The following is a 72,089-nucleotide window of genomic DNA, read 5'->3' on the forward strand; positions in this document are numbered from 1 at the left end:
GACTTCCAAAACATTGTTCTGTCCCAGTCAAGAGCATTTGTTATGGCAGGGGGAAAGGTTGCAATGTGGATTTAGTATAAAAGGCTGCTCTATCTTACTGTGTTCCTTTTTTTTTTTTTAGTTTTTTTAAAAATATATTTTATTGATTTTTTACAGAAAGGAAGGGAGAGGGATAGAGCGTTAGAAACATCCATGAGAGAGAAACATCAATCAGCTGCCTCCAGCACACTCCCACTGGAGATGTGCCCACAACCAAGGTACATGCCCTTGACTGGAATCGAACCTGGGACCCTTGAGTTCGCAGGTTGATGCTCTATCCGTTGAGCCAAACCGGGAGCGAGTGTTCCATTTTTTAATTTGATGACATCTGCAAGAGGTTAAGGGCAACAATTTATTAAACCAGATCTTTGACTCATTGAGGCACTTTGTTTCCTTATCCTATATACTAAAAGGCTAATATGCAAATTGTCCCCTCGACCAGGAGTTTGACCAGGGGGCAGGGCTGGCCAGCCAACCTCCCACATCTCCCCCCCCCCAGCCCCAGCTTGCTCTGCCCAATCACCCTGATCCAGTCCAGCCGCCGGACCCCACCCATGCACTAATTCGTGCACCGGGCCTCTAGTATTTTAAATAAAAGAGCATTTACTCTTATAGATTCCTAGAATTATAAAGTTGGAGCCACTTAGAGATAATCTCTGACACATTAATATTGCCTTAGGGAGTTTTGAGAAAAATACAATGTCCAGGCCCCACTCTATACCAACTGAATTTGAATCTCAAGGGAGGGGACCAAGGGGGCACCTCTGGTTTTAAAGCCCCACAAGTGATTCCAACAGGATTGAGAAATAGCTCTTGGTAATAATAATAATATAAACAAAACACACACACACACACACACACACACAAATTGGACCTACTATTTCAGAATCTCTGAGGGAATAAAGCGCAGGAATCTGTATGTTATTAAAAATACCCTGATGATTCTTTTGGAAACTTACATTTGAGAAGCAGGACTTTATTTCAACTGGAAATTTTTATAGCTTTTGAATGCTTTCATTTGTTGAATATTTTAGGTTTCATCTGTTCAGCTGTTAAATATACCAAATAGTATGTTTAGTATGAATTCATTAAAGGATATTTACATGTATATATGCATAGGAAAAGCAACTGGAAGGATGATGGATGGATATAGATAAACACTGTATCTGGGTAGTAGGTATATGGATGATCTTCGGTCGTCCCTCCCCCCTTTCTATTTTATTTCTATCTCATTTTCTTTCTTTCTCCATTTAAAGAAGAGTCTTCCTCTTTCTGAGTTGAATTTCCCCTTCTGAAAAACGGGGTGTTGTAACTTAGTGAACTTCAAGACCACGTCCTGTTCTGGCGGTCAGTGACTTCATACTACCCACTAGCTCACTTGCCCATTTAATAGCATGAACTGCATAGGTAACAACAGTGTTTGAAGAATCATCGTATATAATTCTTATATGTATTACGTTGTGATGCCTAGCAATCGTTTTTACTCCAGCAAAATTATTCTCTTGTTCAAGGAATCGGAACTGAAATAATCTCTACCATCTACACTACCTAAAAGTTCATCCTCTCTCTTTTGCCTCAGATAAGGCCGTCCGCGCATATCTCTTAAGAACGTAAGAATGATCGTGAACCAAAAAGCCAGGGCGTGGTCGTCCCGCCCACCCGCCCTACATCACTACCCTTTTCGCTGCTTTGAAGCGCAGAGATTGGCTGAATGCAAGAAAGAGCCCCGCCCCTAGTCTTATGACCGGCGCTGAAGCTCGCAGTCCCGGCTTTTAGCGCTGTGGTCGGTGGGCAGCAACTGTCTTCCTCCGATTCCCCGAGCCTTTTCCGTGGTGGTGCTGCTCTCGTCGCTGCCTGCTCTTCCGGATCATGGTGTGCTTCCGCCTCTCTCCGGTGCCGGGCTCGGGGCTCGTTGTGCTCTGCCTCATTCTGGGTGAGTTGCCGGGCCCTCCTGCTTAGTACACCCCCCTCCCCCCCACCGCCCCGCCTGGGCCGGGGTGCCCAGTTCAAAGGCCACAACTTGCCGAACTGGTCCCAGGGGTGGGGGTTGAGAGGCTGAACAGCTGACACTGGGCGGTGGCGCTAGCTTCAGGTGACAGGCAATGACCTAGAGAAGACCCGACGGGAGGGATGGCGGAGGAAGAAGGGCCAGTGAGAGTAAGAAAGGGCAAGTAAGCAGGGTGGGCTGGATGCCAAGAGAGTAGGTAGGAAAAAGCAAGGAGTGAAGCGGATGGGGTAGGAAGACTCATTTGGGGAAACTATGAAGGAATGAGCTTAGGAAGTCGATACGTGCTGATTCTAGGGTGGCAGAGACAATTAGGAAAGCCTTGGCTTCCTAGGATCAGGGAAGAGTTTTGAAGATGGTGGAAAAGTATGGGGCGAGAGAGAAAATTGGGGAACGAAAAGACTGCCTGCGTGAAGAACTTGAGGGAAGTGGGGCAGATATGAGAGTTGACTCTGAGGGACAGTGAGAGGGTTGGGGACTTTGGTGGAGGGGTGATTAAAGAGATGAGGAATGATTCTGGATTTGACTTTGGTAGTTGTAGTTCTGAGGGGGAAGGGACCTAAGGTGGCTGGGCAATTTCCAGGCAAGAAAACACAGGCTCAACCTCTGGAGAGTAAAGGAATGAGTGGATACTTCGATAGGGAGTGAATATCTGACTTGGAGGTGTTGAAGATGTCAGTTTTCTACTAGTTTTGCTACTTTTCCCAGCCCCTAAATCCATCCTCAAATGTTTCAGTTGGAAGGGCCTTCCAGATCCAAGGATTTGAGACTGTATCTGAGTCTTGTATGCTTCTTTGCCTTCAGAAGCTCTTTTTCTTCTTCTGTATCATGCAACTGGCCTGTTACTTGGTTTTCAGAGGAGGGAAAGGTGGAGGAGGGTAGGTAACTTGCTAAGGACTGCGTTGTTACCATGTCCTCAGAATGGCTGGGTGAATGTTGGCTGATTGTGTCCCCCCCCCCCCTCCAAGCAATCAGTTTAATGCCTGAAAGGTGAACTTTGACCAGAATGTCTTTTCCTGACCTGATTCATCCTGTTTGTTGCTACCCACGGACTCTTGCTGTTTGTGACCTAATTAAAAAAGAAACAAAAACTGAAGGAACAGATCAGATGGTAGCAGAGAGGAAATAGAGATACTAGGGTCCTGAGAAGATAGTGAGGAGTACACATCTTATAATTTACACTTCAGTAGAATAAAATGAGCCCCCTAGAACAGTGGATTCTCAATCAGGGGATATTTGGCAATATCTGGAGACATTTTTGGTTGTCACAACTGGGAATTGCTTTTAGCATCTAGTGGTTAGAGGTCAGGTATGCTTCTAAATATTCTACAATGCACAAGACAGCTCCCCCAAAACAAAGAATTATCTACCTCAAAATGTCAGTAGTACCAAAGCTGAAAAATCTTGCTCCACATCCATAGCTTTGGAAGGATTCTTGATTATCTGATGTACTGATTCTCAAGGATCTTTGCTGGGAGTCTGTCAGATCAAAACTATTTCCAGAAAAATACTAAGATATTAGTCCTTTTCACTCTCATCCTCTCACCGGTGTTCAGTTGAGTTTTCCAGAAGCCACATAATGAGTGATGGCATCACCCTGATGGCTCTGATATGTTTTATTTACTTCTCAGTTTTAAATTCTATGGCAAATACCTATAGACATAACTCACATAAACAAAAGCTACTTGAGGTGTTCGGTGGATAAGAGAGTAAAGGGGGTCTTGACACTGAAACATTTGTGAATCTCTGATCTAGTCCAGCTGTCCACACAGAGCAGGAAACTCTTCTGTAGGCTTTCTGAAAGCGGGTGGGTGAGGCTTTGCTCAAGCACAGTTTGAAGCTTTCATGCTACTGAGGACTGACAGACCCTAAGAAAGTATTGTTTACCAGAAAAGCACCTTATTAGTGACTAGAACGCATCGAACCACAGCATCTGTTAACCAGTAAGTCACTGCCAGTTGAATCTGCACAAATACAACACTGTTATTGTTTAGAGAAAGTGAAAAAAAATAGTTGTCTTGTTGGTTTTAATTTGTCATTATTTATTTATTTTTTTTAATGAACGCTCTTTTGTTTTGATTTTACAAAAGCAATGTTTGCTCATTGCAGAAAATAAACAGGCAAAAGAAACATAAAAGAACCTCTCAGCTCATCTGCTAGTTTGCCATTTATTGATTGGGACTAACTAGATTCACCCTCTGGGAAGATTTCCTAGATTGATTCACTCCACTTGCAAGTTCAAAACAGGATTTCGAGGAGTAAATGTTAATAATGTACCCAGATCAGATTTTTAAAAGGTACCAGGATGAAATAGAAACCATATCTTCTATACAGCTGCTTTTTCTGACAGCTGTTGGTTCAGTGTGGCACTAACTCCTTCCATGTGGTTTTGTCTCTTGAAATTTTAGATATCAAAATGGCTACCAAGAATAAGTTTTTGAAAACTCAATAAATATTTGTAAAGTATCTGTTATGGATCCCATGCTGTTCCTGGGTTCTAGGAGGGTGGTGAAGGATGATCTGTTCTGAATTTATAGCCTCATTAGCATTAGTGTTTTAGCTGTGCCACTTTGTGACTTTATAACTCTATTCCAGCTTCACCAGTAACTTTACTTTTTAAAAACAGCTGCTTTAGAGGAAGTACAGAAAAGAATTTTTCGAGTCTATGTATTGGCCTTTTCCACAGAGTTAAATAGGCTGATATTTATTTGAATTGTAACTGACTAGAGTACTTTCTGGAGAAGAGCAACATAGCAGCATTATAAAGAGAGTACTAAATGAAAAAAATCCTTTCCTAGCATCATTGCCTAACTGTGTTCCCGTCGTGTGACATCAGAGATTTCAGAATTTTGTGGTTTTGATTCTTATAACTAGTGACTTCTGGTTTTTATAGGGTTGAAGCTTTTCTGGGAGGGAAAAACCTCATAGAAATACCCTGTGTGTGTTTCACTGGTTGGAGCCCCTCCTTCCCACAAATGTTTCTTGAATTCCTATTGTGTACCAACCCCTATACTAGGTGAAAGGGATAGATAGTGCAAAGGGAAAGACAGATGGGGTCCCGGTTCTTGGGAAGCTTACATTTTAGTAGCGGAAGATAGTCCAACCTGTAAATAATAGAATTTCAGATAGTCCTAGGTAGTGTGAAGAAAATGCAGCAGGTAATGTGGAAAAGGAATGAGCAGATGATAGGGGTGGGTAATGGAGTCAGAAGGCCTTTCATTGTGGTTTGACATTTGAGCAGAGACCTGAGTGTTGGAAGGAGGACAGCCAGGTGAGCATCTGGAGGAACAGGAATAAATCTTGACTTTCCCAAATTCTTAGTTTATTACACTAGCCTATTTTCCACTCTTTTTTTTTCCCTAACAGTACCAGTGGTGTTCATTTCTGAGAGTGGAGACTATCTTACGTACAGTTATTTCCCTGTGCCTACCTAGCACAGGGCTTGGTACATATTTAACTCTCCGTAAATATTTGTTGAGGGTACTCATTGATGGGCACTGAGGTTATGATGGTGGACTAGACCAACTTGGTCTTCCAATTCTTCTTGAATCTTAAATTATGTTTTGAAAGAAGTTGTTTTTGTGTGTCTTTGAATTGAGAACATCGAGATTAGTGCTAAGCAGTACAGATAATTATAAACCTATTTACTAAAGTATAATCCCATATAATAATGATAGTATCTTACCTGTACCCCTTCAGATATACCTACATAGTAGTGAAGGTAACATGAAGAACAAGGAAGTCTGGTGAGAAGGAGAGTATGGTTTTAACAAAGAACCAACTTCTCTCCTTTTGTGGGTGATCTAAAAGAGAACGTAAGCATTGAGATTTTTCTGTAGCCTAACCACATTTGGTTAAACTGGTAACTTTGATTTCAAGGTTCTGCTAAAAATTATTCTAGCTGTATTAGTGTGACTTGAAAGGACAGGCTATCATTGGTTATCACATCTGATAGGATTGTAGATATTCAAATATTTACTATGAGTGCAGCTTTTTTCCTCTGTATCCTTGGGTGGAATTTGTGGTCAAGGTTTGTTTTACAGTACTGTGTCTGACTTAAGTGATCCATTGGTGCAGGAAGGCTAATTTTCCTCATGTAGTAACAAAAGCATTCTGGTCATAACTTTGTATTATAGTGATCAGAGATCTCCTATCCAAAAGTATACGTTATGAGTACTTGTTGGTATCCTGCTATGTGTTGCAAGAGAGTTCTGGAGGTCTGCCAAATACCATTCAGCAATAAGCACTTTACATTAGTTGGATAATGTTGAATCTTATTTCCTTATCCACTCTGGGACCTTAAAAACATTAAATTATTCTGTAGCTTGCAATCATATTAGTACTTTTATTTTTAAGAGATTTACCAGAGCCCTAACTGGTTTGGCTCAGCGGATAGACTGTTGGCCTGTGGACTCAAGGGTTCCAGGTTTGATTCCGGTCAAGGGCATGTACCTTGGTTGCAGGCACATCCCCAGTTAGGGGGTGTGTAGGAGGCAGTTGATCGATGTTTCTCTCTCATCAATGTTTCTGACTCTCTATTCCTCTCCCTTCCTCTCTGTAAAAAATCAATAAAATATATTTAAAAAAAGAGATTTACCAGAAATCAGCTACTGAATGTTATGATTGTACCTATATTAGGAATTATAAGTGAGGAACTGTAAATGAGGAACAGTTAATCTGACTTTAACCTATGAATAGAAAAGAAAGAGTAAATAGGTAGTACTGTATATGCCTATGTACTGTTCTTTTGTTAAGACTCTGTGCTTGCCCTAACTGGTTTGGCTCAGTGGATAGAGCGTCGGCCTGTGGACTGAAGGGTCCCAGGTTTGATTCCGGTCAAGGGCATGTACCTTGGTTGCAGGCACATCCCCAGTAGGAGGTGTGCAGGACGCCGCTGATTGATGTTTCTCTCTCATTGATGTTTCTAACTCTCTATCCCTCTCCCTTCCTCTCTGTAAAAAATCAATAAAATATATATTTTTTAAAAAGACTCTGTGCTCAACATCATTCTGAATTGGTGAGTGTGAGGACAAGAATCCATAACTTTAATATGATGAAAGTAAACATAAACCTAAAAGTTGGGAAGGGTTCCTTTAAGTCAGCGGTTCTCAACCTGTGGGTCGCGACCCCTTTGGGGGTCGAACGACCCTTTCATAGGGGTCGCCTAAGACCATCAGAAAACACATATATAATTACATATTGTTTTTGTGATTAATCACTATGCTTTAATTATGTTCAATTTGTAACAATGAAAATACATCCTGCATATCAGATATTTACATTGCGATTCAGAACAGCAAAATTACAGTTATGAAGTAGCAATGAAAATAATTTTATGGTTGGGGGTCACCACAACATACGGAACTGTATTAAAGGGTCGCGGCATTAGGAAGGTTGAGAACCACTGCTTTAGGTGCTGTGTTTACTGGAAGGGAAGCTTGTAAGCTGGAACCTCTAACTTGCTTGGCAAAGTTCTCTTAGCTCTGAGGGTTTATATGCTTTTGAAGAACCTATTAGAGAAATATGCACACTACAGTTCTTTGCAAGATTAACTTACCCAGAGTCTCACAGGTAGTAGATTGGATGGCCTGATTTGAATTCTAGTTCTTCAATTCCAGGGATGGGGCTCTTAATCACCTCATAATATTGCCCCTTAGATCATTGTTTGTTTTACCACCAATATTATGATTCCACCCACCCCATCTTCTTTACAAATGCATATTTTCAGCTACATTGGGTCAAATAGACTTGTAAAAACCTAGCCATTTTTTGCAGTATCTTATGCTTTGAGAAATAAGTTCTGATTTCTAAAAGAACCTATACATGATCTCTTTAGAAACAAATTAGAGAGGATATTTGAATTTGAGAAAGTTGATTTTGAGGAGTGCCTTTTTCTTTTCTTTGGAGAATGAACTCTCAGCTCTATAATTACATACTCTAGGATATATTCAGCTGTGGTTTTTTAATGGCATAAAGCCTTTAAACAAAAATGGCTTGGTTGTTCTAAAATCAAACACCGAAATCAGGATGGAAAATGCTGGAGATTTTTTACCAAAGTGTAAATGTTTCAACTATAAACATACCTTATGAGAAAAGCATTATTCCTAGCCTGGAATTTATGTCAAAATTTGTTGAGGAAACTCACATGGGGGTTGAAGGAGCATCCAGAAGACTGACAGGTTGGCTTCATGATTTGGAAGAGCTAAAAGATTGGCCTTCCTATAATCAGATTAAGCTATATTTCAGGTCCTTATTGCAGGGTATTTGTATCTTGATATAATCAATCAGTTTTTATTGAGAATCTAATATATATTCAGCACTACTAGGAATGATAGGAGATAGAGTACAGGTAATAGATATAATACCCACCATCATGGCACCCATGATGGATGACATTCATATAAAAGACACACTCCTAGGGGCTGTGGCATAGATAAGATCATTTGTTTAAGGGAGTATATTGGAATTCAAAGGAGTTGCAGAGACATTATCAAAAGAAATCTTGAATTTATATATATCATTCCTTCATAGACTTTGGTACTTTTTTTATTAGTTAACAAATTACTTGTTGCATGCTATAATTTACCATAGCACATCAGTTTGTTGGGAAGTGACAGTTGAAGACTGTTTTTGGAGTTTATGACAATACGGAAGACAGGGTTTGCAGGCATAAAATAACTGAATAATTCAGGATAGTATAAGATATATTAAAATTTTGGGATGTGCCATGTGACTGCTCCTCCAGGGCATTTATAGTCAAGGAAATCTTTGTGGAAAAATATGGCTGCTGATAAAATGGATAGCATATCAGTCCAGGTTCTTAATTGAAAGCAATAGAAATAAAATCCAATTGATTGTAAGCAGAAAAGGAATATGGAGATTGATGCACATACACATGGGTTCACTGATGTGTTCATTTGTAATAGAACCAAACTGGGAATTATGCAGATGCCCATCAACAGCAGCATAGATGAATAGTAGAGTAGTCACCCAATGATAGAAAACTATACATAGAGTGAGAATGGACAAACTGTAGTTACACACAACTGGAGTGAATCTCACTAACATACTGAGTGAAAGAAGCCAGACATGAAAGAGCATAGAATGATTCCATTTATATCAAGTTGAAAAACAGGCAAAACTAATTTCTCCTGTTAGAAGTCAGGATAGTGGATAATGGTTACCCTTGGGAGGGAAATGGTAACTGGAAAGAGGAACCGGGAGGACTTTGAGAGTACTGGAATATTCTGTTTGTTAACACAGGTGGGTTCAGTTTGTGAAAAATCTTTGAGCTGTATACTTAATGTTATGCATACTTTTATTTATATACTAGACTAGAGGCCCAGTGCACAAAATTTGTGCACTCGGGGGGGGGGGGCGGTCCCCCAGCCTGGCCTGCTCCCTCTCACAGGCCGGGACCCTCGGGGGTGGGGATGTCCAACTGATGGCTTAGGCCCGCTCCCCCATAAGCATCCTTAGCACTGCATTCGTCAGCCATGAGCCCAGTTCCTGGCTGAGCGGCGCTCCCCCTGTGGGAGCGCACTGACCACCAGCGCACTCCTGCATTGAGTGTCTGCCCCCTGGTGGTCAGTGCGCCTCATAGCAACTGGAGCTTCTGCTGTCAGGCCAAATGTGAGGGGGCGTAGGCCAGGCCGAGGGACCCCACCAGTGCATGATCAGACCCAGGGAGGGACGCGGGAGGTTGGCCAGCCGGGGAGGGACCGTGGAAGGGCTCCAGGGTGTGTCCGGCCCATCTTGCTCAGTCCCGATTGGCTAGACCCCAGCAGCCAGATAACCTACCAGTCAGAGCGTCTACCTCCTGGTGGTCAGTGAACATCACAGCAAGCAGTTGAGCAACCTTAGCATATCATTAGCATATTATGCTTTGATTGGTTGAACAGCTGACCAGACACTTAGCATATTAGGCTTTTATTATATAGGATATATATATATTTCATAGAGGAAGGGAGAGGGAGAGAGAGTTAGAAATTCTGGGGGTCAATGATGAGAGAGTATCATTGATAGGCTGCCTCCTGCACTGGAGATTGAGCACATAACCCAGGCATATGCCCTAACCAGGAATCGAACCGTGACTTCCTGTTTCAAGGGTCAGTGCTCAACCACTGAGCCACACCAGCTGGGCTCTGCGTACTTTTCCCATCTATATGTCATGCTGCATACTTTTCCATATGCGTGTTGCACATCAATACAATTTTCCTTTATAAAATATGCATATTAGGTAATGCAGAATTACTGGAGGTCCTGGCTACATATCCCAAAGTCTGATTCAGTATCCCAAATCATGTTCTTGAACTGCATTTCCATTGCCAAGCATTGAACTGCAGCTTGCACCACTGGCCAGTGCCACTACCAGCTCTGCCTGCTTTGTTTCCTGGGAGCTTAATCCTGCTGTAACTACTTCCACCTGAGGGAGATAGTTCCATTCCTGGCTCCTATACAAATTCTGGTGTGGATGCCTTTGTTAGGTGGAGCCTAGCACAAGATCCTATCCTGGCTGCAAGGGAGGCTTGGGAAAGCAAGTATCTAACATTTTCAGCTTTTTAAAAAATATATATTTTATTGATTTTTTTACAGAAAGGAAGGGAGAGGGATAGAGAGTTAGAAACATCGATGAGAGAGAAACATCGATCAGCTGACTCCTGCACACCTCCTACTGGGGATGTGCCCACAACCAAGGTACATGCCCTTGACCGGAATCGAACCTGGGACCTTTCAGTCCGCAGGCCGACGCTCTACCCACTGAGACAAACCGGTTAGGGCTGACATTTTCAGCTTTTAAAGTAGGCAGTGATGTCTGCCAGAAATTTTTTTTTAAAAAAAAAGAAAGAAAAGAAAAAGAAAGAAAGAAAAGAAGAAGAAGAAGGCAGTGGAGGGGGTGTTTCAAAGTGAAATCTTTCCTGAGGTGAATATTTAGGTCAGTAGAAGAAAGTAAATTTCAAATGTTAGGTACAGTGTCTAGGAGTAGAGATTGAATACAACATAGCATTTGGGTCCAGTGGAACAAGTTTAACTAGATCAAAGGGTGTGTTCTGGGAAAATGGCTAGAGAAAAGTTGAAGGAGTGGGGTGGGAAAGATTAAGGATTAATTTGAAAGCCAGGCGGAGGAATTCAAATTTAATATGGGAATTTCAGAGCCAATAAAAGTTTGTGAACAAGAATGTGTCCTGAGCCCTAACCGGTTTGGCTCAGTGGGTAGAGCGTCGGCCTGCGGACTGAAAGGTCCCAGGTTCGATTCCAGGCAAGGGCATGTACCTTGGTTGCGGGCGCATCCCCAGTAGGGGGTGTGCAGGAAGCAGCTGATCGATGTCTCTCTCTCATTGATGTTTCTAACTCTTTATCCCTCTGTCTTCCTCTCTGTAAAAAAAATAAATAAAATATATTTTAAAAAAAAGAATGTGTCCTGAGAGGAAGAGGTATTCAAGGACCATTAATCTGGCAACACTTCTAGGAGCAGCAGCTAGGAGGTATCTAGTAATTTAGGGAATGGGTGGTGAATTGCGAGTAGAAATAAAAGTCAAAGACTGGATTTAAGAGAGCATTTGAAGGGAAAAATATCAATAGGACTTAACAAAGAAAATGAAGGAGAAGGTAATTCTCCTACTTTTGAGCCTGATGTGGTACCGCCTTTCATTCAGAGCTAGCGAGAGTGAGAAGGGGACCAGTTTGGAGGAAGTAGAAGAATGAATTTTCATTTTGGAATTGTTGAGTTTGAGGTAATAGGTCTTTGAGTACCAGTAAAAGCAGTCCCTGTGCAGTTGGAGATAGAGGCCAGACAGTGAAGTAAGCTCTGTGGAAGGAATACTAGTAGCTCTCACAGGGAGAGAGGGTGTGAAGGGACTAGGACAAATGTGCCAGAGCTCAGTGTTTCTCAGATCTCACATTTAGTGGTAAATATAATGTAGTGGAAAATTTGGACTACAAATTGTACCTTCTGCTTCGTAAAGCTTCGCCTCGGCCCATATTGATACTATTATTATTTGATGCTGTTTTCTTTCTATTACTCTAATATCTTTGAAGTGTATATAATTAATCCATATGAGGCTTCTCTTGGTTATTTCTAATAGTTTTGAATGCTTTGAATACAAGGAGAATATGTTCAAGCTAGGGACTTTAAACAAGACTGAGAGAGGCTGCATATAAAAAGCAGGCCTCCAGTTGATTAGAAAAATTACGAGCTGGAATTCTCAGCACCACTACTGGGTAGCCTTGGATCAGTGATGACAGCTCCATTCCATATTGTACTTAGAAAAGAATGGCCGTAAAACCTACTTAGGCCTAACAAGTTATTTTCGAGCCTTAGCCAGTACAGTTAGGCACTGTCAGTAACCACAAGCTTTAGCACAGTATTCAGGCTTGGCAAGGCAGCCTGGGCTCTGGAGCCTGACGACAGGCTTTTGTGTACAGCTTGTAAGCTGTTGTTGAGGCACACCTTCTTAGTATTCCTCTTAGGACTTTATTCTCTATAGTCTGTAACATGTTCCTACTTGTAGATTATTCTAGATTGCTCAGATATCATTAAAGGATCTGTAGCTATCTTAACAGGAAACAGCTCATCCCTTGGGTAGTGTGTGAAATAGTGAAGAAAAATCCTTAGATAGTTATCCATCATTTAAGCTGCTGGTGTGTTTGCTGGCATATAGAACTTGAGTCCTCGGTCTCTCCAGGGTAATAGGTAATATCTTCCCTATATTTAGCTTAGTGTAGATCTTACTCAAATTAGCGGAAAAGACTCAAGGGCTTGTCTGTCTCCTGCATGGTTTCTCTACCTAAAGAGGTAGCAGATTGACAACACAGGAAGTGATTTTGAGTCCGTGTCAAAGGATCCATCAGCCTTTCTAATTAATAGGATTTTTAAGTGAAACAAAAAGTGATGAACCAGTAGTACATTTATAAAAAAAATAACCTTTTGCTTATGGATCAGACAACCTTTGCAACTCTGCTCCTTTGCTCACATGGTAGACATGCATCAAAAGAGTTATCCCACCTCTTTACATCAGAAGAAAGTAGTTTGCCAAGACATCCGTGTGTCATAGTTCATGTAGTTTCTGACAGGCCTTAAGGCAACAAAACGATTGAATATCAGATCTATCATTATTTTTGCAGAGAGAGTTCCCTGAGCTGGTTTGAGAGAAGCAGGAGTTTAATACCCCTTCGAAGCTCCCCCTTACCTCGTTTATCTTAAAGGGCAAAAATCTGAACAGGCAAACTATAATTGCCTAAAACAAAGCCAGCAAGGCACAGATTAATGTCACCAACCTGTGCCATTACCTATACATCCTAGGTCAAGCAATTATTCTTTTGGGAAGAGGAAACGCTAACTTTATCAATAACATTCCACTAAAGATAAAAAGAAAAACAATGACCAAGATACCATATCTATTAAAAATACTTTGTTTCATTTTAGAGCTGGTTGAACTTCAGTGGTGGATAGAGCTTGTTCTTATATATGTTTTTGTAGTACAAGTTAAAAATCTTACTCTTTTTTAATCTTTTTAGGAGCTATCTCGTCTTATGCATTAGAACTTAATTTGACGAATTCAAAAAATGCCACTTGCCTTTATGCAAAATGGCGGATGAATTTCACTATAGGCTATGAGACTACAAGCAAAAGTAATGTAAGTATTTTTCTTTTTCTTTGAGTTTTATAGCAGGAATTTAATTCTATTCTTTTTATCCTTTACATGCATTTATACAAATAAGATTTCATATATTAACTGACTTAAGTTCTGTGGGTTTTTAAAAAAACTTGTGTCCTTGAATGTATTCTGATCAGTGTTGGAAGGAATATTTTAATTGGTTCTTTCAAGTTTTTTTAGAGTTGCTTAAGGGCAAATGATCTGAAGACTCTATGGTGTTCTAACTGCTTCTGTAATGTTTTTAACATGTATTAACATCAAAGCTTGTCCCTTTTTAAATAGCTTGCTATTAAAAATCTCCCCTTTTGGCAGTACTACTCAACCCCTTTGCCTTTTTATTTTCTTTTAGTTAAGGTCCTGCCTGCTTACAAGCTGATTTTTAAAAAATCAACTTAAGAAGAGAAGTTCAGGCTAGTTTTCCTTTTCCTTTCAGACATAGTACATGAATTTGTCCAGAAACCTAGCCATGGGGGATGTGTGATGTAGACTAAAGTGGCACATCCCACGAAAATGCTTGATGCTCACTACTGTCTGTGTGTTCCTTACTCCCAAACTTCTTTATTTCAACTTCATCTTGTTTGTTTGTTTATATGTCTATTAAATTTATTGTGGTTTATTGGTTAACATCATGTAATTTTCAGGTGTACAGAATTATAATACATCATCTGTATATTGCATTGTGTGCTCAACACTCAATCTAGTTTCCATTACCTTATATTTGACCCCCTTCACCTATTTTGCCGTCCCCACCTCTCTTTCCCCTGTTGTCTGTATCTATGAGCTTGTTTTTGTTTGTTTGGTTAGTTTATTGCCTTTTATTTTATATTTCACATATGAGTGAAAGCTTATGGTTTTTGTCCTTTTCCATTTTAGCATGATACTCTCCAAACCTATCCATATTGTTGCAAATGGCAATATTTCATCTTTTTATGGCTGAGTAGTATTCCATTGTATGTATGTAACACATCTTTATCTAATCATCCACAAATCAAACTTCTTTTTCTTTTAGAAAACTGTAACCATTTCAGACCTTGGCAATGCAACATACAATGGAAGTATCTGTGGTGATGACCAGAATGGTCCCAAAATTGAGGTGCAATTTGGATCTGTTTTTTCCTGGACTGTGAATTTTACAAAGGAGAAGTCTACTTATTTAATTGAAAGTATCTCATTTTCCTATGACACTAATGATAGCACAACATTTCCTGATGCTAAAAAGAAAGGTAACCTTAATAATTGGATTTGTGTTATGTTCTCTTGCTGTTTATTAATAATAAAAATGTGAATAATTTAAAAATTATGCTTATGCATGTATGTCTTTCTAACTACACTGGAAACTATGCTTTTGTATCCTTCCCACACCCATGTACAGCACAGTGTTCAACACAGCATTGATATTTGCTATGCTTTGTATCAGATAGTACCTTAATCCTTACCAATAAGCCTGAGAAGTAGATATTTTCCCAACTTTACAGGTAAAAGGAATGAGGCTTGATGATATTAAATTACTTTCCCAAATGTCACACAGGCTAGTAAGTGGGTGAGCTGTTTTTTTGAACCAAAGTCTATTGAGCTACACACTTAACTATTACTATTTATTTCATTCAATGGGCACTCAATAAATGTTGAATCAATGAACAAATCCTTTATTAATAACTATTTTAAATGTGTACAAATTCAGTAATCTAAAAGGAGCAGAAATGCTTCATCTGCAAATCTTTCTAACATTTTGATAGGATTTTGCCAACAAGTAAATGATGATTAATTAAAGATAAAATGACTGGAGTCAACATTTACTGCTATTTTGAGAAATATCAGGTCAAAAAGAACTTGGGGAAAGCATTGGCAATTAGGTCACCACTGTAACTACTAGAACTGAAATGTGTATTAAAATATTTTGAACGCATGGATAATGGAGATTTCCATTGTGTTAGGGATATAATTCTCTCCTTTCTTCCCCCTCTGTTGAGGTTGAGTTAACATGATGTTTGTAGTAGCTTAGCATTTCTCACCAGTAATATTTCATTCTGACCCCAGAAATAGATACAGAGACTTCAGTTGCCTAGACCTGGAGATAAATAACTCATTTGGATATATGGATATTAAAAGATCGTATTTTAAGGACTCAGAAGTGAATGTGGTCATATAAAATGGGAGTTATCGCAGACTTAGATTTGGAAATCAAATCCTAGTTTTCTTTTTTACCAATCTCTCAGTTCGAGGGGGATAACTAAAGCAAATTTGTTATGAGATATCGTATATATTTAGTTTTGTGCCCTACATTGTATTTCAGAGCTAGTATAAGATTTGCCCCTCACTTTCAAGGAGCTTAAAAACTAGTTGGAGAGACAAAGTGAAATTATTTTTTCAATTTATATGGGAAAATTAGAAGGCATTGAGGTCTGTGTGAAGTTGTTGTTGTTTGTGCTTGGGAGGTTGGAAGACTCATACATCTTTTCTGACAATGTGAGAGAAGCTCTCCAGTGGTTCTCAACCTTCCTAATGCTGCGACCCTTTAATACAGTTCCTCATGTTGTGGTGACCCCCAACCATAAAATTATTTTCGTGCTACTTCATAACTGTAATTTTGCTACTGTTATGAATCGTAATGTAAATATCTGATATGCAGGATGTATTTTCAGGGGTCGCGACCCACAGGTTGAGAACCGCTGCTCTAAACCCTCTCTCTCAAAATACAGAGTGACTTTTGCATATTGTACATAGTCCCTGAGCCCATCTGTGCATGCCTGCAGTTAGGAGGTCAGATTTAAAGTGTTCTTATAAGTAGTCCTGATTAAGAAAGAGCACAGAGAAAGGAGAGGTCAGTGTGTGTTGAAGTGAAAAAGTAGGACCTGAGCTGAAACTCTGCTAATGTAGAATTAGAGTAAGCAGAGAATTTTGAGCAGAGTATTTCCAGCAGGGGGAAGCATCGTGTGTGTGGCAGTAATTGAAAAGCTGCCAGATTAAAATAGAGGCTGTGTGTGTAGCAGCCAAGAAAATCAAGTTGGCTAGGTGGCAATGGGTCTAAGTTATAGGGAGCCTTGGAAGCCAAGGAAAGGCATTTAGCTTGATATGGTAGGCACTGGGGAACCATTTTAGTTTTTTACCAGGAGAGCAATATAACCAAAGCAGAGACTACTAGTTTATAAAGAATATTCTGCAGAATTAATTTGGAAGTGAGGAGACTGCATCCAGAGAAGCCAGCTTCAAAGGCTATTATAGTAATTAAGGTATGATGTGATGAGTGCCTGGACCAAATGGGTGGCAAGAAAAGGAGGTGGGGTTTAATCTGACAGATTGATGGGAAAACTTTGGACTCTAAAAGCTAACACCTATTTCATCCACCTTTTATTTTAAATAAGGAGAATGCAGATTTTTTTTTATTACTAGCATCTGTGTAATATTTGAAACTATTTGGAATTTAAAAGGGCTTCCTTAAATGGACTGTTGATGGTTTTTTAAATAATTTTGTGTTTTCTTTTTAGGCTTCTGATAATTGAAGTGACTTGGAAATTTCTGTTTTCTTTGAAGAGTTTTTTTCTTGATTAAAATACAGAAAAGTACCAAGAATAATATAACAGGCCCACGTGTACCCATTACCCAGAATTAGTAAATGCCATTGTTTTTCACATTTTGCCTCATCTTTTAATTTTATTTTTTAAATATATTTTTGTTGATTTCAGAGAGGAAGGGAGAGGGAAAGAGAGATAGAAACATCAATGATGAGAGAGAATAATTGATCGGCTGCTTCCTACACGTCAATGATGAAAGAGAATAATTGATCGGCTGCTTCTTGCACATCCCACACTGGGGATTGAGCCCACAACACAGGCATGTGCCCTCACCGGGAATTGAACTGTGACCGCCTGGTTCATAGGTTGATGCTCATCCACTGAGCCATGCTGGCTGGGCTAAATAAATAAAATCTTACAAATACATTTGAGGTTTCCTTTGTACCCACTCTCTAGTCTAGAGCCATTTTCCTCCCTGCCTCCTGAAACGTAACCACTCTCATGAATTTGCAGTATAGCCTTTCTGTCTATTTGTTCCTTCTTGACTAATACACATGTCAGTAGATATGTTCATAAACAATACATAGTTTAAAAATGATAGTTTTATAGTGTAAGTCAATATTTCTACAACTTGTTTTTTATTTGTTTTTTGAGGTCTAAATACAGCGAGTTCATGTAGCTGTTCACTTACGTTAAGGGTAAAAACAAGTGTTCTAGTTTATTGGTTAAAATTTTTTTCTTTGGCCATTAGGGGGCGCCAAGGCAGCATTAACTGGCTGCCGGGCTATATGATGGAGAGGCACAAAAAGCAGCCTGCATTATGGACCTTGAATAGTACCTTCCTTACTGCTTCTCCAAAAGAAACTAAGCCATTTGGGTGGATAAGTGTGGTCACAGTCTTTTGAAGTTTTACTATAGGAATTATAATATACTATGTACAGAATGGCTATAACTTACTGCTTTCACATTCTGAAGATTTCATGAAATGGAATAGTCTTTAAATTCTATCCAAGAAGAGGTTCCAAAAATTCATGTACTTACTATAACTTACTTTGGGATAGTAGCACAGAAATAAGGATCTACTATAAAATCCATGATTAATGCATCTGTCTTCCTTTTTAGTCATTGTCCTGTTGATTCTACCTCAGATATATGTTTTCAGCCTTGCCTCTTTGCTCTCTTCCTCTCACCATCTTAGTTTAGGCATCCCCTCCTTGCTTTTTACCTTAACCATGTCATCAGACTTCTAAGTGGTTTCCCTCTTAAATGACTTTCCCTAACATTTTTCTCCCCTGCCTATCTCATAATTTTGCTATCTCCTTTAAAATAAATTGTACATGTGTTATTTATTTCCAGCTTTAAAAACTGGAGTTGACCTCCCACTGCTAAAAAATAAAGCCCCATTAACCTGTCCTTAAATCATATAAGATGCTTCAGAGTGTGACCACCTGCAGCTTGTCTTCCCTTCCTAACCTCCATTTCTCTTGTACCCTGTGTTTCATCCATAGGGAATGTGTCATTCCCTGAAGATGCCATGTCCTCTGTCACTTTGGAGATGGGGCAGAAGAGAAGAAAGTGTAATGCATATTTATATTATCACTTTTTTTCCTACCTTCCTAAAAACAGCTATTGTTAATCTTTTTTTACAGGAATTTTTACTGTTCATGAACCTGTGGCATTCAGAATTCCATTGAATGACATCTTTAGATGCAATAGTATGTTGACTGCAGAAAAGAAAGATGTTATCCAGCACTATTGGGATGTTCATGTACAAGCTTTTGTCCAAAATGGCACAGTGAGCACAAAAGGTGACTCCTTAAAGTATATGTTCCTGTACTTGGGTCCTAAATTAAGATGAGTATACCAGGTAGCTTTGTTGAAGTTGTTACCTGCAAGCAAGCATATACTAAGATTTATTCATAGTTTACACTGGACTGTAATATTTTTATAAATAATAATTCTTATTCTTATGGAACTTATAATTTTAAGTTTATAATGTACCTCTTGTGGAATGGTATTTTAAAAATATTTTTATTGATTTCAGAGAGGGAGAGAGAGGGAGAGAGAGATAGAAACATCAATGATGAGAGAGAATCACTGATCGGCTGCCTCCTGCATACCCCCCACTGGGGATTGAGCCTGCAACCCGAGCATGTCCCCTGACTAGGAATCGAACCATGACTTCCTGTTTCATAGGTTGATGTTCAACCACTGAGCCATGCCAGCTAGGCTGGAATGGTATATTAAAATGCTTTATTTATAGTGTTTTCAGCCGATACAACCTAGTCTTTGTTTGATCAAATCCTCAAATAGTATTTGATCATCAGCTCTTTCACTTTTGATGATGCAAGTCCAAAGCATAGAAATTTTATTTCTGAGTTCTAATCTTGAATTTTATAAATTGGTTTTATAATTTTCATATAACTTTATATAACTGTAACAATTTCTCATTCATCAGTTCTGGGAAACTACCAATACTTCCTAAAAAGAGGTTGAAATGCCTATGATTTGCTCTAGGGGTAACACAAATAAAAAGTTCATTTGTATTTAAATCCTTCAATAATCTCCAAACTTTGTTCTGGTAAACACTATCTTTATAGTGGTTGTATGTGGGAGAGAAGGGGGCAGGCCTACATTGGAGCAAAATGTTTTCAAACTTAAGTCTCTGATTTTCACATAAGAGGCAGTGAAGTTCTTTGGGAATAAAGGGACTTAAGTGTCTGAAATGATGGATTTGCAGCTGGCCATGTTTGAGTAGATAAAGCATTTGTGTGTGTCAAGCCTGTTTGCTGTGTCATAACTCTTAGAGATTGTCTGCATATGAAGCAGCAGTTTGAGAACTCTGACTCATTTATTTTAAAATATCTATCGAGGTATTCCCTCCCCTTCTTTTGGACTGCTTTTGTGATAAATAGTTTGCTCTTCCTAGGCCTTTATGAGTTAAGAAAAAGTCTACTTTAATTTATTTTGTCCTTTGTTTTAGAGTTTCTGTGTGATAAAGATAAAACTTCAACCACTGTTGTGCCCGTTACTCCCACCACTTTACCATCTCCTACTACAACACCTGCTCAAAAGGAAAAACCAGAGATTGGATCCTATTCAGTTAATAATACCAATGGTACTTGTCTTCTGGCTACCATGGGGCTGCAGTTGAACATGACTCAAGATAAGGTATAGTTGTCTATAGATATCACTCAAAATAAAGTATGGTTGTTTATTTTTATGCTACATTCTATTTGCATCTCCTTTCAAATAGTGTAGCCTACATTCAGCTCAAGCGTAGTGTTATTAGAATGATGGCATTTTAAATGGAGATTTGATGTTGACTCATTGAGTTTTGGTGAGTTTGGAGTTACTATAACCATGAAGAGTTAATGTTGTTCTCAAGGTGTTATCTCGGGCAGTGGGAAACCTAGCAGTTTAACAGACTGTTTGGGTTTAGATTCCATTTGCCATCAATAGATCAGGCAATATCAGAGTTGATCGTTATTTCAGTCAGTTTAAATATAATTCCTTCACACTTTTATAAAAAACATATGCTATAGGTTGATGTATGAGAACAGTGTAGCTGTCTATTTCTCCAGCTGTTTGATGACTGGAATCATATAGATATGTCCACATACAGCATGGAACTTCTAGTTGCAGTGTTCCACTGAGGCTATGCCGGGAGCCAGTCCATCCTTGCTGTTTCAAGGGACCTGGCATATATGGCATACTTTTCTTAATATGTTTGCTCACCTTCTTGGCGCTGTGTTTTAACCAAGGTCACCTCTCCGAGAAAGGTTGAATCCCCAGGTAGGGATTTTCCCCTGAAGTTAGGGAGGGAATAAAACCCCTCAACTAAGTGCCAGGCGGGTAATTAATCCCTTTAACTACGAACAATCATGCTTAAACTACATAATCTTTTCTCCCTGGAATGGAGATAAGAAACGCCCTAACCTTTGTAATAGAGATTGATAGGATTGAATCAACTGGTATAAATACAGTTGTAACAAGACAGAAAGACTCAGAACTCAGGAGACAGAATTCAGAAGACAGAATCTACACGGAGCCTAGAGACAGAAGAACTTCGCTGGCGAGAGCATGCCAGAGGATCCTGGACCGGGACTGGCCTCGGAGCCTAGAGACAGAGCCTAGCGGGAGAACATGGCAAGGGATCCTGGACTGAACCTGACTACAGAGATTGGCAGGAGAACCTGACTGGAACCTGGACACTGAACCTGACTGGAGAGCCTGGACAGAACCTGGCTGGAGAACCTAGCGAGGGAACATGGCTACAGAACCTCGCTGGAGATCCGAAGCAGAGCCTCTCTGGAGATCAAGACCAGAACTTGGCTGGAGATCCTGGCTAGGCTGCTGATCAACTGAACGCTGTCTCCGTGACATTCCTTCTTCGCCGACTCCGTCCACACCTTTGGGGAACCCCTGGACCCGCTGGGGTTGGACCCCGGCAAGGCTACAGAGGGTGTACCAACAAACAAATCCCATTTCCAGAGACCCGTGACTTAAACAAGCCAGACAGCTCTTGCTCCATAAATTATGTGTATTTTCATTTGGCTCCTTACTAAGGAAGCTTTCCCTCTTGTTTTTCTTTTTTTTTTTTTAAAGTCATCTGAGTCACAGCTTGAAGGCCTGTGCCAACTTTGTTTGAAAGTAAGACATCATAAACTTAAGTATCCAGACAAAAGGATTTTTTGTTCTCCACTAAAGTTGGTCTTATTAGATTATAAGGTTTTGTTGTAGACATTTGTGGCTAATCTGTACCTTCCTCCCCCCTTCTTCCCTTAAAGGTTGTTACAGTTATTAACATCAAACCCAATACAACTGACTTCACTGGCAGCTGCCATTCTCAAACTGCTCTACTTAGGCTGAACGGCAGCAACATTAAGTATCTTGACTTTGTCTTTGCTGTGGTGAGTAATAGATTTTTCTAAAATTAGGCTTATTCTCTCAGAAAGACATCTGAAAGTATAAATAGGTGTGTGTGTGTGTGTGTGTGTGTGTGTGTGTGTGTGTGTGTGTGTTTTGGGGAGATAATTAGCTCTATTTTCCATTTCAACACTACTTAATTATAGAGTGTAGTCCATTGATTCCTGTTAATCCCTCAGGGTCACCTCAATGGTCTGTGGCTGGACTCTTACATTAATGTTCACCAATTGTGGCTATTGTGCATTTATATAGATCTTAGGGTAGGAGCAAGAATCAACCCACATCAAAAAAACTGTCTAGCCGAGCCAGTGTGACTCAGTGGTTGAGTATCAGCCTATGAACCAGGAGGTCACTGGTCAGGGCATATACCCGGGTTGTGGGCTTGATCTGCAATAGGGGGCATGCAGGAGGCAGGTGATCAATGATTCTCTCTCATCATTGATGTTTCTATCTCCTCTTCCTCTCCCTTCCTCTCTGAAATCAATAAAAATATACTTAAAAAAACAACTGTCTAATCGCTCCATATATAAAAAGTATGTATACATATGTGTGTATATATATATATATATGTATGTATGTATATATATATACACACACGTATATGTGTGTGTGTGTGTGTGTGTATATATATATATATATATATATATATATATATATACACACATATATATATAAAAGCCCAGTGACTGAAAAGCAGAACGACCAGAATGACCAGTTGACCAGTCTCTATAACGTGCACTGACCACCAGGGGGCAGACGCTCAACACAGGAGCTGCCCCCTGGTGGCCAGTGTGCTCTCACAGTAGGAGCACCGCTCCGCTGACCAGGATGAACAGCTGCTCCCACAGCGGGCTGATCCTCTCAGGCCATGCCCCCACCAGTGCACGATCTGTGCACTGGGCCTCTAGTATAGCCTATCTAATAATAGAGAAACATGGTAATTAACCGTAACTTCGCTACCCTTCCCATTGGCTAATCAGCGAGATATGCAAATTAATCGCCAGCCAAGATGGCGGTTAATTTGCATATGTCAGCCCCAAGCCACGGACTGAGGCTTTAGGCCTGGGTCAGGGAGGAGCCAGCCAGCGATCGTTGAGCCAGCAATCCTTGATGGCGGCAGCAGCAGGGAGCTGGGGGTGCCCCGGCCCAGGTCTAAAGCCTCGGCCTGAAGCTTTAGGCCAGGGCCGGGGCGGAGCCAGCTAGCAATCGTTGATGGCGGAGGCGGTGGCGGGGAGCTGGGGGTGCCCAGGTCCAGGCCTAATGCCTCGGCCAGAGGCTTTAGGCTTGGGCCGGGGAGGAGCCAGCCAGCAATTGTTGATGGTGGCAGCGATGGGGAACTGGGGTGGAGCCAGCCAGCTATGCTTGATGGGGGCAGAGGCAGGGAGCTGGGGGTGCCCCGGCCCAGGCCTAAAACCTTGGCCTGAGGCTTTAGCCTTGGGCCGGGGAGGAGCCAGCCAGCGATCATTGAGCCAGCGATCATTGATGGCGGTGGCGGTGGGTAGCTGGGGGTGCCCTAGCCCAGGCCTAAAGCCTGGCCGAGGCTTTAGGCCAGGGCTTGGGCGGAGCCAGCCAGTGATCATTGAGCCAGCGATCATTGATGGCGGCAGCGTGGAGCTGGGGGTGCCCTGACCCAGGCTTAACACCTCAGCCTGAGGCGTTAGGCCTGGGTCAGGGAGGAGCCAGCCAGCAATCGTTGATGGCAGTGATGGGGGGGAGCGTGGGGGTGGGCCCCCGGCCCAGGCCTAACACCTCGGCCAGAGGCTTTAGGCTTGGGCCGGGGAGGAGCCAGCCAGGGATCATTGATGGCTGCAGCGGCGGGGAACCGGGGCAGAGCCAGCCAGCGATCCTTGATGGCAGCGGTAGCGGCTGCGGGGAGCTGGGGGTGCCCCGGCCCAGGCCTAAAACCTCGGCCTGAGGCTTTAGCCTTGGGCGGGGGAGGAGCCAGCCAGTGATCATTGAGCCAGCGATCGTTGATGGTGGCAGCGGTGGGGAGCTGGGGGTGCCCCGGCCCAGGGCTAATGACTCGCCAGAGGCTTTAGGCCCGGCAGGGGCCAAACTGGCAATTGGTGTGAACTACAGAGGAAACACCTTTTCTGACTGCTAATTGGCTAAGCTCCCTGTATGCCCCTGGTAATATTCTTAGTAACTTGGGTAATGAGAGTCCAAATAGGTGATCTAGGGTTTTTTTACCACACTCCTGGAGAAAAAAAGGAAGGTCTGCTGCTGGAAGGTTAAGAAATGTCATATCCTGCCCTAGCTGGTTTGGCTCAGTGGGTAATGCCTCGGCCTGCCCAACGCAGATTCTGGGTTCAATTCTGACCAAGGGCATGTACCTAGGTTGCAAGTTCCTCCCTGGCCCGGGCCCAGGTCAGGGCTCATGCAGGAGGCAACCAATCAAAGTGTTCCTCTCACTTTGATGTTTCTCTCTGTCTTTCCCTTTCTCTTCCACATTCTCTAAAAATCAATGGAAACATATCCTCAGGTGAGGAGAAGGAAGGAAGGAAGGAAGGAAGGTCGGTCATATCCTATGAAAGACACTTCTTGAAAATGCCTAAAGTTGTCATTTTTTCATGGTAAAGGGACTGGAGTCCGTGTTGATGAAAACACCTTGGTGGCTGTGGTGACTGGCAGTGGCTGCAGCAGCAGGGTGATGAGGCTGGTGCCTTCCCCTGATCAGCCCGGTCGACTCCCATAAAGGGAGGCCAGACTGTGGCTTAGGCCCGCTCCCCAAGGGGAGCAGGGAGCAGGTAGTAGGACATCCCCTAGGGCTCCCAGTATGTGATAGGGGGCAAGCTGGGCTGAGGGACCCGCCCCCCTCCAGTGCACAAATTTTTGTGCACCGGGCCTCTAGTCCTATATAATAAAAGGCTAATATGCAAATCGACCAAATGGCAGAATGACTGGTCCCTATGATGCGCACTGACCACCAAGGGGCAGACGCTCAATGCAGGAGCTGCCCCCTTGTGGTCAGTGCTGGGAGCGCCACTCAGCCAGAAGCCAGGCTCATGGCTGGTGAGCACAGCGGCAGTGGCAGGAGCCTCTCCCACCTCCACAGCAGCACTAAGGACCCCTTGGGGGATGTCTGACTGCCGGCACAAGGGCGCAGGCCAGGCTGAGGGACCCTTTCCCCCAAGTGCACGAATGTTGTGCACCGGGCCTCTAGTATATATATATATAAAACCCTAAGGGACCATTAGGACCAGACGACCAAATGACCGGCTGGTAGCAATAATGCACACTGACCACCAGGGGGCAGATGCTCATGCGGGAGCTGCCCCCTAGTGGTCAGTGCGCTCCCACAGCTAACCTCCCATGGCCGGCCAACCTCCCGCGGCTCCTCCCCCTTGCTGGCGGCCCAATCGGCCTGGTCAGGACTGGGCGAGATGGCCCCAATGAGCCCTGATCACCAGCCAGGCCGAGGGACTCCACCTGTGCGCAAATTTGTGCACCGGGCCTCTAGTATAGATATAAAAAATAAAGTAATATCCCTACTATTTTTTCTCTATTATTGGTCAGAAAACTCTCATGTTTGTGTACTATAATATATTAGGCATTTTGGAAGCTATACTATTTGTAATAGTACCAGTAATAACAGCTACATTTGAGTAATTGATATCGATAAGGCTGTGTATAAATACTTTACATGCATTAATTAATTAAATCAAGACAGTTTATAATGGCAGCATTCAGGTTTTTGTTCATATTTGTATCAACGTCTGAATCTTAAACAGTTCCAAGTTAAACACACATTTTCTACTTCTTGCTAGCATAAATGAATCATTGGGAACCTTTATTTTCACCTTTTCAGAAGCAGTTATTATTCCCACAATTTTTAGAGGGGTGTGTGTGTATCTAAGGGATAGGAAAATAGTCTTGACATCTGATATAGAAAAAGTTAATCTGTTATTATTTGTTTTATATCTGAACTTGGTTTCCTGAGCCTAAAACCTTTTTTTCTCTCTGAATATAATGCCAAGAAACTTAGGATTATATTAGACAATTACATTTTAGAAAGGTTTACAAAAATCTTCCCTTTTCTAATATTCAAATCATTCCTCTGTTATACTACATACTAGGGCAGTGATGGCGAATCTATGACACATGTGTCAGAGGTGACACACAAACTCATTTTTTTGGTTGATTTTTCTTTGTTAAATGGCATTTAAATATATAAAATAAATATCAAAAATATAAGTCTTTGTTTTACTATGGTTGCAAATATCAAAAAATTTCTATATGTGACACAGCACCAGAGTTAAGTTAGGGTTTTTCAAAATGCTGACACGCCGAGCTCAAAAGGTTCGCCATCACTGTACTAGGGGCTCAGTGCACGAAATTCATGCACTGGGGAGGGGGGGGTGTCCCTCAGCCCAGCCTGCCCCCTCTCACATACTGGGAGCCCTCAGGGGATGTCCTAGTGACAGCTTAGGCCCGCTCCCTGCTCCCCTTGGGGAACGGGCCTAAGCAGCAGTCTGGTCCCCCTTTGTGGGAGGTGACCGGAATGATCAGGGAAAAGCACCAGCCCCATCACCCCACTGCTGCAGCCACTGCCAGTCACCGCAGCCAGCAAGTTTTTTTCAACAACACGGACTCCAGTCCCTTTACCATGATAAAATGACAACTTTCTTTAGGCATTTTCAAGATGTGTCTTTCATATAATAATAATTTCTTTATTATTTTTTTTATCCTCACCTGAGGATATGTTTCCATTGATTTTTAGAGAATGTGGAAGAGAAAGGGAAAGACAGAGAGAAACATCAAAGTGAGAGGAACACTTTGATTGGTCGCCTCCTACATGAGCCCTGACCTGGGCCCCGGCCAGGGAGGAGCCTGCAACCTAGGTGCATGCCCTTAGTCAGACCCTGCCATCGGCATGCCAAGGCATTATCCACTGAGCCAAAGTGGCTAGGGCAGGATATGACATTTCTTAGCCCTCCAGCATTGACCTTCGTTTCTTTCGCCAGGAGTGTGGTGAAAAACCCTAGATCACCTTTTTGGATTCTTATTACCCAAGTTACTAAGAATATTACCAGTGGCATACAGGGAGCTTAACCAATGAGCGGTCAGAAAAAGTGTTTCCTCTGTAGTTCACACCAATCGCTGGCGGCTGCGCTGTCCTGCCCTGCCTGCAGTATGCAAATTAGCCACCATCTTTGTTGGCAGTTAATTTGCATATCGCACTGATTAGTCGATGGGAGGCGTAGCGAAGGTACAGTCAATTACCATGTTTGTCTATTATTAGATAGGATATGATCAGTGAATTACTATTAAAACCATTTAATTACACTTGTCCTTTTCAATGTGGTAAGAGCAGGCCTCCCCAGACACATCCTCTTTTATTTTTAAAAATATTTTTTATTGATTTCAGAGTGAGGGGGAGAGAGAGAGAGAGAGGGAGGGAGAGAGAGAGAGAGAGAGAGAGAGAGAGAGAGAGAGAGAGACATCAATGATGAGACAGAACCATTGATTGGCTGCCTCCTGCATGCTCCACACTGGCGATCGAGCCTGAAACTTGGGCATGTGCCCTGACCCGGGCATGTGCCCTAAGCTGGAATCAAACCATGACCTCCTGGTTCATGGGTCAACACTCAGCCACTGAGCCACACCAGCCAGGTGACACATTATCTTTTAAAGTTGCATGGTGATTATACTATAGTCACTGAGAATAAGGAAATTAATATTTTAGGTTTATTCCCTTTTGAGGGATTGAGTTTGATCTTTCTGTATATGGTAAGATCCTAAAAGGACCATGGTTTCTTCTGACTCTAATGGGAAAATATTTAATAATTACAATATTTAATTTGCCTAACAGATTATTTTAAAGTGCAATCCAGAATAGTTCTATTTTAACCATGCTACAGGCACTTTGAAAATTCAGGAAAAACCTGTAATGTCATTAGAGTTCAGTGGGGCCCATCTCACCTTCATGATAGATGCTTCCAAAGGAGAATTTATTGAATTCCAGTGTATTATTTGCAGGATGCTATGGTGGGATACGAAGAAGGCATATATTCTCAAGGTGCCCACAGTTTAGTGGTAAAGATAGAAATAGACAAGTAATTACTGTTTTGAGGAAGGCCTTGAATGCCATGCTGAAACTTTTGAATTTGATTCTGTGGGCAATAGAGTACTGTAGAAGGTACATACAAAGTGAGATGAGTGTTAGACCAGAGGAAAATACAAGGTGCTATGGGAGTACAGAGGCCGGAGTGGTTAACTCTGGCTGGTGGTGAGTTAGGAAAGCTTAATGGAATAGATTACATTTGAGCTGGACCTTCAAGGATGGGTCAGATTTGTACACAAGGAGAGTGAGTACAAAAGTACAGGTTATCTCTGGATAAAGGAACCCAGTCAAGACCAGCCAAGAAAATGAGGCATGTAGCATGTTTAGTAAAAGATATATATGGAATAGTGGTTGGGACAAATTATGGAGAGCCTTGAATGCTGAGCCAGGACATAGCCTAAGCAGAGGAGAGATGTGAAGAGGTGGTCAAGTCTTCCTTTATGCTTCCTTCTGAAATTTCTGAGTCTGCCCCCTCGTTTTCATTCCCTACTGCCTTTGCCCTGATTCCAACTTGCATGACCTCATACCTGGACTATTCAGTCTTCTTAATTAATCCCTCTTCTTCCTCCCCTCCCTCAATGTTCTGCATCGGCTAATCTTCTTGAAGCACATCGCTTCCTCAGAAACCTCCAGTGGTTCTGTTTTGCCAATAAGATAACATCTAAATCCCTGGCAGGGCAGTTAGTTCTAGCCTCCCTCCCTGACACTGTGCAAATGTAACCTGCAATCCAGCTTTGTTTCCTTCGTTCCCTTTTCATGAATCTCATGCTTTCCTCATCTTGTTTTCTGTACACAATCCAGTGAGGTAGGAGATAGGTAGTAACCAGCACACAGGCTCTGCAGCCAGACCTCCTGGATTCAAATCCCAGCACACTGACTCCTAACCATATAGCCTCTGGGAAAGTTACTTAACATCTCTTCACTTTGATTACCCCATCTCAAAATGGGGTGGTGTAATTATTCAATGAAGCTTCATATGTAAAGTTTTAAGAACAGTGCTTAGCACTTAGGAAATTCTCAGGTACTAGTATATTTGTGATTACGCTTATTTTTTTAAAATTTATTTTTATTGATTTCAAAGAGAAAGGGAGAGGGAGAGATAGAAACATCAATGATGAGAGAGAATCACTGATTGGCTGCCTCGTGCATGCCCCTCACTGGAGACTGAGCCCACAACCCGGGCATGTGCCCTTGGCCAGAATCGAACCCAGGACCCTTCAGTCCCCAGACTGACACTCTATCCACTGAGCCAAACCAGCTAGGGCATGATAACACTTACTTTCTACCTTTACTCATGTTGTTGCCTTCTTGAATACCCTTTTCTGTTTGTTTTCTAATTGAATCCTACCCAATTCAAATGGCCCATCCTTAAGCTTGCATTACTTTTGCTCCTCCCTTAGTTGGAAGTAATTTTTCTCCTTTTCATTTTCATAACTTAATCACTTTCTTTTTGTAATGTGGTTATTTATGTACAATATATATATATAAATTTAGGTCTGTTAATTGTTTCATATCTGAACTTGGTTTCTTGAACATAAAACCTTTTTTCTCTATGGAATATATGCCGAATAATTGAGGATTATATCTAATTATATTTTAGAAAGGTTTACAAAAAATATTTCCTTTTCTAACATTCAAATCATTCCTCTGTTATAGTACCTATATGGCCAGTGAATATAATATTAAATTCCAAGACCCACTGGAACATTCTAAGACGCCCCCCCCCCAGGGGATGTTTAAAACTACATATAGTACCAAACTCTATATATACTGTGTTTTCTCCTATACATACATACTGATGATTAATTTAATTTATAAATTGGCCATAGTAAGAGATTAAACAATAAAATAGAACAGTTAGAACAATATACTGTAATACAAGTTACGTGAATGTGATTTCTCTCTCTACAAATATCTGGAACTTTCCATTTAAGATTTGTGTACTGGGGTTGATCATGAACAACTAAAATCGTGGAAAGTGAAACTGCAGAAAGCAAAACTGGATAACGGGGGACTACTGTATTCATCTTATCTTCCCTGGCAGATTGCAAACGGGGCAAGGGGTAGGGCGGAGGGTGCAGGATTTAAATCTGGTTCATTTTGCTAGCTCCCTGGAGCACTTCAGTATGTTACCTTGTACATACTAAGCACTGACATAATTGGAATGATGGGCTAATCAGATGAGTGCTTCAGAAAAATAATAGCAGAGAAGGAAAGCTTGAGTTTGAGAGGCTGAAAGGCAGGGAGCTCAGTTAGAGGCTATTATGATTCAAGCTAGAGGTGGGGAGGGCTTAGCAAGTGACAGGAGGAATAAAATGGAGGAAATGAATTGAGTGTCTGAGAACCATATCTCTGGTCCAAAAATTGGAAACAAAATGCAGAGGGAAAGGGTTTCTGTCCCATTTTGTATTTTCTACTTAGTTACAATTTTTTCTAATATTAAATTCCAACACCCACTGAAACATTCCAAGACCCCCAGGGGATTGCATCTCTGCTGAGCACAGCAATTAGACCTGTAGAATAATACTTTATGTTGAATAGAGTTTTAATTCATAGTTGTATCTTTTGGGTAATGGTATTTGATTGATTTTATTCTGTAGAAAGTAACTACCTGTAAAATTATTTGCAGTATAATATCAGTTCCAGCCTGTATATCTAGTCAGCTGTAATAGAGATGAGCTCTGTAGATTCTCTAATATGAAACAGTCCTTATGATGTGTTGATTAACTGCAAACTCATTTTTTTAATAGAAAAATGAAAACCGATTCTATCTGAAGGAAGTGAATGTCAGCATGTATTTGGTTAATGGCTCTGGTAAGCAAAATATTGGCCTCAGGGTAAAGAGTGTGTGTTACACTGAAGGAATAGAAACCATAATTGTCTTGTTACCAAATAGTGCCTTACCTAATGGGACAGAAGATTTTGTGTGAAAAATCATACTTTGACTACAACTTAAAATCAGTAACTTAGAACTATAGTAGTCTATCTTTTGCAGTATACCATATTTTCAAATCATGGTGGGTAATAGTTAAGGATGTGACTGATTTTTAGACTATAGAAACATCTATAGAAAAAGCAGGGAACAGTGACATAATGAATAGAATTAGTGAGTTGATTATTACTATATTTTAAGGTACAAAATGTTGAATCATTATATTATACACATGAAACTAATATCACTAACATAATATTGTATACCAACTCTACTTAAATTTAGAAAAAAAGGAAAGAAAGGGAATCTAGTGACGGAAAGAATTGCTTTTTGTAGGTAGACTTTGTACCCCAAGCTCTTATACTTCACTGAAAAATTCTGAGTTCAGTCTCACTTTTTATGTTAATAGGATAAGATGTTACTAACGTATTTTTTTCTTTGAAGTTTTCAGCATTGCAAATAACAATCTTAGCTACTGGGATGCCCCCCTGGGAAGTTCTTATATGTGCAACAAAGAGCAGACGGTTTCAGTGTCTGGAGCATTTCAGATAAATACCTTTTATCTAAGGGTTCAGCCTTTCAATGTGATAGAAGGAAAGTATTCTACAGGTAAGAGTCAAACCAGATTTATTAATAATTGATGGTCTTATGTTGACTTTTCCTTTGAGTCATGAATACTTAAGCATTGAACTAGAGAAATATAAACTCGCCTCTCGACTCCATGGAAGAGTTCTCAAAGCCTTGAGCAAGTTGTGTCACTCTATATTTGGCTCATCATTTTGCTCAACGTAGATTTTTGTGTGATCTGAAAACCATTTGCAACAAACTTCTTAAAGCTAAAAACTGATAAAAGCTTTACATGAGCTAAATTTACGTAAGGTAGGGACGTTGCCCCCAGGTTTTAGTTTGTGAGAAAGATGGCACTTGGGAACAGCAGCTTTGAGCATCTGGCTTCTGCCTTGGGGCCATCTTCCAGCTGGAAACATTTTCATACTTGAATAAAAGCATTTTGGTCATATTTTGTTGAGACAAAAGATTATGGTAGCAAAGCCTCAAATATCAGGAACTATGCTTTGGCCAGCCAGAATGATCTGGAGAATTTAAAAATCATGTGCCAGTGTGAATGAGCCCTTTTGAAGATCTACTCAGTCCTTATGATAGTGTTTATCAGATTTTTAATGAAACCTTTGCAAGCGGCTCACTACAGTGTTTATATGAGTATGAAAGATGCATTTGGCATTACAAGATTAAAATTTGCATGAAGGAAAAAGTACATAAAATTCCTTAATTGACTTGCCCTTTTAAACCCTTTACCTAAAATTGTTGGTTTGTGGATTGCAGCTCTGCTGAGCACAGCTATCCAGTCATCCACAGCATTTTTAACTATTAATTCCATGGTTTAGAACAGGGGTGGGGAACGTCCAGCCTGTGGGCCGTATAAGGCCCACGAAATCATTTGGTCTGGCCCTGCTGAGGCATTAGGGTGAATTAAATAAATATTTGATCAAATATAGCAGGCTAATTTTTAAGTTGATAATTTTGTATGGCCCACGAATGTTATAAATATCCATCTGGCCCTTGGCAGAAAAAAGGTTCCCCACCCCTGGCTTAGAAAAAAATGTAGAAGCTGTGTTTAAAAATCAATATGCTCTGAGCAATTCAGCTACTTTTGCAGTAGTGCTGAACACCTAGCCTGACTTGGTTAGGTCACAATAAATTGGGTTCTTCGCTCTACTACCATTCTTGCGACAAGAGAGGTTAATCACACTTTAAACTTTTAAAAACATTTATTTTCCCTTTTGTTTTTTTTTCTTGTTTACTTTAATTATTTTGATCCTTTAATGATTTTCTTCTTGAGTCTTTATCTAGCTCCTCTACATTATTACCTTAATTTTAGGTCGAGATATGTGTTTAGAATTTAAAGTTATTTGCAGTATAATATCAGCTCAAGCCTGTATATCTAGTCAGTTGTAATAGAGATGAGCTCTGTAATTTCTCTAATTTGAAACTTTGCTGTTTATGTGCATATAATTTAAAATCTCACCCAAAGGAGTATACAACATTTAATATAAGGGTAGGCAAAAGTAGGTCTATAGTTGTGAGTACACGAAACAGTTTATTCTTGTATTATTATTTTGTATTTTTCCATATGAACAACTGTAATCTGCTTTTGCCAATCCCTGTCTTGATGATGAATGTATCACCAATTTGTTGGGCTATGCTCTTGACTGTGGGTGCCTATAAATACAACACAGTGGTAATACATGACTCTATAGGAGAAAGAAATAGACTTGTAGTAAGGTAAAAGAATATTGATTGGATTTTACTGGATCAGACTACTCCCTAGGAAAAGAAAAAAAATATTCTATGGACTGCCAATCCTGACCAGATTGATAAATGTATGATTAATGTAATAAACACACTCAAAGTAGTAAGAGGTCCCAGTTTCTTGACTTTTGCAGCCACTAAAATCATGTACTCTAAGCCAGGGATCCGTATACTTTTCTATAAAGGCCCAGACAATAAATGTTTAAGGTTTGAAGGCCATATGGTCTCTCTCACAACTAGTCAGCTCTGCTATTGTAGCACAAGGACAGCCATAGGCAATAACCAAATAAAACTTTATTTGTGGACACTGAAATTTGAATTTCATATAATTCTCATGTCTCAAAATATTGTGTTCATATATATGAATATACATACAATCATATATGAGTGAAAGAACAAATGAGTTTTAGGATTTTAATTCTAGAGAAATCTATAATATTCTATAGCTTTATCTTTAAAATATACTGTCTTAATTACTTAAAGTTGAAATTGTAAGAGCACTTCTGACTTTTGAGTCAACATCTTTTACTTTTAGACATTCTTTTTTTTTTATTATACTCATTATTTGTTACACACTTTTTCTCACCTACAGCCCAGGAGTGTTCGCTGGATGATGACACCATTCTAATACCAATTATAGTTGGTGCTGGTCTTTCAGGCTTGATTATCGTTATAGTGATTGCTTACCTAATTGGCAGAAGAAAAAGTTATGCTGGATATCAGACTCTGTAACATTAATGCATATGTGATCTCTGTTCCAAAGTAATAAAGCAAGTACAAGTTCCAACATGCAATACTATTCAATTTAAGATATATTTACTTTTAGTTCTGATCTTAGAACCAGTGGTATGGGGGATTTTGTACTTAAATAAATACAAACACCCCAAAACTATTAACTACAAATTGGTCATGTGAATTTGGTTTTCCTAACCAAGGCATTTAAATCTGTTGTTTCTTCAGCCAAAGGCATGTGCAAAATCACCTGGATTATAGGTTCTGTTTTATTTGATTGAATTAGTGTTTCAGTGTTTTTACTTTAGTCATTCTGACTAGAGATATACAGTTTAGGAAAAACAGGTTTTTAAAAGAGATTTGTTTTCTTGCATGTGGTTGAATTGAGACAGTACATTCTACAGTGGATTTGTACTTGCTCCCTTTGCATTTTTTTCTGTGATTTTGTTTGCAGGTTAACTTAGCTGCTTTGACATTGCTATATATTTGACCTAATAGAGATATGGCAGTAGATGTGAACAGTCTAATATTATGTTCTTAGCAATGACTGCTTTCCTAATGCTTGTTGAATACATTTGTATTTAATGTGGCTGTAATGACAAAAGATGCAAAGCTTTTGAAATTTTAGAATAGGTGTTAAGCTTATTGTTTAATCCCTTCTAAAAAAACCTAGATATTTCAATCTTTTAAATTGCAAGATACAAGACTATTCCAGCTGAGCATTTCAATTTTCTAGGTGCTTTAGAGATAATTGCTAGGCAGTGCCAATTTCGGGCCTTAGTCATTTTACCTGTAAATTGGTCTCTACCTGCAGAGCTAAAGTTAATGTAGACTTCCAGTGTCCTTGGTGGTAGTAGTATCTTTTATTCCTTTTTTATCTTTTCTTTTCCTTAAAGAAGAAATGCCAGTATGTCTTAGAACCTAGAAAAGAAGGGCACTTATACCTATAAAGTAACTTGCACATAACCCAAAAGTCTCAGTCTTCTCCATTAAAATGTTTGGGGTTTTTTGTTTTGTTTTTAAGAGTTGTTCTTTGTTTCCAGCTTAAAGTGATTGCTACAACATATACTAATTTGGCTTTCCTATTTAAATGGTTATATGCTAATCAAAACTTACATTATTGTTGTTCATTATGGTAGAATCATTATTAATTCATGTATTTTGTGTTCAGTTTTGTCCTCTGGGGAGATGCACCAGTTGTCCATCTACCGTGAACCACCTAATGTTTATATGAGAAAGCAAAACATTTCAGCTTCATAGTTAACATATCAAGTATTTCTTGCTATTTCTAGGTGTTTTTTATTGGAACGGCTGAGCAAATATTTAGAAATTGTTAATATGCAGCCATATACCAAAGGTGCCTGAGTTTTTTTGTGGGGGGGGGGTAGGAGATTGTATACCCCCATTCACTACAGAATGAGATATCTGGGTTCCAAAGTATTATTGATGTTGAATTAATTTGGTAGTCTAACTAAAAACACACACACAAGCAATTGCCTGTAAGCATATATATGTCTATAACTATCTTTCGAGTTATATTGGAGTGCTGAATATTTTTTCCCACTTAAATTTGCTCTCTGTTTAGAGTAGCCTGAAATTCTTACTGGCTCAGAATCAGATTCCTGATCAACCCCTCTCTTAAAGCTACAATGAGCTGCATTGCCAGCTTAAGGCACTTCTAAAAGACAAAAGACAAAAATATAAATCTGATTTTTAAAAATTATTTTTTATTTAAATAGTATGTTAGTGTAAGATTGTTAACCTTAAAAGAATGGATAATGCTTATAAGAACGTAGGTCTTAGATGTTTCTCACAAGTCAAAACAAAGCAGCTATTAAAAAAAAGAGATTAAAGCATAAGTGGGTGGCACTGGCTTAATGCTGTTAATGTTTCTAAAAGTTTCTACATTAAATTATATATCTGATTCATATGGAAATATCTCTAATTAACACTGTTTTCTAGAAAATCTGACTTCATTGAATATTTTTGTATCTTACGTGGGCCAGTTTATATACGGTCATTTAAGCCACATGCTCTTTGTATCTTTTGTAGTTTCATTTGGGTTTACACCTTGATGGTCTAACACTCTATGGTTCTGAGTGTTTTTCATGTGTTAGCATTTATATAAAGAAACTGGTCCATGTAAATACTTCTCATGTTTTTCTTTCAAATGTTTAAGCCACTAGTTGATGTATGGTATTTCTCTAGATATTTGCTTGTCCATTTGCTCCACATATTGCTTCTAAAACAAACAATAAAGGTTATTTTATTTCTTAAGGAAATTTGCTCACATTATTTCCCATTGGTTGAAGTCAAGATTTTGTATATCACATAATGTCAATTTCTCCCAAAAGGAAAAACTTTACAAATGCTTAGAAATAGAACTAAATTATTTCCAAAATGTCCTGTTGTGTTATTATCTGGAAGAATGGTCCAATACATGGGTCTCTACTGATGCTGGGCTGGCTACAGTATAAGAATCACCTGGGAAACTTGTTATAAAAATTCAAGTTCCAGGCACCATTCCTAGAGTATTTAATATTTAATTTAGCAGGTCTGAGATAAGATGTGTGTGTGTGTGTGTGTGTGTGTGTGTGTGTGTGTGTGTGTGTTCCTCAGCCAGATCTGGTGTGTAGCCAATTGTGGAACCAGCAATCAAGAATATTCATTTAAGCCCTAGGTGGTTTGGCACAGTGGATAGAGCGTTGGCCTGCAGACTGAAGGGTTCCAGGCTTGATTCTGGTCAAGGGCACTACCTTGATTGCAGGCTTGATTCCCCAGTCCTGGTCAGGGTGTGTGCGGGAGGCAACCAATTGATGTGCCTCTTTCACATCGATTATTCTCTCTGTCTCTCCCCCTCCCTTCCGCTCTCTCTAAAAATCAATGGGAAAATATCCTCAAGTGAGGATTAACAACAAAAAAAGAATATTTATTTAATATTAAAAAGCATCAGAGTATCTTGTGCATTTTTCTCAACTCCTAAAATGAGGCTGATATTTCATATCTATACATAGCAGCTGTACATTGCAGCCATATAATCCAAACTATTGATCTGAACCAAAATAGGATTGTGTGCGATCTCTCACTCTAAAATGTTGGAACCTTAGTTTATATCTCACACACACACAAACACACACACACACACACACAGAATTAGCAATCTGGCTCATAACTTTCCTCTGGATTACCCAGTTAAGCCATGTGACTGCCAGTTAATCATCATAGCTCCCACCTTTGCTACTAGCTGCCATGTCACTTTGGCCAAGCTGCTTAACTTCTGGGGTCTCGTAAAGTTGAAGGCTTTATTTCTCTATTTCTTTTGAATGGTAGTTTTCCATGTTAGTGAAGATTTGAGTATATTTACCAGTAGAAGGAATCTGATAAGAAGCTCCTTGTTATGTATCAAGAACATAACTTTACATACAGTGTAAAATACACCATCTTGTTTCTTTTCTTTTTTAGGAGGAATTCTTATAAGACACATATTTTCTTTAAGATTATAGCATTTCATCTCTGTTTAGGTAGATAATGTTAAATTGGCTTGGGCTCATCTTTCTCCCACCCATTTCCTTATCTATTACCGTGGTAGCTAACTTTCTGCATCAAAATTGCCATATTTTGTTTTTGAAAGTAGTATAGACATATTTGGGTGATACTCAATAGCTAGTATCTTTTCAGATTCATGTTATATAGTTCAGTTTGGTTATAGATCTAAAAGATATATAATTTTAAAAAGATGTCACATAAGAATGTAATTCCTAACACTGACTTTTACAAAGAGAAATTTGACACAATTGATTTTAAGAGAAGTTTTTGATTTACAGTTTTTAATAAATGTGTATCTCAAAAAAATGTGTATCTCAGCTTTCCAACTCACACTGAATATTATTTTTGAAAGATTCTGAACAGAAATTTGAAGATAACAGGTTTTTTAAAAAATTTCTTTATTGATTAAGGTATTACATATGTGTCCTTATATCCCCATTACCCCGCCCCCCCAATCAGGTTTTTTTTAATCTACAAGAAACTTAGTTGAAATTTCAATGCCTATGAATAGTTTATCTTTAAAAATCTTAATTGCTTCTCTGACTATTAAACTCTTCCAAAAATACACTTTTCCTTTTCCCCAAAATATTTTCAGTACCGTCTCAAATGTACATTGGGCAAATTGATCAGTTCAAAATGACTTATAGAGTGCTCGCTTTGGCAGCACATATACTAAAATTGGAACAAAATGACTTATAGAATGAGATTTTCTTTTCTTCAGGATGTGATCCTATTAAAATTCCTGTTTTACCAAAATATCTTCCCATTACTTAAAGAATCCTTAAAGGTTGAATGCACAAAATCATTATTTATTATAAATTAATACTTCACATGCTAATTGAGAACATTTTAAATAAGTGACAGCATTTAGAAAGATCTTTGTAAGGGTGGAATTGCCTTTTTGATCTACTTTGGGAATATTTGTCTTACATGAAAGCTTTATTAGCACTATTTATGAAAACTGTTTCAGTACTAGGTCAAATAGCCAATTTGGGAAAGATGACTATGAATCCATTGCCAGGATTAAAAATTAATCTACTAATGAATTTTTTAAAAACCCAAGTTATATTAAATCCAAGGCATAATACTATAAGGTGTATGCTACCTAATAGTTTATGTGCTGGGTGATAATTTGGGAAATGGAAGGGGATGAGTTAACTGGGTGCTCTTAACAAACACCATTTATTTACAAGTCACATCTAGCAACCTTTATCTGGATGTTTAATAGAACAGAGAAGCAGGTAATAAAGATAATTGAGCTGGTAGCCACAGTTGATGTCATAAAGTCCTAAACTCCAGGACTGCATCTTGTTCCGAGTTACTGCCCCAGAGGCTAGCCTGGCACATTTCTTAAATACAAGCACAATCAGAATTGCCTTGCAGCCTGTTCATTCTTATTTTTGACACAAATTCTAATAAGTTTAATTATCTGATTTATACATCCCTGGTAAATTGCAAGCTAGGAGGAGATCTAGGGCATTAAGAGTCAAGGAAATGGAAAAATAGTAAGAAGTGGTGATTCAACATCTCATCCTTCCCTTTTTGCAAACGCATCCCTATCTGAACCACTTGTTCCTTCCTTTCTCCAGTCTCAGTAAGTTTTCTTTTCCTGGTCAATGCTTCTGGAATCCCATTTCTTCTACCTCTTAGGAAACCTTGTATTCTTCAGCATCTCCAACCTGTCAAATACTAATGGCCCTTTCCCTCATCCTATAAACACCTTGAAGATATCACTTCTTGACCCCATATCCCCTTATAATTACCTCCCTATTGTCCTCTCTGTTCTCCTAAACTTCTTGAAAAGAGTATTGTGTGTTCCCCATCCCAAGTTCTTGATCTCCTTCCAGTCACTCCTTGTTCATTCCTAAACCTGCAGCAATTTGACTCATAGCCCTCACCTTCCATATTGCTAGATCCAATTGCAATTTTTCAGACTTCGCTAATATTTTACACTATTCTCCCACACTACCCAAAACTGTTTCCTTCATTGACTTCTGTGGCACTATTTTCTATCTGCCTTTTCTACTTTTTCCCCCTGCTCCTTAATCCCTCAAATAGTGGTGTTCCCAAGGGCTTTGCCTCTGGTCCTCTTTTTACTACTTTCTGTCACTGAGAAATATCTTTGTCTGTTGTTTAACTACCACTTAGGTTCATCAACCACTTGACTCAGACACAGGTATTTTAAACTCAGCAGATCTAACACTGAACATCCCCATCTTGCACATATCCCTCTCCATCCTCCCCCATACACAAAATTTAAAAAATTAACCCCCACACAAAAATAACTACAAACAAAACTGAAATGCATATATTCTTCCTCCTGTATTCCCTATCATTAACTAGCACCGGTATCTACATAGCCAGTCACTCAAGCTATGTGTGGAATTGGAAACCATTCAAATTATCTACTCCTATCACACCTCTGACATCCATTTGGTCAACTCTGCCTTCTAATCAGATCTCTAGCTTGTCCCTTATGCATTTCCACTTTGTTAACCCAGTTTAGGACCATATTATTGGATATCTAAACTCTAGCAATAGAGGTGCCGCCTAACTTAATAGTACCAGCCTTCCATCTGCCATAACTTCCTGCCTAAACTCCTGCTGCACTTTTTTTTTTTTTTGGCTGTCAGTGTAAGGCCAAAACTACTAGAGCATACAATGCCTTTGCGAGCTGGTCCTAGTGCCCTTTTCCTACTGCTTTTCCAGCCAAGAGTACCTCTTGATCCGATGTTCTAGTTATGCCAACCTTTTTGCGTTTCCCCTGAAGTGCTACGTTTTCATACCTTCCTTATTTTTGTCTGTGCTGTTCCCTATACCTGGGGTGTCTTTTTCCCACTATCTGCATGGTTAATTCCTATTCTTCTTTTTAAAATTTATCTTTATTGTTGAAAGTATTACAGATGTCCCTCTTTTTCCCCCATTGACCCCTTCCACCCATCCCCTGCCCCAGACCTTCACTCCCCTATTGTCTGTGTCCATAGATTATGCATACAAGTTCTTTGGGTAATCTCTTCCCACCCACCCACCTCTGCCTTCCATCTGAGATTCATAGGTCTGTTCCATGCTTCTATGTCTCTGGATCTATTTTGTTCATCAGCTTATTTAAAAAAAGCTCCAGTGTCACTTCTTTTTAAAGTATGTTTTGTGTAACAAGGCTGAGTTGAGTATGCTTCTGAACACTTCCATGACACTTTGTGTATTGCCTGCCTCTATTACAGCCCATTTTAAAATTATAATCACTGATTTTCCTGTCTGACTCTTACACTGGACTGATCATCTTGAGACAGACAGTTATGCCACCAGGGCTAGTTTGCATCTTTTCCCACTATTAAATGACTCCAGATTGTTATGCAGTGAGTTCTTAGGTCTGCATAGTATCGTTGTTCACTTGGTTCATTTCATTAATACTTTACAACCTGCAGTATTCCACTGTGCTTCAACATCATAACAGTTTGCCTCTGAAGGCTCACAGCATGATCATCAAGGAAAGGCTAATTATATTTATCCATTATCTTCTGTTTAAGAAACCTGGAAAGCATGTGATCATTTTATATAACTTTCATCCAAAATGACTGCATTTTTGGGGTGCTTAAAAATGTGTGATTTTGTTACTTGGAAAATCACTTTTGTGGGACATCTCATTTGCTGGTAATGAATGCCAATGACTTATTACTTTGGTGTAAAAAAACAAATATGTGTTGAGAAGTGCTGTCATTTTAACTTGAAATTTACAGATTTGAAGTTCTGTCACTTTCTGTTTCAATTTCCTTTCTCCACATCTAGCTCAAGACTGCAGTGCAGATGAAGACAACTTCCTTGTGCCCATAGCAGTGGGAGCAGCGTTGGCAGGAGTACTTATTCTAGTGTTGCTGATTTACTTAATTGGCCTCAAGCACCATCACACTGGATATGAGCAATTTTAGAACCTGCAATCTGATTGATTATATAAAAATACATGCACATAAGAAGATTTTCTTGCCTCTTAATTTTGAAACATTTTGCTCCTTAAAATTAATTATTAAATCAGTGCTAGCATTTTGAGATAAATCTTTATAAATAAAAAACTTATGTTTGATCAGCTTAAAATAAAAAATGTTTTTGCTGATCCGGAAGATAAACTTGTTAAAAAGAACATTGGTGTGCAATATTTTAAGGTCTGTCTTAAGCCATGGCCAAATTTTGATCCTAAAATGCCTTAAACTTATTAACATGGTCATTATAAGAATAAAACATGTAGCTGTCTCTTAATAGAATTAATAAATACTATTTCACTACTAGCGTTCTGTTTCAATGTATAAGAACTATACTGCTTTAAACTCATTACAGTGTCTTTGCATACAGTTCATTAAATATTGATGTGGCATGAATGTCTATCAGATATACTCAAACTTGCTTTTCAGTTGAATGTCCTCAGGGCCATCAGCATTTTTTAGGTTATGTGACTTTTTGTTGATTTCTTTGAGTCCAAGTTACAGATGAAGTCAGTCTCTCAGGCTTGTGACTTTTACCTTCTAGGTAAATAATAGAACCAAAAGATCACAACAGAACTTAACCTGGCCTGAGAATTAGTTGTTTTTTTTTTTAATGTTTCCTTTTCCTCAATAGACACTGAAAAGATTCAAGCATATTTAACCACTTGCCTTTTTTTTCTTGTCTTTGGATGCCTGATTAGCATTGAAAGATGGAAATATTCTATGAACTAATTAGGACAGATTGTGTTGTGTTTCTGTACCTCATTTTGTTGATCTCTAGAGCATTAAAATCTATTTAGTGTTGTCATCAGACCGGCACCTATGAAATGTAAGCTAACAGCAATCTCAGAAGGGATGCAGTGAAGCATGCTTCTTCATGATTGTCTCTGGGGCGCAGAGCATAAATGGAGGGTAGAGAGAAGCTGTTGGCATTATTAAAATGCTTCAATAGGAGCTATTGATAATCCGCCCCTATTGAAGCATATTCCTTATTATAAGTGCAGCACAGACATTGAATGTAAAAACAAGAAGGACTCTTAATCAATAGACTTGAGAAGACTGCCACATTGAAATGATTATTTTATTCATTCTATGTGTATATTGGCTTGTTCAGAATTTCTGTAACTCACTTATTACGGTATTTTGGTACCCAGCTATCAGTCTCTGAAGGCTTTCATTACGTAAAATACAGGAAATCCTTTCAACAAATGCTACCGTAATTACTTAAACTCATATACTCAGAACCTTAGCAACTGTTTTTCTTTTTTTATGAATGACAAAAGTACAAGAGGAGTAAAAGATAAACTTAGAGGAAAATGCAAGTTATTTAATCATAAATCATACCAAATATCACATTTTATTAATTGCATTAGACTTATACTGGAAAAGACCTTAAAGATTATTTACTCTAACCCTATAATTTTACAGAAAGGGAAGTAACTTCAATGAAGTTACATATCTAGTGGTCAAGAAAACCGTTATTAGTATTTTGATAAAAATTGTCCCAGTGAAATGTAGTCACTGAATAGTAAAACTAGTTTAAACTTGAAATTATATGATTAGAATGAGGCACTTTGAACTTCTGTACTACTTTGAGTAAATAACACAGGATCTCAACTTCTTTTAAGTATTTTTAAAGCAGTGAATATTTGCTTTTTCAATAATAATAATAATAATAATAATAATATACTGAAACACTCCTATTTTGATCTCTATTTGCTACTTCAAAACCTAAACCTCCTTGGACGGGATCTCAAACATGGGAGGAAAATGGAAGAGAAAGAACACTTGTTGATCACCTGATGTGTATCAGATGCTTTAGAAATGCAATTATATTTAATCCTCAAATACCTTATAATAGGTATTATTATCCCCCTTTTACAGATGAGAAAAGTGAATCCAAGTTTAAATAACTTGACCAAGGTCCTTTAGTTAGTAATCGATGGAGTCAAGATTCAAACTCAGTTCTGTCTGAATCCAGAGCTCAAAATCTATGTGGCACACATTGCCTTCTGGGTGGTCCATGGAATGAACTGAAATGTATAGGATTCTTCTGTTATTCTTCCAGGCCACTGCTCAGCTAAATAACTGTATATAATCCTGTAATTACCTATTGCCTGTGTGAAAAATTTATACTGCATTTTTTTATCCTAAGTCCTTTTCAATTTAAATTTTATTCATACAGAGTTCTTATTTATATTTTAACTAAAGGCCTGGTGCATGGATTCCTACACTGGTGGGGGTCCCTTGGCCTGGCCTGTGGGGATCGGGCTGAAACTGGCTCTCTGACATCCCCTGAGGGACCCTGGATTGTGAGAGGGCTCAGGCCAGGCCAAGGGACCCCACTGGTACACAATCAGGGCTGTGGAGAGACTGCGGGAGGGCTCTAGGGCATGTCCGGCATGTCTTGCCCAGTCCCAATCAGTCGGAACTCAGCAGCAAGCTAACCTACCAGTCAGAGCATCTGCCCCCTTGGTGGTCAGTGTGCGTCATAGCAACTGGTCGAACGGTCAAATGGTTGGACACTTAGTATATTAAGCTTTTATTATATAGGACTAGAGGCCCACTGCACAAAATTTGTGCACGGGTACAGTCCCTCAGCCTGGCCGGTGATCGAAGCGTGAGCGTCTGACCTCTGGGCCCTGGGCAGCACCTGTGGTGAGCGCTACCAGACGCCACGGGCCAGAGCTCAGCATGGACCTCTAGGCTGCCCAGTGGTGCCACCCACTCACCTGCTCCACCATCCCGCCGGGGTCCCGCTCTCGTCGGGGGCAGGGAGGGGTGGGCCCTCAGGGCAGGCAGCGCCTCCACTGCCACCCACTGCCAGCACTGCACCACTGATGCCCACCATGTTCCGTGCCACCCCCTGGTGGTCAGCGCACGTCACAGTGAGCAGTTGAACTCCTGATCAAGGGGACAATTTGCATATTAGGCTTTTATTATATAAGACAGTGATGGCGAACCTATGATACATGTGTCAGAGGTGACGTGAACTCATTTTTTTGGTTGATTTTTCTTTGTTAAATGGCATTTAAATATATAAAATAAATATCAAAAATATAAATCTTTGTTTTACTATGGTTACAAATATCAAAAAATTTCTATATGTGACATGGCACCAGAGTTAAGTTAGGGTTTTTCACAATACTGATACGCCGAGCTCAAAAGGTTCGCCATCACTGATATAGGATGATAGTTGTGGCAAGGGAGAAAGGAAGTGGGGAAATACTCAGGCAGTGGTCTTAAGTGTAGATGATAGTTCTTTTCCCCAGTGCCATTGCATAATTAAACATCAAGTCTCCCCATGTTAGGCAAGCATGATTCTGTGTTTTGGACCTTTCCCCCTTCTTAACTTCTGCTTTGTGTACTGAGACATTTGGTGTGATCTGAGATGAACTGATGAGAGATATAAGGGGATCAGCTGCTTAGAAATCTTTGGGTGGATACAGAGAAAATAAGAGAATTGGGGTAATGTTCTAAAAGACTAACCTACATACACTTTCAAAATGCTTGTTTGCTTGTTTCTGCTTAATTTCATTCCTTACTAATTTCTGTTCTTGCTTTCTGTCCTTTTCTAACAGCTGAAGAATGTTCTGTGGACTCTGACCTCAGCTTTCTTATTCCTGTTGCAGTGGGTGTGGCCTTGGGCTTCCTTATACTTGTTGTCTTTATCTCTTATATGATTGGAAGAAGGAAAAGTCGTACTGGATATCAGTCTGTGTAGCCAATTAAATTTAGTGCAACTGATTGAGATTTGCAGACTAACCTCAGTGAATTGCTAGCTAACTTGGGCATGAGTAGCACTTACTTAAGAAAAAACAGTATTAAGACCCATTTCCTTTGTTTTTCTATTTTTCCTTCCTTTGTTAAAGTATAATTGAAAGAAAAAGTGTGGCTTAGAATATGTTTTTTTAGTAAGAAATAATTTTAAGCCTCTGGATCTAATTATGAAAGCAGCATGTCTACTGAAGTATAATTTTATATGTTGCCATTACTTGTATTTTGCTACGTTGACATTATTTGCAGAATCAAAGCTGTTAGAGAATTTAACTTGCTTCAGGAAAGAAATTCAAGAAAATAATGAATTCATTTTCATGGGAGGCAAACATAAAATTTGGTTCATAATAAGACTTCCTTTCCCAACTTCCTGATCAGAATTACTTAAATCTGTGTTTTTCTGCTAGTTAAAAAAGGAAGGAAAGAAATGGCTTCACAAAACTGTGTTCAATAGCAAAAGTCTGGCTCTCTTCTTCACTGTTAGTGGCTACTATTTTTTAATGAGGATGCCTTTTTTTTTTTCTTTTCCTTTGGAGTTTAGAATATACTGATTATACAGACTTGACATTTATGCCAAAGGATGAAGTAAGATCTTTGGTTTTTTTTAAAGGTGTTGATATAGAGTGGGTTATGGTTTTTTTAAGGTTATGATTTAGACTTTTTTTCCTTTAGAGCCTTAACTTGTTCAGAAAGTTAATCCATCATTAAAAACAAACGTCTGTACTTTGTGTGCCTCCTGTACTCTCCCATTCCCTATGTGAATAAGTTCTAATGGATATTTTTAATGTATTTCTTTCTTTCTTCTCAAAGCAGCAAGTGCTGACTCTAGTCTAGAGGCTAGTGGGCCCTGATGTGTCATCAGTTAGATGGCTGCCTAGCCAAAGCTGGACTGGGATTATTCTGTAAATTTGTTGATCTCAATATAGATTTATATCCTTGTAGAGACCTCTAGCTTTTGGGGGTAAGATTCTAGTCTAGAGACTACTCATCCCAGTATCTATTTGATTGGCAAGGCTGTTGATTTCCCTTTGATTTAGAAGCACTGTGTGGTATTTCTCTAGGGCCCAAGTAGCTGCTTTGCACACCTGTTGCTAGTATAAGGCAGATGTTTATTTTATCAAGCTATTTTTCTCTATATGACTAAAAACAAAAGTTTCCAAAGATCTGCCTGCACTTCAAAAATGTTCCATGGAATAATTAAGCTTAAACCTCAAGTTAGTTTGTTATTAAATCCAAGGATCAAGTCCCCATCTACCTCTCAGCGCAATGCAGATGCTTACCACTGTATTGTTGCCATTAACTGCTGCCAGAACTCTGCCAAAAACTGGAACTATAACACTTTTTTAAAAAGAAAATTCATCAACATCTTTCTTTACTATCTTACCATATGTGCATCTCAAAAGCATATTTCCAAACTGGAGCAGAAAGTCAGATTGCTCAATCACTTCTCCCTTCAAACACTCTAGTTCTGACTTGCAGAGTCAAGCTCTCCCCTATTTGCTAAGTATATCAAGAATGTTTTCTTGCCCTAGCCAGTTTGGCTCAGTGGATAGAGTGTCAGCCTGCAGACTAGAGGGTCCTGGGTTTGATTCCAGTCAAGGGCACGTACCTGGGTTGCAGGATCTTCCCCAGCCTGGGCCCTGGTGCAGGAGGCAACCAATCAATGTGTTTCTCTAACATCGAGGTTTCTCTCTATGTCTTTACCTCTCTCTTCCACTCTCCCTAAAAATCAATGGAAAAATATCCTCGGGTGAGGATTAACAAAAAAGAATGTTTTATTTTCAAATGTTCTCCTGTAAAAACAATTGCTTATTTGTTATTTGGCCAAAATGAAGGCACCATAAAGAACAGTGGCTTCATTTCAATAAACATTTTTGAGATAATTAGCTAGAAGCCAGGTTATTTAAATCAGATTGTGACCTTAGTAAGTATAGGAATTGTAAATTCAAATACATTCAAAAGTATAGGTTTGTTTAAAAGTGTTCTACTCTTTGGGTAGGGAACTAATACCACTATTTCTTCATTAAGTTTCATGGCTTTATTTTAAATAATTACCAAATGTGTGTTTAATCTTGTTGAGAATTAAGTTTAAAATACAAAATATTAATAGAGGGTTAAAACAAACACTGCTTCAACTCCAATAAAATACAGGAAGCCCCAAATCTGTGATATGAGTGTTCAGTTAGCTTTGCTTATTGAGTTCATTTTTATATCAGTACAACAGTAGATCAGACAGTAGGACTTTGAGCTTGTGAATAAAAAGAATTGTTTTTCACCTAAGCTTCTTTGGAAGAACTGATGCTTGCGGCTAACTAAAGTTTTGGATATATCAATTTAAGGAACTAATTAATACCTGCAAAATAAAGCATACTGTGGTACTCCTGTTCGATCTGATATGTGTGATTTTTATAATCAATGGATTATAAAATAATAAAGATCATACAATTCATATCACTGTGGATAACTTCATTTATATTCATATACTTGGCCTTAAGAGCTTGGATTGATTTGTGTAATCTAAGTTCCTCAATTTCTAGTCTCTTGAATTGTCAATAGGAATCATATGATCTCATAGGTCTGCAAATTAAGTGCTATCATTAAGAAGGCATTAGAACCTTTAGTTCAGATACCTCAAGTATGAGGGCCTATCTGATCATGAATATTCCTAGAAAACATTCTGAATCAAATCTGGGTCTGGCAAATGTAACAGCTTCTATATAAATGTACTTTTAGCGTATATCTATCTGCATTGATGAACTGTTTTCATTGTTGAAGTACATGCCATCCTGACCAAGATACTGGTAGACCTCAGTGATGTGGCCAGGCAAAGGAAGAGCTATCCATTTTCTGAAAATGTCTTCAAATTCCTTACAACAGTGGTTCTCAACCTTCCTAATTCCGTGACCCTTTAATACAGTTCCTCATGTCATGGTGACCCCCAACCATAAAATTATTTTTGTTGCTACTTCATAACTGTAATTTTGCTACTGTTATGAATAGTAATGTAAATATCTGATATGCAGGATGTATTTAGGCGACCTCTGTGAAAGGGTTGTTCGACCCCCAAAGGGGTCGTGACCACAGGTTGAGAACCACTGCCTTACAACATAGTCTAATGCTCAAGTGTTATATGATTGGATTAAATGGCAACACACTCCATTTTAAATAAGGGACATTTTTAGTGGCAGAAAGATTTAAACATTGGCTCTCTCCATAGTTTCTGAGTAATAGGGTTTTGTATTCTGATTGTTAGACACTTACTGACTTTTAATTAAGAAAAAAAATGGCCTTACCTTGCTTTGTGGGACTGGGGAGGAGGATCTCAATAGAACCTGTCTTTATTGTCTCAGCTAATTCACTGAATATACTTCACAAGTCCATGCACCTCTCAGGGCCTCTGTAAGGACCACTTTAAGATTACTGACAGCAAGAAGAGTGGTTCAATGGGTCAAAAGTAGGGTTACAGTTGTTTGTAGGGAAAAATAATACAATAATTTATAAATAATAATACAAGAATAAGCTCTTGTGTTTTATGTACTCACATCTATAAACTACTTTTGACCCCACCCTGTATATCGCTATGAGGGTTACCATGTATCTAAAAAGTCAAATTGGTTGTTTGTCTTAAGTTCAATGCGTACACTCTGAATGCTAGAACTATCTTTAGAACTCTAGAGAAATGTTCTACTTTCTCTTTACTTTTACTATCTGTATTTTTTTAATCCTCACCTGAGGATATGTATTTTATTGATTTTAGTCAGAGAGGAAGGGAGAGGAGAGAAACATCAATTGGTTGTCTCCCATATTCGTCCTGACCGGGCATTGAACCTGCAACCTTTTGGTGTACCCGACGACATTTCAACCAACTGAGCCACCAGGCCAGGGTTCTTTGCTTTTACTGTTTGTATTTTGATGACAGTGTTTTATGTACTCAGTCCATTTGTTTTAAGACCTATGCATAATGAACAGAAGAAATCTTGTAAGCAATGCATTTTTAGTAGGAAAAAACCACTCTGCATCCTGGTTTTTAAGAAACAACCAATTTTTTAAAAAATTTATGCCTTATATTAAATGGTTAGGGAAATCGGACTTCTGTACTCTTGTGTCCTGTATGATGTAGTCACCCATAAATATTCTTCAGTATTCTTAAAATAATTTGAGTTTTGTTCTGCTCACTGAAGGGGCAGACAGATGTTGTGGCAGCATGCCTTTTGAAAGAACAAACCATGGCCAGTTTGTGCTGTGCCTCATCAGTAAAGCTTAAGCCCTTAATGTCACTTTTCTCAGAGTAGCCTCATCTGGTTATTCTGATCACGTACCTTATGATTCTGCCCTCAAACTGTTCTGCACAATGAGTCATTGTGACGGTGCATTAGTATGTTTAAGAGACTAAATGGAACTATTTCTCTCCTCACTTTCCCTAAATTAATGCATCCCTACCCCAAGTCATCTTGTGGCTTTAAGTGCAGTATAGCCATGACAGCAATCCTTGCTGCATGGTTCTGAGTCCCAATACACAGTTTCTACACTTAGATCTAGAGCAGTGGTTCTCAACCTTCTGGCCCTTTCAATACAGTTCCTCATGTTGTGACCCAACCATAAAATTATTTTCGTTGCTACTTCATAACTGTAATGTTGCTACTGTTATGAATCGCAATGTAAATATCTGATATGCAGGATGGTCTTAGGCGACCCCTGTGAAAAGGTCGTTCGACCGCCAAAGGGATCACGACCCACAGGTTGAGAACCGCTGATCTAGAGCCTTTTGGAAAAGATTTCAAGGAATCCTTACCCACATACTTAAAGTTTCCAACCCTAGTCTGCAGTGCTACCCTCCCCACCTCATCTACTGCTCTCCTGTACTCACTCCACTCCAGCCATACTGGCCCTATTGCTATTCCTCACAAATCCTAAGGCTGCTCTCACTTCAACGCCATTGTACTTGCTCTGCCTTCTACTTGGAAAGATCCTGCAGCTATCATGCTTACCCTCTCATGCCATTCAAAACTTTTTTCAAATGTTACCCAATCAGTGAGGATTGTCCTATTTAAAATACCACTCCTCTCCTCCAGGACTGTCCATTTCCCTTACTAGTTCATTTATTATCATCTATCACCATCTGACACACTATATATTTTACATAATCCATGTTCCATGTATGTTTCCCACTGGAAGGTAAACTTCATGAGAGCAGGAATTTTTCTGTTTACTACTCTGTCCAAGTACCTAGAACAGTGCCTGCCACATAATTCACACTGGATAAATATTTGCTGAATGGATGACTGGTTATCTTGTGTAATAGCTAAACATTTAGTAAGCACTTAATACCTTATTTCATCAAATCTAAGATGCCATCAATTGTAACATAAATATTGCCAATTAAACTGTGGTTATGAGAGGCCTACTGGTTTCAACCCTGTTAAAATGTGAAAAAATGTACATCTTAGAGTTGTACTCTAAGGCACTGTGGAGATTGCTGTGTATGGATTATATCATCTACCATTTATTCCATTTAATGCAGTTGGGATTCAGAGCCAAGCTGTTGGAGGTGAAGTCTTTAAGCACTCTACGATTCCAGCCTCCCTTTAGTATGATATACTGGTTCTTGTGTCAGTTTCAATTCCAAAAACAGAATCCTGTATCTGTGGTTGCTATAATTTTCAACTTTAAAGCAGACAATATGTACTATTCCTTTGTTCTTCTTTGAAGTGCTAGATAGTATAGTTTGATAGGTATATCAGAATAGAAGTTGAATCCTGGCTTTTACTACACAGTAGCAGTGTGAACTTGGACAGTTATTAACCTCTCTAAGCTTAGGTTTCTCCATCTGTAAAATGGAGATGATACTACTTCTCATCCTGTAGACTTTTAAAGAGAATTAAATAACATAATGCTACCAAGTACATGGTAGTAAGTAATAACTGTGAGCTGTTTTTAATGATATAAATCAGGATCTTTTTCCTAAAGACAATAGATGTAAAATATTTAGACAAGATCACAAAAGGAGGAAGTGAAGAAATGAGAATAGGGCTGAGATAAAACCCCAAGGAACAGAAATCCACTCAAACTAGTTTTTGCAAAGGAAAGAATTTTAAAGTTATATGGTAAGTCTCACAGTATCCAATTGAAGGAAGTAGATCCGAGGCTCTAAAAAAATAGAGAGTTAAATTATAAAGCTTCAACTGAAAGAATAAACAGGTGATGACTACCAGGAAAGTTTAGAAAAAGATGAATGATGAGTGATGACAACTTGCACTGCATTTATTAAAATGTTATGAAGCTGTAATTAAATGTTAGATGAATATAAGAATACACCAATAGTTTAACAAACAACACAAAGACACACACACACACACACACACACACACACTGCTATGTATTTGGCATTTGATAAAGATGTTCTTTTCAGATCAATAGGGAAAGAATGGAACATTGAAAAATGATACGGAGATACAAGGTTAATTATTCTTTAGGAAAATACATTTAAACATCACTATCAAAATAAACACCAAAATAAACTCAAGGATGATTAAAGAGTTAAAAAATTTTTAAACTATAAAAGATATAGAATCAAATATAGATGGTTGTATATCTTATCTCAAAATAGAGGTCTTCCTAAGAATAAAATAAAATGATAGTAGAAAAGAAAGATCTCAATATATAAAAGTTTAGTACTTCTGACCATCAAAATGCTACCAGATACAAATTTAAACTATAAACAAGGGAAAATACTTGCAATCTTAAGTATGACAAAGGATTAGGTTAACATCCTTACTATCAGATACAATGAATATTCCATGAGTAAACTTGAATAAGGACATGAATAGCTAAATCATGACAGAAGAAATACAAATGAATAAGTTGAGCCCTGGCCAGTGTTGCTAGATGGTTAGCGCACCGGCGGGAGCACCTAAGGGTTGCAGGTTTGATTCCCAGTCAAGGGCATGTATCTGAGTTTCGGGTTTGATCCCCAGCCCTGGTTAGGGTACATTCAGGAGGCAACTGGTAGATGTTTCCCTCTCTCTCTCTCTCCCCCACCCCCTTCCTTCCTCATGCCCAGGGATGATCCCTTCCATCCTCTGTAAAATAAAAAATAAATAAACATTAAAAAATCAATGGAAAAAATATCCTCGGGTGAGGATTAACAACAACAAGAAAAGTAAGTTGAAAAATGTTCCATTTTCCTAGTAAGCAAAGAAATATAAATTAAAATGATATATCCTTAAACTAGATAAGGTCTTTTTAATGATGATATTTACTCTTGGCCACAGTAAAGAAAACTGTACACTAACATAATGTTGAGAGTGAAAATAAAAATTGGAAAACAATCTAAATGCCTAATAAAATAGAACTAGTTAAGCAAATTGAAACATTGACATGACAGAATGTTACATGGCCATTTAAAATCACTTTCTCAAATAATACAAATATGAGACTATATTTGTGTCTTACTGTTAAGAATGTTGAAAAGAGCCCTAACCGGTTTGGCTCAGTGGATAGAGCATTGGCCTGTAGACTGAAGGGTCCCAGGTTCGATTCCGGGCAAGGGCGTGTACCTTGGCTGTGGGCACATCCCCAGTAGGGGGTGTTCAGGAGGCAGCTGATCGATGTTTCTCTCTCATTGATGTTTCTAACTCTCTATCCCTCTCCCTTCCTCTCTGTAAAAAAATTAATAAAATAAATTAAAAAAAAAAGAATGTTGAAAAGAAAATGTACCATTCTGTTTTGGCATATATATACTCATCTGCCACCCAAGAGGTGCTTCTCCTTAATCCTACCCTTCCCTCATGCTGGGTGCAGACTCCACTAAAGGGAGGGTCCACATTGGAGCCACTACTACAGCCCAAGAGGCTACAAAAAAGTATGTACCACATCCTGACTTGGTGTATACGTAGATATGTACATGTGTGTATATATACAAAGTAAGTACATTAAAATATAAACAGCAGTCATCTCCAGGTTCGGGGATCATAGATGATTTTTTTTTTACATTTATGTTTTGGTAAATCCAGTTTACTTTGATAATCAGAAAGGGCCACAGGAAAATGATTTCCCAAGAGAGTGGGTTTTGAATCTCCTAGTTCTCTCCTGCATTCTACTCATAAAGGACAGCTGGCTTTGAGAGAGGACAAAGCCTCCATTCCTACAGGTATGAGGGCTTTCCCCTCATTTGAAACATCTATACTAATAAAAGAGTAATATGCTAATTAGACTGGGAGACCTTCTGGACAACCTTCCAGACAAAGCCATGGTGGTGGGGCCAAGGCAGAGGCAGTTAGGGGTGATCAGGCTGGCAGAGGGGTCAGTTGGGGGAGATCAGGCCGACAGGGGGGGCGGTTGGGGGCAAGCAGTCTGGTGGGGGGGCAGTTGGGGCGAGCAGGTCAACAGGGGGGGACAAGTGGGGTGAGGTCTGCAGGGGGGGAGTTGGGGGCAAGCTGGCCAGCAGAGGGGCAGTTGGGGGCAATCTGGCCAGCAGAGGGGGCAGTTGGGGGTGAGCAGGCTGGTGGAGAGGGCAGTTGGGGCCGAGCGGGCCAGTGCGGGGGACAGTTGTGGGCTTCAGGCCAGCAGGCAGAGTGGTTAGGGATGATGAGGCAGGCAGGCAGGTGAGCCATTAGGAGCCAGCAGTCCTGGATTGAAAGAGGCATGTCCGACTGCCGATTTAGGCCTGATCCCTGTGGGTGTCCCAGATTGGAGAGGGTGCAGGCTGGGCTGAGGGACACCTTCCCCCCATGCATGAATTTCATGCACCGGGTCACTAGTGTTTTTATAAAGAAAAATTACTTTACATTGCTCATTAGTCCAGTCACCTTGCCTTTACCATACATCATGCATAACTCTCTGGTCCTCAGAGGGATACAGAGGCACACTTATCACTGGTCTGTTGTTGCCTCCTGTGGCACCTGAGAGAATCTTCTCCCCATCCCTACACTTTTGCACATGCTCCTGCAGAGGTCCCCACAAGAAGGGTCAGGATTGGAACCACTACTTAGTATCTGAGATAAATAGGAGTGGAAGTGTTGATGGCAAGGGGCTCTGTGGAGATGGGATGGGGAACCTACCAACCACCACATGCTACTCTGTTTCCTGCATCTCTATCTCTGCTGGCTTCACCAGGCTGACATCTTTAGGAGCCATGTCCACAATCATCTTCTTCCAGGATCTTCTTTTTGAGCACCAACACTCCACAGTGACCACGCCTGCCTGACTCTTTTGCCATCTCCACCCACTTTCCTCTCCCCCACTGCCTCTATGACTCAGAATCCTTCCATTATAATCAGTTTTATTGGTCAAGGTATTGACAGACCCTGTTAACTGCTATTAATTGGTGAGGGCAAAAGGTTGAAGCACTGTGATACCGTAGAAAGTTAGTGGAGTTTGGTGCCAGGCAAATTGGGGTTAGAAACCAGGCTTCATTAACTTCCAACTGAGTGACTTTGGGTAAATCACTGAGTTAACACATCTGTAAAATGGGAGTAAAATATCCTTGAAGAACTATTAATAAAGCTATCTATTATGCCTATACTTGACAGAGCTGTGATAGTGGCCAATGGGATTATGGTCATAAAGTATCACATAGTAGGCACTCTATGGTCATATCATATCACATGGTATGACAGGCACTAAATGGGCATCCTTTATATGCATTACCTAATCATCACAGAAGAACCCTGAGGTTAGGGGAAAGGAGCCAATACTTTGGGGGGGATCATAGAAATTCAGTGGCTTGTTCAAGGTCACACAGCTAGTGAATGCCAGAGCAGGTATACAAAACCAGGCCACTCTGGCTGCAGACTCTTCCCTTATATAACTTACTGTCCTTACCTGTATGTGTCCAGCCCAGAACGAAGGGATAATTGACAGCCAATATCAATGATTCTGGCCAAAGATTCATTCAGGTTGCTATGGAAAAAGTGAGTTCTGAAATACTGGATAATCAGATTGAACTGTGGAACAGATATGCCCAGGGATGATTCTGCTTTCAGAGATCTACAGACATTCATTTCAATGGACATCAGAGTGTGTTCTGAAGCCCTAAAATTAACCAACCATGAAATTTGTTATTATTCTATGGATTACAAACAAAGGTTCTCAAACTTCAGAGGGCATCAGAAATACATGTTAGGCCCCACGCCCAGGACTTCCGGAGTCAGAAGGTCTGAGGTGGAGCATAAGAAATTGTAGTTGTAACAAGTACCCAGGTGATCCTGATGCTGCTGGTCCAGAAACAACACATTGAGAACCACCAGCTTAAAATGTACTATAACATTCCCAACTCTTATCTGTGTCCCATCCTCCCCAAATTCCAGGAAGCTATCAGCACACGCAAGACTATCAGAAAGCCAGCCCCAATCCTGAAAACGGAGCTTTGGCTTGATGTTCCTGATGATTCCATTCCTCCCCGGTGCCCTCCCAAGTAACCACAGCATCCAGGTAATCAGGCCTCTGAGGGAAGAGAGGAAGTTGGTGGGGCAGGATTACTTCTGTGCTCTGCCCCATTGCTGCCCTTGTACCCAGCAGGTAGTCATTTGCCTCAGGGAGCATTTTTAAGCCTGGCTGTTTTTCAGAATCCTGAGCACTTTAATGGGATTGTGCGCAGGAAGGAGGGGACAGTGCCATGGAAAACAGAAATGCAGAAGAGAATTTTCTATCAATAGGGACAGCGCCTTGGGGAAATGGCTTCTTGGTGCACGCGGGGAGGCTGGACCCCAGGCATTAGGTCTCCGAGTCTAGGTAAAAATACCTCATCTCTTGTCCCCCATGGGCCCAAGAGCAGCAGAGATGCCCACCTTTGAGGGGGACTATGTGGACTTGGACACCCTAGGAGTGAGGATATTTTTTCCATTGATTTTTACAGAGCGTGGAAAGAGGGGGAGGGGATGAGAGAGAACAGGGTGGGGAGGGGGAGAGGAACAGCAATGTGAGAGAGACACATCAATTGGTTGCCTCCCACACACACCTGGACTGGGCTCAAACCTGTAACCCAGGTATGTTCCTGTGACCAGGAATCAAACCCGCAGTCCTCTGGTGCAGAGGCTCTAACCACTGAGCCATGCCAGCCAGGGCTCCCGCTCCCATTCTTGAGTAACTCTCGGGAAAAGGAGGGCCCTTCAGTAGTGAATGAGACTGACCTTTCACCTCAGTGGGATGGAGGGAAGATGCAGATTTAAGCTGCAGCCTTTGAGCAAACCTGCCCTGAGATGCACACTACCCAGAAGACACAGCAGGAAAGTGCACACGCTTTATTTCTAGTTAGAATCAGAGAAACCTCAACAAAGGGTGAACATGAACTGGGCAGATCTCAAGGGGGAAACTCTAAGACACCTTTTGTTCAAACAGGAGGCTGATCTAACTCCTCCTTCCCTGCCCCCACCCCTGTCTCCACCTTGGCTGCCCCCTTGCAGCAGCTGCCTCAGGAGTGGAGAGCCTGTCCAGAATACACCAAGTGGAAGGAGCATTCTCAAAAGTGCCTGTCCCACCCAGTCCAGCCTATTTTTAACCCAGTTAGCCTTCCCAAGGGAAGTGCAATGTCTGGCCTTGGAATTCCTTTTGCTCTTCATCCACTCTTGGCTGGAAGGGGACTTGCGATGAAAGTGGCCGAGGATCAGGGCTTGAGTGTATAGCCAACACTCCTGAAGCACTGCCCTTGTTTAAGACAGTCACCCAGTGGCCTTTCAGGCAATCAGGACAGCTGTCCCTCTCAAGGGAGGAACTCAGCAGAATACTAGAAAAGTCCCGCTTACATCCTTGTGAGGCTATTTCTGATCTTGGCCACTGCCCATTCGTCTCCATTGGGATCAAGGTGATGAGTGGTTCAGTCATTCAAGTCCTTCTATGAAAGTCTCTTTGACTTTGTCTCCAAAATCATAGAGACGGATCTTGACATTATTTCAGTTGGATTCACCCAAAAGCCACAGTAAATGCTAGGCAAAGAAGACACCCCTGGTCTACACTGTATCTCAAATTAGGCTCTCTCCTATCATCTCATCAAACTCATCCAACTGGGTAATAATTGTACATCACATAACATAAAATTGTGGTTCCTTACAAATATTAGACAATAACTATTTGTTCAATGAATTAATGAATAAAACTCAATAAAATTGCTATAAATTCTAAAATTTAACACTGCCCTCCCAATCCCCTTTGAACTGTGCTATGGATCCATTTTCACTAACAGGATTAAGTTCTAACAAAATCTATTTGCTCTCCTTTGTTTTAAGATGTGTGCCAGAACATCTCTTCCCTGACTCCTTCACATTCTTGTTCTCTCCAGCCGGCTGAGGTGTCACTGAGGTGAAGGCTGCTTGCTGAGAGGCAGAAGGGTTACTTCGCGAGGGTTCACACACTGGGTCCCAGAGCTTCTTCGGCTTCACACAAGTTCCTGGAGCTTAGAGACACAAGGAACAGGCCCTCACTTATGAGTGTTATAAAAACCAAATCAAGAAACAAATATGAACGCTGTTGCAGTTTACAGCGTAATAATCACATTTTCAAGGAAAAGCATTGTTCTCGGAATATAATGTATCTTATGTTCTAAAAGCATCGTTATTCTCAGCCAAATACCTGGTATAGGGGAAAGAGGAGGTTACAGAGAATACAGAAAGGAGAAAAGAGAATGTTTCATCATGTCAGCCTCCACAGGGTGTCAACCAATTGATAGCAGCCATCTAGAATCCACCACCTGTGAACTTAAGTGCAATTGGAGAAATTTTCCTTTAAAAGGTTAATAAATATCCCTCAAAAAATTACAAATGGAACTGCCTTTTGATCTAGCCATCCAACTTCTGGAAATATAAACCTAAGAATCCCAAAAATGCCAATTCAAAAAAATATATGCACCCCTATGTTCATAGCGGCATTACTTACAATAGCCAAGATCTGGAAACAGCCACAACGCCCATCAGTAGATGAGTGGATAAAAAAGCTGTGGTACATTTATATGCAATGGATACTGTGCAGCTGTAAACAGGAAATCTTACCTTTTGAACAGCATGGATGGGCCTGGAGATTATTATGCTAAACGAAATAAGCCAGTCAGAGAAAGACAAATACCATGTGATCTCACTTATATGTGGAATGTAATGAACAAAATAAGCTGACAAACAAAATAGAAACAGGCCTGGCCAGGGTCTTAGTTGGTTGGGCACTGTCCTGTGCACAGAAGGGTTGCTGGTTCAATTCCTGGTCAGGGCATATTGCCCCAGTTTCTCACTCAATCCCCGGTGGGGGACATATAGGAGGCATCCAATTAATGTTTCACTCCCCAATCGGTGTTACTCTATCCCTCTCCCTTCCTCTCTTTCTAAAAATCAATAAAAATATTTTTAAAATACTCTAATTAAAAAAAATAGAAACAGAGGCATGGATACATGGAACAGACTGACAGCTGTCAGAAAAGAGGAAGTGCGGGAGACTGAATGAAAGAAGGTAAAGGATTAATCAAAGAACATATAGGCATAACCTATAGACACAGATAACAGTGTGGCCAGAGGAAAGGGGGGCGGGGGGCTGGGTAGAGGTGAGCAAAGGGGGAGGGGAAATGGGGACATCTATAATAGTATCAATAATAAAAGTAAAGTAAAAAAAAGATTAATGAACATATTCAGTAGAATCTTATCTTTCTTTAAAACAATACACAGTATATACACATATATACATACACGTATAACATAATGTTAAAATGGTTATTGCTTAATGGTAGGATAATGACAATTTTTGTTTGCTAGGTTTTAAATTTTTCTATGATGTAAATAAAAGTTTTCTTTTTGTTTTATCAGAAGGGAGCTTCTAGAAATTGCTTTCTCTTTGGAATATGTGTTCATTCTTTTTCTACATCCCTGACCTCAGTGAGGAGCTTGTTTTGTGCCAAGGCTTACCACCTTACTTACTATCTATATTCTATCAAATTTATCTCAAGTAAAGTGTCTGGAAAAATTATCCACACTCTACCACAGACAGCCCCAATCCTTACCCCTGAGGTCTGGGTTTCTCCTCTTGCTGGGATTCAAAGACTTTCTTACCTTTTGGTAGACTGGGCACCTGTCCCTGAGGTTGCTGCTTCTCTGAGGTACCATCTCGGCTCCTGCTGTGCCCGGAGGGATTTGTGAAGTGGGACTTCACGGGCCCCTCCTTTTGGCCTTGGCTCTCCTCGTCACACTGCAGGGCTTTCTTCTTCTTGGACCCAACTGCAGGGTACCTGCCAGGTGGGTGGCTCACCCCAGTAGGCATCTGGGGGCCTAAGAGGCCTGACAGGTAAAGCGCACCTGTTGTCGAGACCATCACCCTCTGTGAATCAGCACCCGAGGGACGCTGCCTCACTTTGGCCAGCACCTGGCTCCGCTCCCCTACATTCAGAGGCTGCGTATTAATCCCGAGCTGTTGCCCTAGAGGCTTGGGTACGGCCTGCTGACGCCGTTTCTCAGCCAGGAGCAACTGCCGTCTCGCGGCGTCGCGCTGGTCCAGCGTCCATTGCAGGTCTTCCCGCGCCCGATGGCACTGCCAGACCAGCCAATCGCGCTCGTTGATCCTCTGCCGCAGCTTGGCCACCAGAGTGCTGGCGGTGCTCTCATGCTCCTCAATTTGCTCCTGCAGTCGCCAGACGCCACGCGCGTAGCCATCGCGCTGCCTCGCGGCTGCACGAACGCCCAAGGCCAACGCGCTCCAGGCCAAAGCCCTCTTGCTGTTGTCCGGCACCTGAGGGTTCACCACAATACTTCGAAGCTGGTCCTCTATCTCATACCAGGGCCTAGCGCTGAATGCTGAGTAAAAGTCCGGGCCGCCTCCATTTTGGAGCACCTCTTCATTGATGAACTGGACTATCTCGCTATAACGGAATCCGCTCCGGGAGTCCCCTGAGGAGACTGCCATGGCGGCCCAGTCAGCAAACGCCGCCCGCCCCCGCCCCCCTCCGCTGCTGTAGAAAGCTTTGGCCACCTATCAATTGGCCCCTCAGCACCACTTTAGTCCTTCCTCAGTCCTGGCCGCCTCCTTGGCCTCTTCCCTTGTTCACCCACTTGTTCTGAGGAAGAGTGAGGCCAATCCTCTTACCACACAAACACCTACTGGGAATGACCGGGTGGCGCCACAGACTTGAGCTCGGAGCTACGTCGAACGGCTAACGGCGGTGGCGCCACAGACTTGAGCTCAGAGCTACGTCGAACGGCTAACGGCTAACGGCGGTGGCGCCACAGACTTGAACTCGGAGCTATGTTGAAAGGCGGGTGTCGCGCTAGCCACTGGCTGTGCCAGTGCGCCCCCTGCTGAACGGGCAAGTTCGGAGGTCCTCTGAGCTCTGAGTTGGGAGGGGCGGGGCGGAGGGGAGGGGGGTGGGGGAGGGGAAACGCTGCTTTTCTTGGTACAAGGCCTCGTTCAGGTCTAGCCCACTGGGACACTGCACCGGGACTTCAATCAGCACAGAGAGAACTAAATTCTTATTTCAGAAAGTTTCTGGGTTTCTGACAGACAGATAATACCCAGACACACTGAATTTCTAACCTGGGAGTAGGATGAGTAGGTGCAAGGGGGACTCTGGTTCAGCTCCCTCTCCCATAACTCTCAGTTGCTGTGTCAAACTTTCCATATGGTCTCCAAGCTGTGTGCACTCTTCCCTCCTCATCTTAAACAGATGACCTTGGAGTTCCTCTCATTAAGAAAATCCAGCCCAGTGGTGTGGCTCAGTGGTTGAAGGTGAACCTATGAAACAGGAGGTCATAGTTTGATTTCCCGTCAGGGCACATGTCCAGATTATGGGCTCGATCCCTAGTAGGGGGCATACTAGAGGCAGCCGATCAATGATTCTCTCTCATCATTGATGTTTCTATCTTTCCCTTTCCATTCTTTTCTGAAATCAATAAAAATATACTTAAAAAAAGAGAAACTCCAGAGATTGCTCAGTGGTTAGAGCAGTGGTTCTCAACCTGTGGGTCGCGACCCCTTTGGGGGTCAAATGACCCTTTCACAGGGGTCGCCTAAGACCATTGGAAAACACACATATAATTACATATTGTTTTTGTGATTAATCACTATGCTTTAATTATGTTCAACTTGTAACAATGAAAATACATCCTGCATATCAGATATTTACATTGCGATTCAGAACAGTAGCAAAATTACAGTTATGAAGTAGCAACGAAAATAATTTTATGGTTGGGGGTCACCACAACATGAGGAACTGTATTAAAGGGTCGCAGCATTAGGAAGGTTGAGAACCACTAGGTTAGAGCATCAGCCTCCACACAGAAGGCTCTCAAAAATATATTTAAAAAGAGAAAGTAGTCTACACTATGTCCACTTCATTGTGCTCCCTTCATCATTCAATCTGCTGCACTTTGTTTATTTCCCCCTACCAAATTTAGTAAAAATTCTCTGATAAGGTCACCAGCAGTCCCTACTCCAGTGCAAAGCTAGTGGATACTTTGAAAGTTATTTTTCACATGATGTTTCAATAGGGTTTGATTCAGTTGACCATTTCATCCTTGACATTCCATCTTGTATTGGTTTCTGTGACACCACATTCTACTGATGTTCTTATTCCTCTGCCTTATCTTTCTCAGTTTCTTTGAACTACTTGTTCTTCTGCCCAAGACCCCAAAGTTGGTGTTTCCCCAGTTTTGTTCTCAGCCCCCTTTCATTCTATATGCTTTTCTTGGATAAATGTATTCGCTCCCATAATTTTAAATACTACCTCTATCACAACTGTGCACGTACACATTAGAGTCTCTGTCTTTTTAAATTTTTATTTTTTAATTATAATTTACATTCAGTATTATTTTGTATTAGTTTCAGGTGTACAGCATAATGATTAGACAATCATATACTTTACAAAATGTTCCCCCCAATATTTTCATTTCTCACTTGGCACCATACGTAGTTATTATAATATTACTAGGGGCCCAGTGCATGAATCTGTGCACCTTGAAAGGAACTGTGGGCCACGAGGCTGCGGTGGGCACAGGGGTGGGTCTCAGCTCATCCTGCCCAGCTCCTCCTGCCACGGGACCCAGTCCCCTGTCTGCTGGCAGCCCCGCTCCTGCCACTGCCACTCCCATGTGCTGATGTTGCTGGCCCCTTTTGCACCTGCTGATGGCGCAGAGTGATTGGGGCCGGCACCAGCAGCGGGTGCAAGCCGAGCTGGCGCCATCAGCTGGTGCAAGCGGCTGCTGCTGCCCTGATTGCCACTCAGATGCAGGGGGAGGTGAAGAATCCCTCAGGGGTGATCAGGGCCAGCAGCCACCACTCACACCCACTGATGGCGCCAAGCCATAGGGACTGGCACTGGGCACTGGCTGCAGGTGCGAGCAGTGGCTCCGATGCCAGCTGTGGGTGCGAGTGGGGTCATCACAGGCAGCGGGTGCAAGGAGTGGCTTCCAGCCCTGATCGTCCCTCAGGAGCAGGGGGAGGTGGAGAAGCCCTGAGTGGTGATCGAGGCTGGCAGCCACCACTCCCACCCAATGATGGCGCTGAGCAATTGGGGCCAGCACTGGGTGCCAGCAGTGGGTACAAGCGGGGCTGGTGCTGGCAACAGGTGCAAGCACCGGGCGGGACCGCAGTATGTGGGAGCAAAGAATTTTAAATAACCACCAGAGATTCACTTCGATGACAGTGACTGGTGCCCTACCTTGGTCTGGCACCTCCACTCACCTGCTCCACCATTCTGCCATGGCCAACACCCACCATGTTCTGCATGCACCGTCAGGTGTTCAGTGCATGCCATAGTGACCGGTTGTTCGGTTGTTTGGTTGTTCTGCTGTTCGGTCTATTTGCATATTAGGTTTTATATAGATAGATTAACTACATTTCCTATGCTGCACTTTATATTTTCACTTTCTTTTTCTTCTGTTTTTGTTTGTTTGTTTGTTTGTTGTTAATTCTTTCCCAAGGATATTTTTCCATTTAGAGAGAGTGGAAAGGAGGGGGAGAGACAGAGAGAAACAACGATGTGAAAGAGACACATCGATTGGTTGCCGCCTATATGCACTTCGACCAGGACCGGGGAACCTGCAACCAAGATATGTGCCCTTGACCAAATTGAACCCAGGACCCCTTAGTCCACGGGCTGACACTCTATCCACTGAGCCAAACCCGCTAGGGCTATATTTTCATTTTCGTTTTTAAAAAAATATATTTTTATTGATTTCAGAAAAAAAAGGAGAGGGAGAGGAAGAGAGAGATAGAAATATCAATGATGAGAGAGAATCGTTGATTGACTGCCTCCTGCACGCCCCCTACTGGAGATCGAGCCTGCAACCCGGGCATGTGCTCTTGGCTGGAATCAAACCTGGGACCCCTTAGTCCACAGGCCGATGCTCTATCCACTGAGCCAAACCAGCTAGAGCATATTTTCACTTTCTTGATGGTGTCCTTTGAAAGCACAAAAGTTCAATTTTGATGAAGTTAAATTTATCTATTTTTCTTTTTGTCATGTGTGCTTTCGATATTATATTTAAGAAACTGTTAATCCAAGGTCACAAAGATTTATGTCTGGTTTTTTTTTCTAAGAGTTTTATAGTTTTAGCTCTTACATTTAGGTTTTTGATCCATTTGGGTTAATTTTTGTATATGGTATAAAGTAGGAGTCCAAATTCTTTTCTTTCTTTCTTCCTATTTGTTTATTTTGCATGTGGATTGTCCTAGCACCATTTCTTGAGGACAGTATTGTTTGACTATTGAATGGACAAAGCACCATTTTCAAAAATCAATTGGCCATAGTTTTGTGGGTTTATTTCTGGACTCTCAATTTCATTTCATTAATCTATATGTCTACCCTTATGACAGTACCATACTGTTTTAATTACTCTAGCTTTGTAGTAAGTTTTGAAATTGGGATGCATGAGCCTTCTAAAATTTATTTGTTCTTCTTTTTCAAGACTATTTTGGCTTTTCTGGGTCCCTTGTATTCCTATATGAATTTTAGGATCACCTTGTCAATTTCTGAAAAAGAGGAAGTTGGGGTTTTGAAAGGATTGTATTGACCCCATAGCCACAAAGCAGAGTATGAATGAAGATAAAATTTCCCAATCACTGGATTTGGTTCAGTAGATGTTTCCAGCACTGTACCAGGTTCCAAGGAGTCTGACCCAGAGAAACTCCACTTAGCGACTGTATTAGATATCTTCTGTTTGCCCCTCCAAATGTACTCTCTACCCTTCTCCACTCTCTTCCTTGGGAGGCTGATCTATATGGACATCAGTGAGCTTCCTTGCCCTCTGGCTTCTGGTTGGGTTTGGTGAATTTACCATCAGAGGTGATCAGAGGGAGGCAGAAAATTAAGTAGGGTACTTATTTTTTTTTCCACACTACAAGCCCACCTTGAGCTAATTTAGCTCTTCAACAAGTCACCACTCCGGTCACGGTAGTCAATTGTACTCGACTCAGTCCTTCCAAGCTCTGGGAACCACTAGCCTTGGTTACTGTGCTATTCTCTGTGGTTCTCTACATCTACACACTTATAAGTAACCTCTTTATCAATAACCCCCTTTCCAAATATTCCATTTTGTCAAGTGTACTATTTCTTGTAGGAACCCTGATTGGTATTATGCCCATACAGGAGCCTGCAAGGAAGTACATCCTGAAGATTCAGCTGCTAGATTGAGAGCCTATTATATCCTTCTTAAATGTTTTGGATACCGCTATCAGCTTTTCTTCCCTCCTACCCTGAAACTAAATCACTTTGTGAAGTAGGGAGGGCTATTCAGCCTTTCAGCACCTTTTCCCTTGCCCTGTACCTCCATCCATCCTATTCCTCCCCCACCTCTCAACACACACACACACACACACACACACACACACACACACACACACACACCTCTATTTTATGCCTGAATAAAATCATAATGTAAATCACATTTTTGAATTATTTGATGGAATTACTTTATCATGTTTGGATATTTTAAAAGGAAGTCAGTAAGGAAAGTTACTCTAACAAAGAACCTAGATGGGAGAAATATATTGGGGTCATGGACCTCTCCCCAATGCAACTATATCAGCCATGTTGACCTTAGGCCAGGGCAGCTTCCAAGGAAAGAAGAGATTCCTACTGCATCCTAGTCTCTGAATCAAATAAGGGAGTGGAATATTTCTGTCATGAATTGCAATTACCACTAGAGATTTGCTCTGAGAGACAGTTTGTGGCCAGATGTGCACTGAAGTCACTTAGCCAATCTTTCATCAAGCAATAGAAGTTTCTTTTGGATTTTGGTTCCTTCTCCCCACTTCAACTTTCACTTAGTGTTTTTCTCCTACACAAACACATAGAACAATTTATACTTGTACTCAACTTTGATGAAGAAAGAAAGTTTACTCTGACAAAGTAGTCTGAGAAACCAGAGCATAGAGACTGCAAAATAAAAAAATGCTCAGAATGAAACAACTTAGTTTCATCCTCTCGTGGCTAAACCTCAAGAGTTGAAAAAAGGTGGGGGGAGAGAAAGTATTAAATTAATGGGCTGTCAATTGTCAAGTTTTCCACCTACATAGATGCCCAATATTCCAGTGGGAAAATCAGTGGTACAGTCTAGAAAAAGGAAATCATACACTTTTTTTTAAAAAAACTATTTATTGTTGTCAACAAGTTACCAAGACAATACTAATGTTTTCTACATGAAGATTCCCAGCAAATAAATGCCTAAGAGGTTACTTTAGGATAATGATTTCAGAGAGGGAAGGGGTGAAAAATCACATGTCTAAGCATGGACAAAACCATGAAGGCATTTTGAAGTAGTATTTCTCATTGACAATCAAGTAAAACCAAGTGCATTGCAACAAATTATATACAGATCAAACACTGGTATAGCACAGTGTGGGGAACTATTTGAATTAATCCACTAGAAGTTATTGAACTGTTAGAATTCAATTTAATAGTGATTAAATTATAATATCCAATTTTGTATTAAAAAGGTATTTGTTCATGTCCCAGCTGACAACCCAAACTATCCTAGTACTTTTCAACACTTATTTGAAACTGTGGAAACAATGGATTCCATTGAATGAGAAATACTGTATGACAAAAGATTCATAATTCCTTGTTTGTTTAATAGTTAACATATTTAACAGGATAATGTATTATGTATAAACTATAGCACCAGTAATTGAATTCCTGTGAAATGTTAACTATTATAACTCAAATTTGACATATGTTTCAAAATGTTGGGAATATCATTCATTGGTTTTTAAAAAGATGGTACTTCCTGGTAAGCAGCAGCTCAGAGTAGAAAGAGCACTGGACCTGGAGTCAGATGCAATGCAGGTTGTTTTCCCTAAATGCTCTCTAATATCCTTTCCAGATTTAATGTGATCTTTTACTACTGAATCTTGAGAATTTATTTGAGGTGATTTTTAAATGGTTTAAAAGTTATTGTCTTTAAGCATCTTGTCTATTTTTTGTTAAGGTTAGTTTTTAAAATCGAGTTTGGTAAGGAAGGGTTGGAAGGAGACAGTTGTATTGTTTTTCGTATTTTCCTCGGATCTGTTGTCGTATAGCTTCTATTACTTGTTAATAGTGGTCAACCCCCCTCTACTCTGTTGTTAAGAGTTGGCAGGAGTTGGAAGGTGTCTGGGAAGGAGATTCCAAAGAGTAACAGCCTTTCTGCCACAAAGCCAAGAGAAAAACACTATCTGAGAGACTGGTGTGATGTGTTTACATAACTGGCTTAAAATCCCAAGATTAAATAGCTTAGAATTTCTTAAGAGAGTTCACTTAAGAAAATCTTGCTTTTGTTCTCAGATTTTCTTCTTCCCAACCCAACTAGAGTTTACATCTGCACACCAATATCTGACCGATAGAAATCACAAGCCTAAAATGCCCAAAATTGATTTCAACACCTCCCTCTCCAATCCTGCTTCTCTCTTGTATTCCCAGTCATGTTAAACAATATCACCATCTCACTGGCTCTAGCCAAGCTCAAAACCTCAGAGTCATTCTTGACTCTTCTTTTTCCCTCATTGCCCATTCCCCAGTCTTGTTCCTCTCCAATCCACTCTTCACATTATGGCTGCCAAAGTGCTCTTTCTAAAATGCAAATATGGTCACAGAGATTCCTTGCTTATAATGCTTTAATGACTCCTTTTCACCTACTGGATAAAATTAAAGGTCCTCTTTTGGTACCTGCATACCTCTCTAGCCCAACCCCCGGTCACCTCCTGCCATTTCCCTGAGCCCTTTATACTCCAATGACATGAACTGCTCACAAGTAACCAAACACACCATAGTCTTTCCTGATTGTGACTTTGCATGTGAAATTTCCCCTGCTACTTTCTCAGCTCAAGTTAGTACCTTTTCTTCATGTTCCAATAGCATTTCCACATACTAGTTTTATAATGCTTGTCACACTATATTGTAGTTACTTCTTCACTTGTTTGTCTTTACTACCAAACTACCAGTTCCTTGTTTGGAACGAAGGTAAACATTATAGAGTAGTTTCAGACTCTGGATGCTTCTAGGTGGCATTTAAGCTAACTTTGGATCCTGAGACACTATGCTATTCTCTAATGTTCACTTCTCCTTGTCCCATCTCTCCCCCTGGTGGAGGTGTTAAGAAGCAGTGGCCAAAGATATGACAAAGCAGCTGGGCTGATCCATAGCCTGGATAAACATCGGCTTCATATATTTTTTTAAGCAAATGAAAATCTGGCTAATGAGTCTTGAATTAGGGTTTCCTGCAAGAAGATTTCTGTCTTATAATGTATCAGTTGGCAGACCCTGATTTCAATCCCTAGAGCTGTAGCTGGGGGTCAACACACCCATCCCTTGTGGTCTCAGAGAACATCACACTACTGTCAAACAAATAGCCCAAGAAGAAATAGTGAGTAGAGATCTTCTTCTTTGTTCTCTCCTCTGCCTGAAGATGAGACAACCTTGTTTACAGGAATGTTTGGATGATTACACCGTAAATCAAGGAATCAAATACCAATCACATCCACATAATAAGTGTTCTCAAGTCAAGTGGGCCTCACTTTCCCCCAAAAAAGTCATAGGGGAAGTCTTCATCTCTATCCAGAGCAATATCCAGTTAGCATGCTTTCAGTTGAAGATACCCTAGTCTTTGAATCAGTATTTAGTTGCCCACGTGAGACAGCCAGTTTTTCAAGCAGCTTTGGATATAGAATTCCTTAAGTATGATGGCCCTAGATATATTCTGGGTTGATCTAACTGGTGATTCCCACAGAAGAACCTTGCCAAGCAGGTGGGAAAAAAGGTTATCATCCTAGTTGGGAAGAATCTCACCTCTAAAAACAACAAAGTTTTAGAAAACACAATGAATTTATAATCATCATAGAAATTCTCCTTCACGGCTACTGTGAATTTTATCATATACTATGTTTGCACTACACTGAGATGTCTAGCAGCAAGAATGGGTTTTAGTTTTAAGTGGAGGGTGAAGGAAATTAATATAATCTGTCATCAGGAGAAACCACCTTTAAAAAATCAAATAGCTCCCACAATGTCATTTTATACATATGTCAAAGGCAAGGAAAGAGGATCTGCTCTTAGGTGTCCAGCTGGCTGTGTCCTGATTGAAGAAAAAGAATTCAGGTGCTACCAAGGATAACATGAAATAAAACAGAAACAAAACTGGTGTGTGTGTCCCCCGACATTCTTAAGTTTCTATGTTCAGAGTAAAGATTACCCTACCCACAAAACGATCATTGATGACATCATTTATGATGCCTTTTCCCTTCAGTTGGCACTGCACAGGCACCGCTTGGTTCTTCACCACGTCTGTAAAGTGCATTGCCACCAGCGGGGAGGTGTAGTTAACCTGTAAATGGAGGAACAATGAATTCTAAGTGTGAGGAGGGGTGGCTGTGTGGGAGAGTAATAGGATGAAAGTGATCAGATACTCAGTGCAGGATGGGATAACCTCCAAAAGAGAACTGAGTAAATCCCATGATTCTAAGACACAAATGGCTAAAGCAAATGACATGCTCTTTCTGCCCTCAGACAGTGGGGAAATTACATATTTCTCTCATAAGTCACTGTCAGATGTTTGATTGTCCTCTGGGGAAAACCAGTTCTAACTCAGTACGGTATGCTTTCCTGGATATCAAACCATGAATCAAACGGGAACTATCTGTCAAGTTTCTATGCTAGAGAAGAAGCTTTCACTACCCCAAGGCCTCAATGGGAGAAAGGGAAGTGAGATTATTGGGCATAATTTAGTGCAATGGCAGTGATTTGTTTGCTCCTGGCTCTGTCACAATGCTATGTGACATTGGGCAAGTTACTTCCTCTCTCAAAACCCTAGTTTCTCTATCTGTAAACTGAGGGAATTAGACCACACTATATCTGAGATTCCTTTAGATATGGAAAGGAGTAGTTGTGATAGGAATTGGTAGAGTGGGCTCCTGGTATTGGCCAGCAGCTGTTCACCTTTCTGTTACTACTCTCTGCTCCCTAACTCTCATAGATCCCAGCCAGCTTTTCCTTTGCCTCTGAGCCCTTTTTGACAGCAAAGACTGAAGGGGATACAGGCTTACGTGAGTCATTTTGCCGTAGTAAGGGTAGTAGCGGAGGTCAAAAGAAGCCGACTCTGGATAGTAATTGATGGATCGGATGTCGTTTTCATCACCTCTCTGTAAGTAAAAGCAGGCATAGATGGGATGCTGGGTCACTGGGTTGGAGCCTGAGCTAAAGGGACCTATGCCCCAGGTGAAATCACTGTGAGTCCCACAACCACCTTTCCCAAGAAGACCATGGAAGCAGAATGAGACAAAGCTCAACCCAGACCTATCCCCAGAGAACCATTTCCAGGAAGAGATTGTGCCTTGGCTTTTCAGTTCAAAAAATACTGACTAGAAGGCCTGAACTGAGGAGGCTGAAGATGCTCAGTATGGCTCTGTGCTGGCTCCTAGGAGACCCAGACAGAAGGGCGCCAAAGGGCTTGCAGTACCTGGTGCTTCTCTGGCAAGAGGACTTAACCATGCCAGCCCCTGCTCAATGAATCATATTGGGCCTGGCTCCCAATGTTGGATTTTGGAGCTGAGGCGCCTGTAAGTTGGAACATGTTTAGTAAATCCCACCCACAACAACTTACCCACTGTGGATTTGGTTCTATTGGAAGTCAGACCAGGTGCACAGGGATACAGACTATAGTTGCCTTACCTAAACTCATGTCTCTGATCACATTTTCTGTCGTTATTAATTACAGTAGGTGAAGTCAAGAGGATAAGCAAGCGGGGCCCAGTACTAGATTAAGTAAACAAGACTACCCTCATAATATCATGCCAGGTAGGGGATTGCCCATTCTGCCTATGCATTAGTCTTGCCCTAAATAGCAGAAGTCTGGGGGCTAATAAGGGACAAATTGTGTATCACTACTAGGAAATCACTCACTAGGGTCATGTGATGACTTCTTTCAATACAGTATAATTGTTCTTAGTATAAACAGTTTTCCTTAATGTATTCTAGTAATTACCTCATCCTGCTTGATTTCCACAAGTGGGTGTAGATTGACCAGTATTGATTATTATAGAATGCATAAAGACCCTTAATATTTCTTTTTTTAAATAAAAGAACATTTTCAGCGAGGTTTGATGTAAGCTGAAAAATGAATGGCTTCCATTCAATTAATATACTAGTTTCAGACAGAGTTGGTCTTTATGATTTAGTTACATATTATTCTAAAGGGCTATGAAATTCATTTTTGTGAATGGTATGTGGAATCAATTCTACTAGTTTATGGTCATGCCTCGCATGTCTGTATATTTATTTACACATAATCACATACATGTGAGCAAAATGAATATTTTTCTACCTGTTCACCTGGCAAACAAGGCCTGACCTTTCAAAGCTCATCTTCAGCATCACCATCCTCCACGTCAAAGCTCCCACTGCACCTTTCATAGCACCTGTAATACTTAATTGCCCTGATTTCAGGGAGTCATATTTATCTTTGCACTCCCAACACCTAGCAAAGTACCTGATCTATAATAAGTGATCAGTAAATGTTGCCTTTACTGCTTTCTGATCTGCCACCATCAAGACTAGGTTTTGAGCTGAATTTCTACTACTGAAAATGGCATTACCTGGCTTCACACAATTGCAAGACAATTGTCCAGGGCTTGAGATACAGTTGATGCTGTCAAACAGGAGGGAGCTACTGCCAATTTAAGAAGCAAATCCCAGATCTAGGGCTTTTTCCTACAAAGGAGCTAATTGGGGCAGATGAGATAGGAGTTAATGGTCCCTCCAAGGACAGTTAATTAGCATATTAATGGAGTTCTGTTTACACTCCCTTGTAGTCATTTGTTATTGCAACACCAGTGGCCTGGCCATTGCTACAAAAAGTGAAATTCAGTTTTAAAAGCAGGGACTAATGACTCTAATAAAAGCTGTTTGTTTAGTTCAAAGAAACAAGTAATTAGAGCAAAAAACAAAAGTGTAAACAGAATCTCAATTAATGACTTGGCACATCATTATTCCCTGCTGTGGCCCTTAGCTGAGGTTCAGTCTTTGGCTTTCACAGGTATAAATCAGCACACACACACACACACACACACACACACACACACACACCACGAACACACAGGAAATGAATGGTTTCTGGAAATAGGGAGGCCTGAAATTACTAAAGGGAGATGTAGTTTTGAAAAGATTA

General features: G+C 40.4%; 2 protein-coding genes across 5 annotated transcripts in view; one reads left to right on the forward strand and one right to left on the reverse strand.

The window, feature by feature from the left end:
* Positions 1-1,778: 1,778 nt before the first annotated feature.
* On the forward strand, positions 1,779-47,946 carry LAMP2 (lysosomal associated membrane protein 2). Of its 3 annotated transcripts, none has more exons than XM_059679309.1 (9): positions 1,779-1,972; positions 13,562-13,680; positions 14,711-14,924; positions 18,863-19,021; positions 20,197-20,384; positions 22,004-22,126; positions 30,957-31,020; positions 31,583-31,747; positions 45,300-47,946. In XM_059679309.1, exons 1-9 carry the CDS (start codon positions 1,909-1,911, stop codon positions 45,440-45,442), a joined length of 1,239 nt encoding a protein of 412 aa, XP_059535292.1. In that variant the 5' UTR covers positions 1,779-1,908; the 3' UTR covers positions 45,443-47,946. The 3 variants fall into 3 exon arrangements, with proteins under 3 accessions (XP_059535292.1, XP_059535293.1, XP_059535294.1); XM_059679310.1 differs by lacking the exon at positions 45,300-47,946 and adding an exon at positions 41,531-42,024 and having other exon boundaries at positions 1,780-1,972; XM_059679311.1 differs by lacking the exon at positions 45,300-47,946 and adding an exon at positions 34,053-36,480 and having other exon boundaries at positions 1,780-1,972; positions 31,583-31,741.
* Positions 47,947-66,064: 18,118 nt separating this feature from the next.
* Positions 66,065-72,089, reverse strand: part of ATP1B4 (ATPase Na+/K+ transporting family member beta 4) — a 20,897-nt gene continuing 14,872 nt past the window's right edge. For both annotated transcript variants that reach the window (XM_059679288.1, XM_059679287.1), the window contains exons 7-8: positions 69,970-70,065; positions 66,065-69,251 (exon numbers count right to left, since the gene is read on the reverse strand). In XM_059679288.1, the coding sequence (XP_059535271.1) occupies positions 69,090-69,251; positions 69,970-70,065 (258 nt within the window). In that variant the 3' untranslated portion in view covers positions 66,065-69,089. The remainder of the gene's footprint in view (positions 69,252-69,969; positions 70,066-72,089) is intronic.

This window comes from Myotis daubentonii, chromosome X (assembly GCF_963259705.1).
Source record: "Myotis daubentonii chromosome X, mMyoDau2.1, whole genome shotgun sequence".
In the NCBI taxonomy this organism is placed as follows: Eukaryota; Metazoa; Chordata; class Mammalia; order Chiroptera; family Vespertilionidae; genus Myotis; species Myotis daubentonii.

Coding starts and splice junctions, on each gene's coding strand:
- LAMP2 (XM_059679309.1), top strand. CDS start 1,909: ATGGTGTGCTTCCGCCTCTCTCCGGTGCCGGGCTCGGGGCTCGTTGTG. Junction 14,925..18,862: donor TCCTGATGCTAAAAAGAAAG/GTAACCTTAATA, acceptor CTTTTTTTACAG/GAATTTTTACTGTTCATGAA. Junction 19,022..20,196: donor TGGCACAGTGAGCACAAAAG/GTGACTCCTTAA, acceptor CCTTTGTTTTAG/AGTTTCTGTGTGATAAAGAT.